This window comes from Perna viridis, chromosome 2 (genome assembly GCF_037379345.1).
Source record: "Perna viridis isolate PV_CMFRI_1.1 ecotype Kerala chromosome 2, ASM3737934v1, whole genome shotgun sequence".
NCBI lineage: Eukaryota > Metazoa > Mollusca > Bivalvia > Mytilida > Mytilidae > Perna > Perna viridis.
In genome coordinates, this window is record NC_142446.1 from 70,196,830 (window position 1) to 70,268,918 (window position 72,089).

The 72,089-nt window shown below is 33.1% G+C and overlaps 2 protein-coding genes across 8 annotated transcripts; one reads left to right on the forward strand and one right to left on the reverse strand.

The window, feature by feature from the left end:
• Positions 1-1,656: 1,656 nt before the first annotated feature.
• On the forward strand, positions 1,657-2,983 carry LOC148626732 (uncharacterized). Its single transcript, XM_088570995.1, has 2 exons — positions 1,657-1,771; positions 2,092-2,983. Exon 2 carries the CDS (start codon positions 2,092-2,094, stop codon positions 2,968-2,970), a length of 879 nt encoding a protein of 292 aa, XP_088427121.1. The 5' UTR covers positions 1,657-1,771; the 3' UTR covers positions 2,971-2,983.
• Positions 2,984-4,526: 1,543 nt separating this feature from the next.
• Positions 4,527-47,267, reverse strand: LOC148626733 (cadherin-99C-like). 7 transcript variants are annotated; one of them, XM_088571000.1, is made up of 20 exons: positions 47,109-47,267; positions 34,739-34,838; positions 25,662-25,737; positions 23,787-23,801; positions 20,326-20,397; positions 17,575-17,768; positions 16,124-16,213; positions 15,825-15,935; positions 14,392-14,493; positions 13,150-13,281; positions 12,360-12,444; positions 11,983-12,077; positions 10,610-10,798; positions 10,036-10,094; positions 9,502-9,586; positions 9,160-9,282; positions 8,163-8,218; positions 7,357-7,635; positions 6,509-7,001; positions 4,527-5,551 (listed from the first exon to the last, which is right to left on the reverse strand). In XM_088571000.1, exons 3-20 carry the CDS (start codon positions 25,729-25,731, stop codon positions 5,483-5,485), a joined length of 2,319 nt encoding a protein of 772 aa, XP_088427126.1. In that variant the 5' UTR covers positions 25,732-25,737; positions 34,739-34,838; positions 47,109-47,267; the 3' UTR covers positions 4,527-5,482. The 7 variants fall into 7 exon arrangements, with proteins under 7 accessions (XP_088427126.1, XP_088427123.1, XP_088427124.1 ...); XM_088570997.1 differs by having other exon boundaries at positions 34,250-34,838; XM_088570998.1 differs by lacking the exon at positions 47,109-47,267 and adding an exon at positions 36,265-36,411 and having other exon boundaries at positions 34,250-34,838.
• Between the last annotated feature and the right edge of the window lie 24,822 nt (positions 47,268-72,089).

Here is a 72,089-nt window from a genome sequence, read left to right on the forward strand (position 1 = left end):
TAATACGCTTTCTCGCAGGCTCAATCGACGTACTGTCCGGATCATATGTACATGCGTTACACGAGTATTGTACGTTCATTATTTTGCTTAATTAAACGACATCCACCATTTTTCAGAGATGCCAAACTGTCCAGACACGGAAAGACGTAGAACATGTCGAAATGATGTTTGTTTGTTGGGTTTAACGTCCGAGCAGCAATATTTCAGCTATATTCAGACGATGTGGAAATGAACCTTCTCCTTCTATTTGTAAACATCTGCGCCTTAAGTCTGGATCCCTCACCATTTTACGTCTCCTGACGTTTTCTATTTGATAAACAAAACTTTGTACAGTTGTTAAGCACAAAAATGAGCTAAATAAAAAAAAATGTTTTCGAGTTAGTAAGCGGCCACCTTGATAACCTACTTGAAAGCATTATTGGGCGTAATTCTTTGTTAACTAACTGGAAATTTGGCAGAATAATAGGACAAAATGCTAGAAAGCCCCCTTTCGACTTTTCTCGCAGTTCAACCAATAAAAAATTACGAACGAACAGGTCCAAGTTTGGAGGTTGATCACATATTTGTATGTACGTATAAAAGGGTTGCTGTGGAGTACATATGTGCGTCTGAAAAAAACTCACACGGTACATTGAAAGTAACCGATATCAAGGAACAAACTAAGTTATAATAATAATAAAAAAAGTAAACACTCTCAAACTAGACCAAGAAGGCCCCTTATAACGTGAACATAAGCAGAATTCTTGATAAAGTAATGAATCAAGGTTACTCTTTTGCTGACCATTTAACTTCCGGGGGAGCTTGTTTTTTTTTCTTTGGTTATTAAAAATATTTCGATCCTGACTTTGGAAAAAAGATAATTTGGTAAGGAAAAGTTAAAAAGTAAGTTATGTGAATAAAAAAAGAAATAAAATAATTCGTTTACATGCATTAGAAAAGTACATATTTTTGCGCGCAAAAAAGCCAAACAATTATGACTGAAATGAAAAGCAAGTCCCCTTGAAAGGTTAATGGTCAACTATTAAATCACTAAAGCAATTTGAACTAAACTATACACCATTGATGTATGATAGATGGTCGTAGATCTTTTACAACGATTACTCATTTTGTTTGGACTCTTCAAATCAGTACCGTGTCCACACTTTGCTCAATCGACCGTGATTTCGCAGGCATCCTCTAGTGATAATGATAGGCACTAAAACATATGAGAACTTTAAACATTTATAAACGCATACTTTCAATAATTAGAAATGTCCAGTAAGATTAGATTTTAACGCCTGAGAAAATTTCTTTTCTGATTAAAATAAATGAAAATTGTATGTAATCTGCGCTATCATGCTATTTAATCAATATAAAATGAATTAAAATTATAAGCACTAAGACTAGTTTGTGCCATTTATAAACACGTACTTTCGTTAATTCAAAAAAATGTGCAATTACAACAAAATTTCTGCCATGAATAGGGAAAATCTATTGATAACCTCTCTAATTAAAAATCTAGCCATTAATTCCTAATGACCAAAATCCATCTAAATTCAGCTTACATACATAAATTACCCAGCCAAATGATTTAAAACTTCGTACCTTTTTGTCTAAGTTCATTTATAAAGGCAAAAATAAATACCCTACAGATGTGTATTGAATTTAATAATAATACCTTTTAAACAAGATTACAAAGTTATCGAAGCTTGTTATAGATTTGAACGACACTGGAATGGAAATATTGATACTTTAAAGTTGATAATACACCTATGTGCAGTGAAATATCACGGTAAGATTGATTTATACTTATAAAAACCCTAAATGTAATACTCAGATTTTTCACCATCAACAGCGTCCTTTTTTTGTCATAACTTTCTCTTTTTTTAATTTGTAATTCCATGGTTTAATTAACTTCTTTTATTACTTTCATTCATCCTTCAGTTTGCTCTACGATCACGTTGTTTAATCCGATATTCATCTGCCACCGACCAAAAGGAAGTCGCCATTAATTTTGGTAATTATCGGGGAAACTATAATCAGACAAGTTTAAATCATGTTTTACAGTATGATCTGAGAACAAAATCTCATTAGTTTGTCTGTCATTTTCAGATGACCGAATGGTTTAAAGATGGCAATGAAATGGTGTTTGAAAAATCACCAAACACAATCGGAGACGATCTTCCAAAACCAATACCAAGGAGTCGAAAAAATGCATCATTTTCAGTGACGGGTACCGGATGTCTTAGCAAACCTAACCCCGGTCTACCAAATTCTTACGCAAATATCATGGCGCCCATAATTACCGGAAGCGGACAGGAAGCTGACCTTTCCCTACAGCAACTCAGTCAAAATCTCAACGCAATTCGAGAGGAAGGGTTTAGCAAATTAAGTAGACTTGTTAGAGATTTGCACTCTGAAAAACATGTATATAAGCAAAGTGTAGACGAAATTGATAAAATGATTGATGAAAGGGTTCATCATATCAAAATGGAAATCGACGAAGCACACCGTCAAATGAAGGAAAAATTACAGAAGATGAAAGAGACAACTTCGAAAAAGATAAGTTGTGAGATTGAACTATGTAGAAAAAATGTACGTGCAATGAATGAATTAGTTCAGACTGGTCTGAAAGCATTCGACAATGAGCATAATGACTATCAGCTTCTCTTTCAGCTTAACTTGGAAATACTTGAAAAACTGAACTATATGAAGTCTTTAAAGAACTCATTGCAACTAACACCACCTACATATCGATGTGGGTCAATTGATCATTACGATGTCACAGAAATAATAGGGTTGATTGAAGGTGGAGAATTTGGTGATAAAAAGGCAAAAACAAACACAAGTGTTACAAAGTCTAATATCGAAGAAAAGGAACAAAATATAACCGTTAGAGAAACTGAAAGAACAAATGCTTTCAATAGAAGCAATAGGAGAACTACACATACTCGACCCTTGTCAAAGTATTACCGGCAGAATTCTGAATAAAATGTATCTTTTATAGCACATTTTTCATCTTTAATAACAAGTATATATATCATCATATTTGATATAAGGATGTCGTCATATTCTCCATTATCTGTTTTGTTAAACAAGTGAAACAAATACAAATAATTTAGTCACCCAAATCAAAATTCCAATGCTCAAGGACCCATAGAAGCACAACTTCTTGTCAAAGAATGTTTTCCTGTAGACTCTGTTTAGGCATGTGCTACATTTTGTATAGTACATTATAAGCATACATGTTTTTTTAGGTGACATATCTACCGGTTAGTTTTTTATCAGATATTAAGATATATAGAGATTCCTCATACTTTGTAAAAAACGATTCCAAATCATCTTCCAAATATATAGATGTTTTCAAAATGCTGGAATTTTTTATCGACAACATATTTGTATGGTGGATGCGTTTTTCAACAAAGGTCGGCATTTCAGTTGGAACAAATTGTGCTCCTCCACTCACCATTCCTTCATTCTAATGAGGCTGACTTTATAACTGATCTGAACCATACGAAGGAACATCGTTTAGCCAGATCCTTTGATCGCAGTTTCCGCTATATAGATAACGTATTATCGATGAACAATCATGGTATTATACATTGCGACCCCAACACAAAGCACTTGAGGTAAAGTATACTACAGACACTGTGAAGATAGCCTCATATCCTGATCTACACTCAGAGATCGATGGTAAAGGAAAACTATTGACCAAACCATAAAACAAACGCGGTGACTTTTCATTACGTATTCTCAACCTTCCTTTCATCTATGGCAACATCCCTTCATCACTTGCACAAGGAGTTTACATATCACACTCATACGTTATGACAGAGCTGGCCGTCACTTCGCGCTAGACTTCTTACAATTAGGCTTCTAGAACAGGTTTATGTGGCTGCAAGAGTGAAGTCATACAGAAGTTTTGTGGTCGTTATCATGAACTTTTGGACCGTTGCGGTGAATCCATCTGCACCATGAGAACCGATTTGTTCAACAATTAGTTTTCCTTTCATATTTCGTCTTCCCCGGACTTGACATTTCTTGAGCACCTCTATGGGTGTTTCTAGAAAAGCAGAGGATGCTTACCCTATCGTACCACCCGGCCCATTCTCCGTTTTAGTAGAATCCGAATTGCTTTTTACTTATGTTGCTTTGTATATACTATTTTGCTTATTTTATGTTCTTTGTTGTGTGTCTGTTTTTGCACGTCTGGTCTTTGCTCCTGGATTACATTCTTTTGATTTCCGCTAGTATCGTGGTTCCCTTGATTACTCTTAGGATTGACTTTAAGAAAAGTAAGCACCTAATGTAAACTTTAAGGACAGTGAAGTTGAATACCATTGTTGCCATCTAAGTTGCGAAAGGTCAGTCCTTCATACTTGATCACACATTTGCTGTAATGATAAATTTGCTTTTCTTGTATGATGAATGAAACAGGAAATAAAAAACGCTAACTACGTGAGTTCAAACATTACGATTACACTCGTCCATAGCTTAAAACATAAGCATCTTTTTGGTTTTACGTTATAAATAAGAAATCGAAACAATTATTTTTAAATAATAGAGTTTATTACAAAATAATATTATTATCTGTTTAATTCATAAATATTTGTACATAATCAACAATTTAAGTAGTGGGAACACAAATAATCAATTTGACACAAGAATCAAACACGAACATACTTCCACAGCGATCGCTAAGTTATATCTTAAATATCATTTCAATTGTCCAAAGAAGTTTTTTTCAACCGTTCTTTAGATTAATCCATCTCCGTAAAATAAATACGGAAACACAATGTGACAAAATGAATTGAACCAACCATGAAAAGCGTCTTGAAATTCACGTATTACAATAACGTCTTGCTAGGAGCAGACCTTTTGTATAGCTTTTTATGTCATTAGTACTTTAATTGACGTAATTCTTATCACGTAACACATCGATACATAAATTCATGATATTGTCATTCAGTTATTATTATGCTAAATGACAGGATTTCTATGTTGTTATGAATTATTTGAAATAACATGCAATAAAATCTGCAGAAATATCATGAACGGCACGAGAAGTGACAGCATTTAAAAGAAACAGATCTATTTCAAATAGCAATACCACTCAATATGTTTACTAAAATATATCAATCAATAGATAAAGATTATTTAATATGAAATTACGCAAAATACAAAACCAGTTTTAATAACAAAACAAAAAAAAATAATGGGAAAACAATTAAAACATACTGCCAAACACCTGAGCAATAATACAAACGTCATGAAACTGACATCTCACATTTTCTTAACCAAACAAACAATTATATCTAAGATAAAACAAGTAACCTAATACAACTTAATGATATGATATACCATTATCACAAATTTAGCACCTGGATCAAGCATGGCGATGAATATTCATAGCGTAATCAGATATTCAAATAAATTTAAATATTTAAGTTATGTCAATATCGGAATGATTCTATTGCACAATATCAAACCTATCAACAATGCATCAGAAGTAAACTGTAATTTCTGGCTTTTCCTTTGAAGGTTTCTGCCCAAGTCTACTTTCTAACACACTCTGTAAGGTAAAAAATAAAAGACAATGCAAAAAGTCTAAAATATCTGCATTTTTTAACTCAAGTATGGGTAATCTTTTGTTGTATGTAAGCACAGTAATACGTTTTTGATATTTTGCGCATGGCATTTATGTTGCAAAAACATCAGTATGAGCAATAAAGTTATCAGAGCTGACATTTTATGCATCCAAAATGTGCACCTCAGGTGCAAAATTGGAAAACGAACTAATAATTTTTTAAAAAAGGAACTAGGGATGACATAATACCTAATATCAGCTGTAACTTTCTAGAAAAGTTGTTTGACTAGCGGTTTTTATTCAACACCTGGCTTCATTATCATGTCACCATGCTCAAAACTAAGGGCATGTTGATGTTTGGAGAATTGCTTTTTACACGTAAATAATTAGAAAATTACACAATTTGGATCTCAAGTTTCACAAATTAAGCAATTATCACGCAAAGACAAGGTAATTCTATTCAAGTAGACGTGGTTTAAAAGTGCTTTAAATTGATATTTTTTAAGAAAATATTTAAATTTGTACTGATGCCCTGGCTCCAAAGAATGAGGAATACAACAGCAGCAAAAGAGAAAAAACAAATATATTTGTATATAGTACAATTCCTAAATAAAACAGAATATCAATGACAAAGATCAAGCCTTTAGCAACGATGCGTGAATTTTTCTCGATAAATATCCATTATATATTCGAGGATTTCATTACTACCTTTAAAAATCGGTCAATAAAAAGTCAAGATTTCGTAAAGCAACTCTACAATCATATAAAAAATATAAACAGGCATTAAATGTACACCAAACAAAATAACCGGTATTTTCATGTGACAAGAGTTACGGGGAAATAATTAAGTATTTTGTAAATCATTGTACGTATTGAACATATTTACCAATACATCATGCCCGTATTTAAAACCATTAAAATGCCTCAAGAAAGAACACTTACATCTGACATATACGATGGTATCCTGTTAACTGCCCCTATTTTCTCCGAACCATTTGTTAACGCCTGCTTTTTGAGATTTTTCATCAGACCCTTGTTACTGTCACCCGTACTATCACTTGCGTAGCTATTATCACTACTGTTGCACTCCTCATGACCCCCACCGAATGTTTTCATTCGCCCACTTGCTCTGAAATAATCGTCTCTTTCGAATGGAACAACTGCAGTGTCTATATGAATTTCTTCATCGCCAGCCTCTAAATCGATATCACCGTTTATATTTGGGTATCCATATCGAAAACGATGGTCCGATAACGGATTATCTTGTATCGTTGTTGATCCATCAATCTCAGAGGTCTCCTCTAAGTCTCCATTGAATTTCAGATCAAAATGGGAAGGTGCGGGAGACGGATCTCCTGGTCTGTACGTCAAACCTCGGGGGTTCATTCCTCTGTTGTGTTTAACTTTGTCTAACTGTTCAGCAGCATAGAGACGCCTTAAAATTGAATCATTATTTTTTAAATTATATTTGAATACTTTTGTAAATTTCAAAGTTACTAAAACTGTTTTTATCTATTTCTCTTACTTATTTTGCAGAAATGAAAATCCAAGGAAGTCTGTAAATTATATCATGCAAATAACATCAAAGTGAAGATTTAACAAAAAACAACCTTAATGATGTTTTTACTTTTACGTATTGTTTACATACACGTCTTCGTTTCGATTTATATTTCTTTGGAACAAAAAGTTGTGCATGATATCCACTGTATGTGCCTCCTGACTATGTACAATGATGGCAATAATACACCTAATACCTCATGTCGAGTTAAAACCTAAAACGTTTTACATACCTTCTGATTATATAAACAATCAACAAAATAACAACCAGAAACAGAACGGCTGCCACCACTCCTAGACCAATTGCCAAAATATCGTTGGTTTCTGTCATGACGGTTGCCTTGGCTACAGGTTTCGATGTAGCTGGGAAATTTACATTAACAATGGCGATACTCTCGCGAACCGGATTGCCATTATCTTTTACAGATATAGTAAGAACATATCTATCGTCTATGAGATCTTCCTCTCTACCAATAATCGTTACTTCTCCGTTGGAATCAACAGCAAATAAACTGGAAGAAGCACATTAGAAAACTTAAATACTTGGGAAGACAAAGCAATGTTGAGACAAGATTTTCTTATTTATACTTAAAACATGCATATTTTAAACGTCAAATTGCAATAACTTGGTGTATACTATACACTCTCTGACTAGAACCTTTTTTATTATAAGTTCCAAACGTTGCAGTATTTTAAAGGTGCCAGAGTGTCGTCCGCTTCGTATCAAAATTGTTTTTTTTTTTTCTGACGGACTTAAAACGTTTCATCTCCAAAAGTATTTACGAGCCTTGCACTTTTCAAGTACATGTATATGCAGTCAGTATTTCAATATTTCAATCGTTTGCCATATTTTAATGAAGATCGAATCAATGATTTTCATCACCTTATGAAAAAGTATAAGGATACACATGAATATAGGAAAAAATGTTTATTAAATTAATCTTATACTACTATACGCACAAGGCTCCTCCACACATTTATAAGTTTATATTGTAAAACGCATACATAAATATAAACACAGAATTCAACATAAACTTACCTTGTGAAACTCAAAAGCCGGAATGTAAATGAGGAATTCTCATCGTCATCAGACACCTTAATTAAAATTGCGGGAAATTTACAATTTATTTCTATGTAAAGTCATGAAAATAATTATTCAATTACATGTGAACGAATACTTCAGTTAATCATTTGTCGTTATTAGTCTAAATAGGCATACATTGTAAGGCCTAAATTTTATAGTCAATAACAGAACTATAGTCCTATAGAAATACATTGGTAAAACCTTAACATACTTAACGAAAGTTTGCATATACTCTGATAATGTCACGTTAACTGTTTCTCAGACAAGATATATTTTCAATCTTTAAAGGCTTAGAAACGGAGAGATGTAGCATAAAACAGAATAAAATTTAAAATTCTGTTGCAGCACCATTTGCTTGGCTTTTAAACAATGATCGATGTTTTGAAATGTGAAGAAATACAAATATAGCTAACGTAAAAGAATGTTTACATATTTATTACATATATATCTGTATTTCACAATATAACATGCAAATAACATTACACATGAAATTCATTTAAATCCTACTCAAAACTAATAAACTTGGCTGGTTTGAAAATCACGGGAATATCATTTCATAGAGTTTATGTCAGAATTGCGGAAAAATCGTAGTCAAAGATTATTTAAACTCAAATGCTTTTCAGCTAGTGTAGATAGTATGATACACTGCAGCGGCTGGAATGTTCTAGCACAGGGAAGGAAAATTGACAATGCAATGGAAAGAAAAGTCGTCGAGTTTTTGTTTTTTGTTTTGTTTTTTTTTAATTGTTTTAGAGTTTATCTTTTGCTGTATCTGTTTCTAGATGATCAAAATAAAGGCAGACCTCAGAGTTTTATTTACTTCGTTTATTTGATGAAGGAGAAATTATACAAAATCAAATAATATTTAGTTAAATACAAAATGTTATATCATCAATATCTCCGTTCAATGCCTTTGTCAATTTCAGCTTAATCAAATAATAAATAAACATACCTCAATAATGGTTAATGCAGCTCCCGTCACTCGCTCAGTTGTGACGGTTATTGACGGCGTTTTTATAACTGGGCTGTTGTCATTTACGTCTGTGACAGAGAAAGTCACTGTCGTATAGGCAGCCTAAAAACATGTGTCATATATATTGGCATGTTTGTATTTAACACAAATTTGTAATTACATCGAAGAAATGACCTTCATCTTCAGCTGCAACTATTGTATTTTTTCCTCATGAAGATGATCAGTGTTTGAATCCATTATTAGAGTAAATTACCTATGCACGCACAAACGATCTAATTTACCTTGAATATGAACTTAGACCTGAGTTTGGATTGTACTTACGTTTATTCCGTTTGTGACAGATACTGTTATTTGGTAACTCTTCTGTTGTTCGTAATCTAACGGCTTTTGAAGCATTAAATCCCCGCTAAAATGAAGTATTTTAAGTTATGGCTTATCTAAATGTGGTTTCATGCAACGAGATTTAAGAAAATTGCTTTTCAATTTTAAGGAAATCATAGTTCAAATTTTTAAACTAGGAAAATAATAGAATGTTGTATTTTTTTGTTTCTGCACAAGAAAGCAAGTGTGGTGGAGTTTTTTAATAAACATTCATTTCCCCAACTTACAAAGTCGTACTTTTTTATTCAATCATAAATATAAGGCGTTCTTAACATTGTCAAATTTTATGTGTATTTTTTGGCAACATAAAGTACCCAAATTAAAAATAATTAGCTAAACATTTTCCACTGAAACAGAATGTTACACTTTGTTGCAGCCAGTGACAATTCTTCTTATTAACAATCTATGAAAATGTATATTCTTACAAGTCATGATCCATGGTAAGTAATAAATTATTGATATATTGTAAATTACCTTGAATTAATTTGAAATTCGTCTTGACTTCCTACTATTTTGAAGGATAGAGATGCTCCCTGATAATAGAATACTTTATGATTAGTAGGTATTGGCGACAATCTTTCATTTTGTACATTAAGAACCAGTATGTAATTTATTAATTGATGAATCGGCTTTTCAAGACCTAGGTGATTATTTTATATTCTCAATACTTGATGTATATGGGGAAAAAGATGAATTGTGATTTAAATCGCTGTAATAGTGATGGATAATGATGCATAGACATTAGATCATGGCTTGACGGACGTAAACAATGTTACATAACTTTAATAAAAGACTGGATCGGTTTTTACTGCTGTTGAATCTTATCCAAACTTGTAGCAAATGATGTAACCATACAAAGCTACATGTTGAACTGAAGTAAGCGTAAATGGCGTAAACGGTTTGTCAGATAATGGGTATTACTTTACTTTTGATAAATATATTAAATTTGTTGGTCTGTAAAGTAAGTATGTATTGTTGCAATATCGCATGCCCACATTTCAGCGAAAGCTATAATGACTAAATCGAGAGTCAAAGTTTAAATCCATACCGTTACATGTCCCATGGGATGTAGTCTTTTCAAAACTGTGCCGACAGGTGCACTTTCTGAAACATAAACTTTGTATTGCTGGAATTGAAAATGGAGTGTGTCGTTCTGTTCTGGTGGTTTCACTGCTCCTGTGATGTTTATGGTCAATGTTGCAATACACCATCTAAATAAATTGTCCACTTGAACAGCCTAAATATAAACGCACATACTTAAATGTTATAAAATCAAAACAATGCATGCTCTACTTCCGGTAACTGAATGCACAATTTTGTAGCACAAGTCACATATATTTATTGTAAATATTTGTTGTTTGTTCGAGGATTCTATCAGCATAAAGACATGATAATGTTTTATGGAATAATATTTTTAGCGTGTTATAAGTAATTGTAGCTAATTCAGTATAGTAATAAATTGCTTTTCTATCGTAAAAAAATAAAATATCTTAAATCTTGAAATCTTCAAATAACAACAATAAATGAAAATTTTACGAGAAAAAATCTAAATGGCATTCGATAAAATAATAAAAGTTCAATGTTACAGACAAGACAATGCAAAAATGATGAAAATGGCAACTTCATTTCAAAGAAAACTCATAGCGTCAAACGACGTCTGATTTGTTAAACTGAGCATCAAAGCTTTATAATAGAATAAGACAGAACACACTTCACGACAGCCAGACACATTGCATTATTGAAGTAAATGGAAAAGATGAATTTATGTATCAATCAAGTAATAACGTACAAAATAGGTGTAAAATTCAATTACATATTTGTATAGAAGCACGTATCGTTTGATTAACGCGTCGGTCTGAGAACTCTGAAAAGTACAGCTGTCTTTTATAATTACAAAAATGTATCTTTGGATGGGAGAATATTTATTATCTAGATATAGAAACTTCTTAGACCAATAAAACTCAGCATTCAATAGAAGCCACAACTTTTATCACAATTCCCATTTCTTTAAAACTGCAGAGACATTTATTTGTCAAATAAAAGCTAGAAACATTTTCTTTAACGTTAAGCCCACACAATTTAGTTGAGAATTATTTGATTTTGAACAAATGTTTGTATTTTATAATGGTTTAATTAGAAATTATGTAATGTTTCAAATTTGGTTGAGTGATAGTGGTTATACTCACCAGGGTGATAGCGGATATACTTACCATGGTGATTTTGTATTTACGTTCACAAATGTTTACATTTAATGTGAGCGGTATATAAAAACGCCTTTTGATTTAGATCTAACTCAATTAAACAATACCGGTATGGCATACAAGTTTTCATGTATATAATATGCAAAACATAAATAAAATATATTAAAGAACTGAAATAAATTGGTTCCACTCTGCTACTAAAAGACTAAATTAACTATACCTTCACTATCATAACTCTTCTTGTGTCACTACCCAGCTGTGAGTTGACTGTGACAACTCCTGTATGGTTGTTAATGGTGAAAGTTCCTTTAGTATCTACACAAAAATGACAATACATATTCACGGAGGTTATAAAATACTCTATACTCTCTGAATACTCTACCAAATAAGAACCAACTTCAAAAATGAAATAAAAAACATGAAAATGACGATGTAGTTGGCAATTTGCGGTTTAAGGTCTTTATAACCAAAATACCTTGAGAGTTTTGAAAGTGATAATAGAACTTCACTCCCGTGAGGCCTAGGGTAGTTTTTGACCAACTACGCTAATGTGAACTTATCAAGAGAGTCATCTATCACTTGTACACATAATCCTACCTATTAATTCATATCGGATCGAAGCATTCAATGTGTCTTGATCATACGCCGTGACTGTCGACGGTTGAAGAGGGACTTCAGTGCCCTGAAATTAAAAGTTTTGATCGTGTAGATTTCTGTCATCCTCTAATATTGAGTAACTCAGGGGGGTACACCTGATGGGTAATAACAAAATTATCAAACTGATAAATCTTGGAAATAGACAAATGGAAAACTCAAAAGGAAAGTCCATGCAACACATAGCACAATCAGGAAAAAACCGGAAAGTTAGAAATCATCGTAATGTTCCTGACATGCAAGTTAGTACATGCATTTCTGACAGCAATGGTGGGTAAAACCAGGTTTTAAAATGTAAAACGCGCTAAACATCCCGCTTCCATTTGGTTCATTATTTCCGGTATATTGTAACACAAACGGGCGGCATAATATATTATAGATAATATATCTAAAAACGCGTACGATGTTAACTCGCAATGTTCTATCAAAAAGTTTAATTTAAAAAAGCCAGAAAGTTACGTTGCAATAATTTGCAGCTTTTGAATTTCAAAATGACTCATTGCAATAACTTTACACCTCAGATTTATTAAAAAAAACTTTGTCTAGTCCATGGTTATCCATTAAAGCTAAATAGTTCGATTTTTTTCTATCTGTAAAACAGCTCCAACATAATTACAAGGTAATACAAGTTCTATTATTCCACAAACCTATCAGTTGTAACCCAATTATAAATTCATAAACTGTCCTGATTAGTCAGATACCGTTTAAAAATTAAAGCGAAATGTCAAATTACCGGGAGTGAATTCGCACTGACAGTCCCATGATAGTGGTCATGTTGAAATGATGGGTTCAGATCATCAGCGTCTATAATGTTTATTTTCAGCCTGGCTGTCGAATTTAGACTCTGTCCTCGCTCCGGTTGGTCCTTTTAACAGAACAGAAATAACAATTATATACATTAAACAGTTATAAGAATAAGACAAAATTTATACAACAAATACTGAATGTAAACCTCGTAACAACGATATCTACAAATAATCAACAGAATTAAATAAAATTAAACAAAAGTTGAAAATACGAAGTAAAAACCGATTGAGCATTCCGAGTCTGCACATATGGAATTTATACAAAACAGCCCGTAGCCTCACTTACATAACCTTTTATGTAACCTTTAACATAAAGGAACGCGCATGTACGCACATCAAGTTAAACCAGAAAATAAAAGTAAAAACGTGACATTTTACAATTGACCAATGTAATAATTACAAAAGTATAATAAAAATTCTTTTCAATTTTGATATCTCTTTTATCCTCAAATATAACTCCGTTACATTCGTTTATGCGACATCTATATATGCAACTTGGTCCTTGGTTTTAAATTATTTGCCACTATCACGAAATAACCATATGGTTGAACGACATCTGTAATCCCAACAGTTAATACACTTACACGATTGTCGTATCAAGTTTTTAATTAGATTTTTTAGAGATTTTTAGTATTTTACTTCATTAATTTGTTTTTTCCCTCAATAAACAAATAGGAATTTCAGTTTCCCAGATATTCCTTGATAATCGAACTGCCTTCGCTCACAGGCATCACGATACCGCTTATTACCGGAAATACAATGTAACAGGTAAAAAAACATCCGTTAGATAATAAGCCATACTAGATAGACATAAAATACCAAAGGTATAAGGCCTAACCGGAAACATATGCCGCATGACAGATGTTATAGGTTTTACTATGAATGACTATTCCAAGTTATGCTTAGACATGGATTCAAGCATTTTACTCTGTTAGTAAAAGTTCAACGACGCATTTAACAATTTTAAATAAACATTTTTAAAATATTTTCAAAATATCTAAATCTGACCAGACCCAAAGAATAAATCATATCACAGTCAACTATGAAGCATGCATATACATTTACAAACTATCTGTAGAAAAATGATGACAAATGTCCATTTGTGCTGAAATATTTTTTTCAATTGATATACCCTCTGTAAATATACTGAGTCAGTTTATTATACAGACCTTTGCCATAACTTGGATTTCCATCTGTTGTATCTGTTCGAAATCAAGTTTTTTCTTCAATGTTATAATTGGATATAATGGATACTCATATTCAAAATATTCCTGAAATGCGAAACAAAAAGGTTTATGTACTTATAATTCGGCCGGGGGGGAGTAAACTTTGGTCGAGGTTGGGGTTGATTAAATGGCAGAATTAGAAATTTTAATTAACCGTTTTAAGTCAAGATATTCGTCGTGGTGGAAAAACAATAAAAAATAACAGTATACTAAATTAAAAAAATAGTTTCCTTTCCTCTTCTGTCTACCCCTAACTTGACATTTTATAGGCAACTTGGCGGGTGTTTCTAGAAAAGTTGATGACGCTTACCCTACCGGTACATCTGATCCATGCTCCCAGTTTTTAGTGGAGCTCATTTACTTTTGTTTCTTTGTACCTACTATGTTGGTTATTATTAATTCTTTGCTGTGTGTGTGTCTGTTTTCCCTGGATTGTTGTGTGTGTGTGTTTTCCCTGGATTGTTTGTGTGTGTGTGTGTTTTCCCTGGATTGTTGTGTGTGTGTGTGTCTGTTTTCCCTGGATTGTTTGATTCCCGCTGGAATCTTCGTTGTTTGATTACTCTTACAATCCCCTCCCACATCACATATTTAACCATAGTTAAAAGAAAAAACAATATACAAATTATAAATGATACTGAATTTAATGCTTGAAACATAAAAGGAAAAAAAACCCTGAGCTACATGTAAGAAGTATATTTCACACATCTCTCAACCCTAAACTACGCCTCTTAAAAACATAAGTACAGTAAAACTGGAGGAGGAGCTTCACAGATTTTTTAATTGGCATTTCGCAAAGCCACATGACAATCCAAAGTGGAGAGAAAGTTGTGATTTTATGTCTCGCTGAAGAGGACTAAGTAACTGAGCAAGTCTTGTAGTAGTACTTATACCAAGAAGAGAGGGCAAAGTAATATGATGTAAAATAGGAAATGATTATTATGAAGTTTGATCAAAATGAATTATTACGGAAGACATAGTTGTATAACCTTATGATACGTGAGTACAAGCCAACCCTAAAATTAGCCAATGACACAACTTTACCCTCGCTGAAAAACCGCATCCCGGAATGGGATATATAAATTCCACTGTCTGTTCACTACCACCATTTGAATTGAAATACAGGTTTTAGAAATTAGAAAACGTTGGTGTAATAGCTGTTTTTAGATATGCTGTCGACATCATCAATAATACTATTTTCAAATGTTTAAGATCCTGAATGCTTCTTATGTAGAATGGTACTTGCAGCTTCAGGCGAACAGACAATTGGGATTGTCTAGACAGATAATGAAGCAAAAACTTATTTCATTGTATAGTGTAACAACTCATTAGGATTCTTAAAATATTGTTTTAGAGATTTAATTAATATACGAACGCACCGAAAATTGCCCAGGTAATATACTGTAAGAAAAGATGTCGTTCCCCACTCCTTTCTTGTCGCCGTCTGTTGCACTTGCGTCTTTGAAAACAGTGGTTCCAATTGCACTATTCTAGAAAAGGAAGTCAATACATGCACATGTATGATTGATTTTGTTTGCAAAGTATCAAAATTGAAATGTTTCGGAAAAGCTCAAAACTGATTTCTATTTCTGTTAAATGCTAACTGTGTAAAAATCTTACTTCACTTTACTTTAATTTGTTATGACAAGTTGTACTTTTTATATATTCAATCGTTTACCTCACTAATATTGACTGTATAAACGGTTTTGGAGAATGTAGGCGCATGGTCGTTAACATCAACGAGGAGTACTCGAACAGTGACATCAACCTGTGTGATCGAAATTACAAATGATAAACATTTTGATAGGTCTTTAATGCAAGAGGAGATAGAGCTTTTAAATGCAACAGGAGACAAAGGTCTTTAATGCAAGAGGAGACAGAGGGAAGGACGTAAGTGTTGTCTAAAGGAAATATAAATTATTCAAAATTCAAGTGGCTCAGTCATATCGGACGGACATTTAACCATTCAACAATAAATCATTCAAAATCAGATACAGTTAAATTTTACATTTTTGGTAATGTCCCTATCCTCTCATACAAGTATCAAAAAATATTGAAAAAGCATATGTCATCACAGATGCGATCAATTTACAGACCGGAAAAAACAGTTGTAGAACGTATTCCAAGTTGTTGTTACTTTCATCCATCATACAAGTTAAAACTATGTTTTCCGTGCACATTTAAACCTCATTAAGAGCTGTCATTTCACAGCTGACTGACACGTACTCAATTACTTTTGGTACTTTTCTCCCTGTTTGAGGTGAAACACGTATTTCCCATTATAGTTTAATGTAAAACATGTAAGTTCTGGTAGTAAATGACATATTTTAACACTTCATCTCTTGAAATGAGACCAAAATTTGTATTAAGATTTTAACCACTAAATATGAACAGAATGTAATAAAACAAATGTATTCTGTTGACTTAACTACATTTATTTCCACACTATTTGATACCATGGAATAACGCGTTCTGTTGATAAATTTGATATAACATAAACTATTGAAACGACAGTTTCTCAAGTGATCAAATAACAGTTTTATTTGACCATCCTCTAATCATGTGTAGTAAAACGTCCTATAACATCAGGAATTGACCATACAATAAGTTTTATTATAAAAGCATTTTATTGAACTTTCATTCGGTATGATGTGGTCAAGTGAACCGAAATGACCAAAATAGTTTGTACAATTTTTCCAAGGTATGATATGGTACATGTACGTATCTATAAATGTATACAAGTAACACGTATACACATATACCAAGCTTTCTGTCACAGTATACACACATATACCAAGCTTCCTGACACAGTATACACATATATACCAAGCTTTCTGTCACAGTATACATACATACATACATAAATATATATATGTATACCAAGCTTTCTGTTACAGTATACACATATATACCAAGCTTCCTGTCACAGAGCCTTTTATCACGATTTTAAGATATATAAATATGCACAATAATGATTAAAAAATGTAATTATGAAAATATTTCATCCATCAAGTGCAATACTTATAAATAAATTACCGACAAACTTTTAAATTTTGTGTTGTTTAATTTTCAATCATAATGCCATATTTTTTAAGAATTCACGATAATTTCATAACATCGTTGACCTACCGTAGATGATGGCTGATTCTTCGGTGTACACGGCACATTCATTGTCAGGAAACCGGATCCTTGATCTGTATCTAACTGTCTCTGTAATGTTATATTCCTGGATGGTAATTCTAATCTTAAGTATTCATGGGTAGGAGAGTGTAGGATAATTTCATCATCCGTCCCCGTGGTATCCAGGATTCCGATGACAGAGCCTAAAAAGGAAAGGAATTATATAGCGTAATTGTTTCGTATCAGTGGTGTCTTGAGGGAAAGAATAAAGCTTAGAACAATCGTGGCTTAACATTAGTCAGGCATCAAAAAGGAAATAAAGAGAGGCAGTTTCAATTGAGGTAATTAAGGTAAATAGAACAGTCAAAATCCTTCATCTGGTTACGAGTTTAAGGTGCCAGTTTTATTCCGGAAATCGTTTGTTTTTTTTTCTCAGATTGTGAGAACAGCTCTAGCAGCACACTGTCTCTAAAATAAAGAAGGAAGAATAGCTGTGTACAACTGCAACTAAAGCATATACACAAAACGATACAAAAGTACAATAAACTAAACTGTTCTAAACTCTTTGTGTGTACAACATTTGGGATTGAAATAAGGTAATCTATGATGGTTCTTAAACAACTGCAAATAGATTCGTAGGGTCTATATTTACACGTTCGTAATCTTTTTGACAAAACTGAGTAAAAAGTAAGCAATATGACACTGATCGAAGTTGGTTCTTCAATGATGTCGGCTAATGAAAGGTTAAAGTTCTTTGACTACCTTGGCAATACGTGATAGAATGTTTAACAAAAAGAGATAAATCAGGCATTGATCTGTATCAAGACAAAATTCTACTGAGAATTCTTTTTTTTTTGTAATGAAATCAAATCTTTCACTGACAGAAAAATTCATCAAAACGTTTAAAATCATTTTTTAGCCATGAAGAAGAGGGAACATTTCAAAAATTTGAAGATCAATCACTTTAAGAAAGGTTATAAAGCGTTCTCAATCTATCAAAATCATCACATTTTCTATCTTGAGATTTGGAACAAAACTCAGAATAACAATAACCACATTAGATGTATGTTGACAACTTAAGTCGATGAGAAGCTTGACGGTGATAAATAAAGTTGGTCTGATCCAAGCGTTTATCTGACTTTCGCGATGTATTAGGCAATTTGTCTTCACCAATGACAGACGAAGGTTAAAAACACGCAATATACAAACACAAAGCCGTAATGAAGACGGACCGTGGACAGTTACATAAAACAGCGGACTTTAATAATGGGTTTCTCTTTTCCAATTAGGAGAGCTGTTTTATCTGAAGTCTAGAACATTCCGTGTAACAAGTAAATTGTTTCGGGCTTACAAGTAGGAACGGTAAGATCTAATATCAGGAAGTTTGAGTGATATAGTAGCGTAGGCTTGAGCCAAAACAATTTAACCCCAACCTCATAACTTTCATATAAGAACACTTATTTCCTGTCGTTTACGCTGATAGAAGTTCTGGTCTTTTATACCACTCCAATTCCTTACCACAAGTCCCTTTTGTACTTAAAATATGGTACATGTACACACATGGCCATATTGTAGTGATGATTGGTAGAGTTCTTAATAAAAAAAGTACTGAATTAAGAATGAGACGTTTTAAAATTTAAAATGGTATGTGACATTTTGGTAATAGTGTTATCGACTTGTTGCACACGTAATTTCTGTATTTAAAATTTGCATATGATTTGCAATACGCCAAATAATCCAGCAGATCTTCGCCGTGTTCACCACCACAGCGTCATAGTTCTAGATTTACACGAGATAAAAAATATACCTCTTAAATATTATACAACAGTGTTCTTCGTGTTTTTCTTGCTTGTATGAAAACGGGTAGTTAACATGAAATGATCAGATATAGCCTTGAACATTACCAAGTTTCCGACTCAGGCACTGAGGCTAGTTACAAAACTATATAGGTCACATACATTAGCACGCCCCGATATTTATGAATATTCATTGCGAGCTGCTTATTTTGGTTCATAAACTGGTTCCCTGTCAGTATCATAAGGACCTAAAGACCGCTACAACGTACCTTTTTAAAACAAAAAGTGTTTAGCCGATGAAAGTCATTTGCAAGCAGAAGTTTCTTATTTATTGTGAAGAACACCTTGCAGAATGTTCTTGTATGAAACATATACATGCTTTGCGTATTTGATGTAGATAGTTGTCTGCGTAATGTATGTCGTACTGAAATGCGTAGCCCAGGTCAATGTTATGGCTCGATAGGAGTTCATGTCATTTGAACTTTAGGGAGATTTACTTACAGAGTAGATTACTTATATTTCATATATTTTACTTATAGAAATACTAAGTCTTATACAATTAATGTATGTATTTATTATTACAAGGCTTTGTATTCGACATTTATATTTGGTTGAATAAAGTTACGAACCCTAGATGTCTTGGTTTTGTTGTCAACCCTAAAAATCAGGACTGTTACAAAAGCATGTTTCTTGGAGTAGTACTCACCATCAGGCATATCTTCGGGTACGTTACTTGGAGCAGTACTTATCGACAGGTGTATCTTCAGGAATGTTTCTTGGAGCTGTACTCACTACCAGGCATATCTTCGGGAATGTTACCTGGAAGCGTACTTGCCGGAAGGTGAATCTTCGGGAATGTTACTTGGGTCAGTACTTACCGACAGACGTATCTCCGGGAATGTTACTTGGAACAGTACTTACCGACAGGAATATCCTCCGGAATGTTACTTAGAGCAGAACTTACCGACAGGAGTATCTTCGGGAATGTTGCGTATAAATGTCTCATAGCTGCCGAACGACACGGTGATGCAGGGGTCTACAAGAAAATATGACACAAGTTATTTGATGTCTAATAGTATTTACCAGTACGTACCAAGGCATTTACTGTACCGATACATGATTAATTGTACCGAAACGTTTGGCACAACAAATTGATTTATTGTAAAAGAACAGGCTTTCCATTTCCCAAACTTTTCAATAAGCCTATAGATACACCATTTTTTATGAGGAACATAATTTTATCAAACGTTTATCACAGTGACCAAGTTTCAGTGTTTATGACAATTGCGTCACTGTGAGTAGGAGTCACGGACAGATAGAATCAAGAAATTTTAACCCTGCAATTGTTATTGTTAAACAAATGAAGTTTAATGAAATAGGCGATTCAATTAGTGTGACGCTTTATCAATTTCATCTATTACAATAACCACGCGCCAATAAAATTCTTTTAGCATCGGAGAATGATGGTTTTGTTGTTTCTTTACATGTTTTAAATAGGAAGCTGACTCTGCGCTTACGGGAGTTTTTTCCTCAGAACAAAGGCAAACAAAATGAAAAGCAATGCAAAGTAAAAAGACGTTTTATGCTATGTATAATGCAATTACTTGGAATAACTGAGACTTATCAGTTTCTTTCGAGTTATAGTCAAAATCCAATAAATATATCTGCCATCAAGGCTGTGATAATAGATAGACCAGGCATATTGAAAAATGCATAATGAATATTATCACGTCTAAACATGGCATGATACCACATTCAGACGAGTTACAAGGCATAGATAATGTAATGACAGTTCTATGGTTTCCTTACATGCTAAAAATAATTGTCTCTTACTTATCGGAACCAACTTTATTTCTTTAGAGGCAAAACAAGTCATTCGCAATTATAATCCTATCGAGAAAAAATAGGTTTTCGCTTACTGCATGGAGCTCATCTGCTTCAATTCGGTGCCTTCAGGGTCAAAACAAGTCAATCGCAATTAAAAATGATATCGAGAGAAATTGTTCTGCGTTTTGCAAATAAAGATTTTTTAGAAGCTGGTTATTTAAGATAAAAAAAAAATATGCATTTAAAGTCAGCTGGATTCTTCTAGTTGAATACTTCCATTCATTTATACAATGATAACAACGGTTCAAACATGTAATTTCAATATTTCTTTCCTACCAATTTTATCAATTGTTACATGCTTAACTGATTTGACAGTGTTTTAGACAAATCTTAACTGAAAATTTAAGCTTGACTTATCTCAAAACAGGAATTCAATAAATTGAAACAACAATATCTCACGATAACGATTAATGAAGTTAATATTAAAGGATGCAAGTGTCAGGATACATTGGATGGGATCTAGATCCAGAACTCAGGAAACAAAGTATAACAATATAGTTCCTTGGACCCTTCCATGTGATCTGACCAAAGCTAAATGAATAATAAGTTCGATAACAACTGAATGATCTATATAAGTGATTTTGATATTATTGCGTGCTTCGCACCTGTTTACATAGCTAGATGTCTACCGCTATATCACGTGACTTAACTTATTATAAATACAATGTATCCCGCTGTATCACTTGCACTCTACACGTTGACGTACTCCCAAACAGAGTGGGGAAACGCTCTCGGACCCACGTGGGGTCTGGGAGTAGGCCAGAGCGTCAACACAGCAGCACAGCCGCTAGTAGAACATACTCTGAGTTCTTCGGTCAGGTATCCCGAAGGCTGGGCTTCGCTACCTTCTACCACTAACCGGCATTACTAACAGAATCCCCGTAAGGGGCGGTCGTGCGAGATCCGTAAGGATAGTCAAGACCGTAAAAACCCCCAATCATCATATATCACTTGACTTTACTTACTATAAATACATGAAATATGTATATAAATACAACAATGTCCATGATTAATGTAAGTAAGCTCATATAATATTTTATGCTCCATGTATAATTAGTTATACTTAAAAGCACGCCTTGATTTAAATGTAGACATTTCCGGTAAAAGACAACGGGCCTGGACCGCACAATTGTGGTAGAAATTGTCGGGTTAGTCAAAATTTAATTGAATTTCTTTTTATCAAGTTTCGGAAATATGTCAAGATATTAAGTACTTTATCAAGGTGGAATGAAGTCTAGCTTGAGTAGAAAAAAAATCCAGAAGTGAAAAGAAACTAAAAGAAAAACAGAATAAATGAATAAAGAAACATAAAATTATTGTAATGAATAAAATAGCACGACAAAAAAACAAAAACAAAAACAAAACAAAAAAGTTTAAACAAAACAAAACAACGAAAAATAGAAAGTTAAACAATATATATATATAAAAGAAGAAACGTAATGTAAAAGTCAAATTAAAAGTAACGTTTTATGAACCCAAAAACGTAAACAACTTAAGGCCCATTAACATTAACCAGTAAATGCACTTATCAGTTATGTACATATGCTTCTTGTTATTTCTTCCCTATGTACATTTTACAATGTGTACATGTTCATATCATTTCAAGCAAAAACTACAAGTTCAATGAAATCTTTAAGTTAAGGCGCTGGCAATCTATCTAAATTCACAAAGCCACGGAGACAAACGATTTGGCAGTCATCACAATATATCAACCGGCAAGTGATCTAATTTATATTTAACGATTTTAAGCTGTTCCTGATTCCTTTTTAACAGAAACTGGTGAATTCTTTTCTAAGGAAAACAAATGGGACATATTATAATGCTGATGGTTTACGCAGAATGTCTTTTAAGTTAAATGTCAACAATCTTCGTAATGAATCCATCACTTATCTCTATTTGTAGGTGTTTACACATAAAAAGAACAGGCGATAACACATTAAATCATCATTGTGTTAAAACTATCAAAAACTTCTTAGACCTTATTTAGCTTTTTGTCATTAATCTAGTCAGACTACGAACGCTTACGCACAATACAACTGTTACAGCATTTCTTCATTTACCACCTGGTTCTAGTGTTTTTAAATGTATTTCATAATCCTCAACAATATTCTTTATCATGCAATATACCCAAACATGCCCCAGTCAACTATTTCTAATGCTAAACTTGAGCATGGCACAATCTAATCCCTAGTAACAGCTAAAACTCAACTTACTCGCGAATAAATTGAAGAAAGATTTTTTAATTCGACATCATCAAGAACTAGATTATAGAGTAAATTCGTTGATATACTCGAATATAATATATATCAAATTTATAAAAAAAACTTTGTGTTATTGAAACCTGTCCGAATCACAAGCATAGATGTGTTGGCCACTGAAATTATTCGACATAACTTTGCGCCAGGCAAATGGTTCAGCCAATGAAATCATTCGTTTCATTGGAAAAGCCATGCAAGCACACGATGCTGGCGTTATGGTAATGGAATTGTTAGATTGATTACAGTAAGTATAGTATGAGATAATCTGGTTCCAACTTACATGGATTTGTTGTTTCTGCAATAAATAATTCAACAAGATATAAAAATACTATGTCAAAGTGATGGTTTATGTAAGCGCTTTCAAAAAATTAAAAGAAATAATAATAAAAAAAAAAAAAAAAAAAAAAAAAAAAAAAAATTTTTGTATCTAGTTGTTATACATGTAGAAGTCTTTAGAAGGATGTTTGTGAAAAGCATATCTCTCTATATATAATTTTATGGGAAAATGTCTTAATCATTAGAAACCACTTAAACCATGGTACATTTATAGAGGAAATGAGCTTATTACAAGCTTCCTCATACTGCATAATCAGTATATTCCAGAACTCTGTTACTGGGTTTTACTTCAATATGTATCAATATGTTTCGTTTTATCAACAGGAATAAAAAACTATCTAACAAATTTGGTTATGTATGGAAAACATGCAGCAACTGAATATCAATAACAAACTCATGATACGCCCTTTCGCCCTAGATAACGATGATTTCCCTCACAAGCTGTGTAATAACTATGACATGGACAGCAAATCACGGGGTGCTAAACTGGGAGCAGAATTCGATAATTTTGTAACGACAAACCGTTTTGCAATCATGTCTTAACGACTACTAGTTATTTCAATCATTTTTGTTCAATTTCCTGAATAATTGGTAATGCAATAATAACTCCAACCCTTCTAACAGAAATTTGATTTACAATTAACATTCAATAATTATTTCCTATAGTTCGATGCCTAATGTTTTTCTTTCGTGTCCAAACCCATTAAGAATATCAAACAACGTTGTTTTAGTAAGGCAGTTTCAAGCATTTACTAATTTAGAATATTGGTACAAAACTAACGTGACATACATTTTGGAGTGTTTCTTCAAACTAACTTGCTCAATTAAAAACTCCTTAAAATAAGAACAAAGAATTTCATCTGTCAAATATTGATTATCATTAAAACGTTTTGAAAAGCCAAAGAGGTAATTGATAAATTAAGCCTTTAGACATTGAAAATTAAATACCGCATAAATCTGCAGCACGGATTTAATGATGTTTAATGAATTGAATAACGTTTCTTTATCATTTATGTAACAATGAAAAAAAACCTAATCCTCGATACGATTAATACGGGTAATAGATATCAATAATATGTCAAAGGTCGTTAACAAACAAAGGCAGTCTGAATTCTGATAAAAAAAAAAAATAAGATAAAAATGTGAAGAAAATGTTTAAAAACAATTCATTTCGTGGTCAATTTGATTTGATATATATCATATCAAAGATTAACCCACTGGAAAACGGTATAAGAATGGCTAAAATCAGAGTTGAAGTTTTACTTTATATTTAGTGTCCTTCAAGCCACAGACAAAATGATTTTATTTTCTCAAACAGTCTAAATGATCGTTTTTGAATAGAATATGTAGACAAGCTCAGTTTTCATCAAAGTCATTAAGAGTTACCGCTTCGTTTTATTAAGGTTACTCACTTGAGTGGAGGAATTCGTGGATTTTATAGGTACTATTCATCTTGGCTAAGATGACCTTTTCAACATTTAAGATGTTTAGAGCGAAATACATATCTTCCTTATTATCTCTGTGAGGGTACAACATGTATTACTTAGTTTATCATTTAACCCGTGCGACCCTCTATACTCGATACCATAACGTACATTTGTATACATGTAATTACAATTAATATATTTTCAGCAGTGTGAAACATAGTCGTTTTTACAACTTGCACAAACAAAACTTTGGCTTGGAATACATGTGTATGTTACTCACCGTTTGGGCCAACCAATAGGAAACTTTGGCTTGGAATACATGAGTATGTTACTCACCGTTTGGGCCAACCAATAGGAAACTTTGGCTTGGAATACATGTGTATGTTACTCACCGTTTGCGCCAACCAATAGGAAACTTTCAATTAATCCAAATATACAAAGATATATCTTCATACAGTCCATAGTTCTCTGCAAAAATAGGAAAAATAAATAAATAACTGACTTTAGCGGTCCTTCTCAAGTCCAAATTGTATTACACTGTACAATAGAAAAATTCATTGCACTAATTCATGCTGAAGGATTGATATCCTCGCTTTCTTAGGAAAACTCACGAAGAATTATTTGAGGCAACTAATTTAGAGCGATAAGCTAATTACTCAGACTCGGTCACTGCTTAAATAAAATTTAATCTCCAAAGACAGAATTGCATTCAGACTTTGATTATGCCGCACATGGTACCCTGGTAGCATTGATCAATTCCATTAGGAAAAGAACAGTTTCATTTCTTCCGTTAAGTGTCAAAACGTTTTTTTTAAATCACTATTTTAATATCCCACTGGGAAATGCAAAAATGGAGCCCTTTGGTGTTTTACTCAAATCTAAAAGGTTTACTGGGGTGTAAATTAAAATAAATTCTCTGTGTACCTGGTAACTCTAAGTACATAATTTATCTATTTATATATTTTGCTGAATGCTACACTTCCATGCTCCATCAAGGATAAACGTAAAGCAAGTACCACAACCCTATCTTATTTTTTTCATGTTAGCAAATTACTCTCCAAAATCAATGAAATTAGCAACAATCTTTGCAATTAATTTTAATCTATCAGCGACATCAACAAATAATATTTTTGCCGTGATGTTCCATCGATATGGGATCACAGAAACCGGTAAACTAGATATTTGACAAGAAAGGTTAATTGCTGATTCCAAAGCTAAAAAACATCGCTTAATGGCAATAAAGTTTATAACGCTTGTGAAATCAATTAATTTATTGCATCAATATGTTACTTATTTGATATACAGAGGTTGATTATGTTTTATCTTATTACTTCCACTGTGGTCTTATGTTGATTGTATCCTTTAAAGCCACGAGAGACACAATGAAACAAAATTCGTATTGCGACAGGCATGAAAACGTTTACAAAGCAAAAAACTACAGATGCAGTTATATTAAATTTTGAGCAATGAACGGTGATGACATGACAAAACTCGCAAATTGTTTTTTTTTTCAGTTCTTAATATGATCCACAAATTTGGAACGTTAATTGATGCAAATAAAATTTCGACTACCGTAATATTTTTTCAGCCTTAGGGCGAAAAGTTAACAATGAAACTTGCCATTTTGGGTTTCACTATCCCCATGACTGGAAGTTTTGGCTAATGAGTCACGGCCAATAAAGTAATAAATTCAGATGTGGACGTACAAAAGGAACTTAAACGAATCCCTCTCGGCAGATTTTAAAAACCACCAGAAATTAAACAACCTTGGATGTATTAGTCTACACATGGTCCTATCAGTGGTATATACTGAACAGTCACTATCATATCATATAAATATCAAAAAACACAAATTAACAATGTTGCCTTTTAGATGCTGATTTAATGCAAGTTTTGATTTCGTACAATTGGCAATGTACACGTGTTTCCTTCGTTAATGCATGTAGTTGGAATCAATAGATATGAGAACAAGAATTCTTAGACTTACAATTTACAGTTTTGCCGGTATGAAGAAAGTAAGAATGTTTGTACATTTTACACTTCATTTGGATTTGACCATGGATTACTTTGATCAATTCAGTCCTTAATCGTTTACTACAACCCACCCCTTAATCCGATTTAATAACATTTTGGTTTTACACTAACTTGGGTCAGAAAGTCGTTCAGTCAACAGCGATCTACAACGCAGTGTATCATATTTGTATACCAGTTCGGAAAGTTACAAAAAAAAAACCAACTGTAAAATCAGCTATTTGAAATTAGCAAGAAAACTAACAAGAATAAATAGATATGAAAACTAAATAATAATCAATACAAATAGAACAACAATTTTGTTGTTTGACGTTAGACAATGTAGGGCCAATATGACTGAACTGATAGTAGGCGGATCAAAAAGGGGGGGGGGGGGTTGGCCCGACCCTTCATACTTTATATATATATAAAAACTAGCACTTTTACGTTAAAGCATTGATAAATATTCAGTCGTTTAATAGTTTAATTAACAATCAGACAAGTTTGTTGTTCAGCATTTTATTGGAAACTGAAGTGAACTATTGCATACTTTTTCATACATTTCTTCGGGAAACATTTATGTCTCCTGTTTGGGACCACACTTTTGTAAATCCCTGGATCCGTCATTGAAAAAAAGCCTTTTTTAATCTTTTATCACACTAACTCTATTTATCTATTACATGACACCCACGGGAAAACGTGGGTCGGATAGTGATCGTCTAATTACCGTAGTGTTCCCAATGGTGTCTGTGACATTGTGATATTTATGATAATGTACCAAGATTTAGTAGTTTTGATTGAAGACTTTAACGTGTCATGGAATCCAGGAAACTCAATCAAATATTGTTAAAATAAAAAAAAAAGTGATATTTCTGAGCTTTTCACACATCTAAGCGGTTTATGGCTCATAAACGATTATCACGTGGAGATTCGCTGTCAACAAAAATCTACAATTTCCAATATCAATATTAGTTATTTGATCTGTAATGTTATGAGGTATGACGTGACAATTAAATCCTTTTATTAATAAGGATTTGTGATAAAATTTCATGAAGATCAGAGAAATAATTTTCACTGCAACTATTAGCCTGCTTTTTCGAAGGAATGAAAAATTAGGATCCCACTGTGACCACTGGAAATTTTGATGACAAAAGTGAGAACAAGTGTTCTTGACAAGTATGGTCAGAAAAGGTACATCTATATGAACTTTTTCTGAAATATGACCGAATAATTAAGAGACTGAAATTTTGATCATACAGACGAGGTCTGAGAAAATCCACAAATGAAAGGATGGATTGATTCGGGGTTTGATGGAATAATGACATCATGATACAACTGATGTGTATAGACGGACAAGACAGGCGAAAATATTCGAACACTCCACACTAATGTACATAATGAGCTAGGTTTAATATATCTAACTTTTTTAAACTTTGGTAGCACAAGTAAAAAATGAAATAAATGCTTTTCATCAAACTTAAGTACATGCATGACCTCCGCTTTCGATTGCATTTAACATTCTGATTCTAGATTTTTCAATTTACATTGACTTTTATTTATCATCGGTTATTGGATGGCCCTGGTGGGAGCAATTCTAGAAAGAACATTATGTAATTTACAGAAAACTAAAAAGATCTATATCTACAAAGGGAGTTCAACAAGCTTTTTTTTCTTTTGAAGAAGCGACTCCGTTAGCAGTCGAGTAATTAGCAAAGCGAGAATCACTTTGATTTGAGATCTGAATATGCTAAAATTAAAAACAGATATTTATTATCTCCTTTCTTTGGTTTAATTCACGAGAGACCAGCTAGAACAAAAAGATTTTTTTGTTTCCCTTAATTTGACGTTTTATTTGTTAATATTCACAATTTAGAAATTGACATGAAACACATCACAACAAATTAAACGATTGATCCAAAATTTGTTTAATACTCGTCAAAATTAATTTGGTTTTTGAACTGCATAAGGAAATATAATGTGCTTCCAGGCAAAAATATCTAAGCACAACAGTTGATTATCGATACCAAAGTTCGTATGCTTGTACAGCTATATTCCATTTTGATGTATTCTCAGTCAAAGTTAAAGAAGATGTTTTTGTCAGCTGCAAACTGTATTTCTCTTCTCTTTCTTATCAATTCCTCCCAAAAACAAAAGTAGCCGCTGCATAAAAATTTCCTGTACATAATTAATTCGATCTGTTTTACCATTCTCTTCCATAATGAAAAATTAACACAGATGCTTTCTTCCCATGGAAAAATATTGATGTGAATCACTCTGTAACATTTATTCACAATCTATATGTAGCCTGACAGTCCACAGGGACGGTGCTACACGTAGCCTGACATTCCAAAGGAAGAATGCTACATGTAACCTGACAGTCCAAAGGGAGGGTGCTACATGTAGCCTGACAATCCAAAGGGAGGGAGCTACATGTAGCCTGACAGTCCACAGGAAGGGTGCTACACGTAGCCTGACATTCCAAAAGAAGTGCTACATGTAGCCTGAAAGTCCAAAAGAAGAGTGCTACGTGTAGCCTGACAGTCCAAAGGAAGGGTGCTACATGTAGCCTGACAGTCCAAAGGGAGGGTGCTACATGTATCCTGACATTCCAAAGGGAGGAAAGCTACATGTAGCCGGAAAGTCCAAAAGAAGAGTGCTACTTGTAGCCTGATAGTCCAAAGGGAAGGTGCTACATGTAGCCTGAAAGTCCAAAAGAAGAGTGCTACGTGTAGCCTGACAGTCCAAAGGAAGGGTGCTACATGTAGCCTGACAGTCCAAAGGGAGGGTGCTACATGTATCCTGACAGTCCAACGTGAGGTTGCTACATGTAGCCTGAACGTCCAAAGGGGGATCTACATGTAGCCTGACTGTCAACAGGGAGGGTGCTACACGTAGCCTGAAAGTCCGAAAGAAGAGTGCTACATGTAGCCTGACAGTCCAAAGGGAGGGTGCTACATGTAGCCTGACAGTCCAAAGGAAAAGTGCTACACGTAGCCTGAAAGTCCAAAAGAAGAGTGCTTCATGTAGCCTGAGAGTCAAAAGGAAGAGTGCTACATGTAGCCTGACAGTCTAAGTGAGGGTGCTACATGTAGCCTGACAATCCAAAGGGAGGGTGCTACACGTAGCCTGGCAGTCCAAAGGGAGGGAAGGTACATTGTACATGTAGCCTGACAGTCAAAAGGAAGAGTGCTACATGTAGCCTAACAGTCCAAAGGAATGGTGCTACATGTAGCCTGACAGTCCAAAGGAAGAGTGCTACATGTAGTCTGAAAGTCCAAAAGAAGAGTGCTACATGTAGCCTGAGTCTAAGGGAGGGTGCTACATGTAGCCTGACAGTCCAAAGGGAGGGTGCTACACGTAGCCTGGCAGTCCAAAGGGAGGGAAGGTACATTGTACATGTAGCCTGACAGTCCAACAGGAGTGAGGCTACATGTAGCCTGACAGTTTAAACTAAATGTACTATAACCGATCATTTCTTTGTCCCTTTGAGATCTCGAGATTTCATTCTCTCTCTATGTAAACAAGTGGAAATATTTTGCATGCTGCATTTAAACTTAACGAGAAAACAAGAAGCTCTATGATTTTGCAGATAAACTAAAGGCAGTAAACTTGATGCAAGAATTACGACTGATAATGATGGGTACAATGTGTAAATGACTTTTACAGAGGACTGATAGTAAACAAACGATCGTATGCACTATTACTGTGTAAACCTAACGTAACGGCATGTTTAAATCAGAGAATATAACTTTAAAGGTTTGTTCTTGTTAAAATCATACAAAAATACTTCATTTGTTTCTAAACGCATCTGAAAAAACATAGAAGGGAAAAAAGACCGACGGACACAAAACTTTGAATGTTTTACTACATCAAGGGTCTGACGATAAGCTACCCAAGTCAATGACTATCTACCACTCCTTATAAGTTTTCTTAATACAATATCAGGAATGCATATATTTTTCCTTTGAAAATGAAAGTTTAGGGTTTGAAAGTGAAATATAAATATCAAGCCCATGAAAGCTAAACATACATACAAACAAACATACAAACATACATACATACATAACTACAGTTCTTGAATGGTGTTAACTTCCCACTTACACCATATACCCCCTTTTCCCCACTGAGAATTCCCCAATACCCATTGAATTTTATAATTTTAAATTCTTTCGCATTTACACAGTTATTCTTAATTGATTCTAATATTTTTTCATATCAATAGATACTAAGAAAATAATTTCCCCATTCTGCCCACACAAAGTCCTCACCCCCCATCCCCATTTCCCATATACCATAGAATGTAAAGTTGTCCCAATACAAGTACATACATAAATATACTAACATACATACAAACAGGCATACTATAAAAACTTTAACACTGATAATGATATATGTCTTGTTGAGCAACACTATTAACTATGTGCATGAATTTTATCATTTGGTTGCATTTTAGTAGGAAAATACCGATGATTTTGAATAAGAAAACTGTCCAAAAGCCGTATTAAGTGTATTCTTATTAAAAAGGAGCGTAATATGTACCCGGCTAAAAGGTCAATGTCATGTGACTCTAATTTTGCATATGAAAGCCACGTCCATTAACTCATTCAGTTAAGATACCATTAATTCAAGCCTCTTTTTATTTCGAAGTATTTTTCGACAGTCTTCCTTTGGTCATTTTAATTCAGTGTAAGTGATGCGAATTGATGACCTATTATTTATTCTGTACGTCCTCTTGTAGTAATGAAGAGCTCTCCTTTTAGAACATCTAAGTATCTATCGTAAATGATTGGTAAAATGTCCATTATTCCAAGATTGAGGACATTTTATTCCTAATCAAGTTATTAGTAGAGATGTTCTATAGGTTTTCCTTTTCGAGATGAAGTAAAGGGGACTGTTTCCAAGCTTTAGGAACTTGGCACTTTAATGAATTGTTCCCATCGGAACTATAATACTGGAAGTTCAGTTAATTTCTGTTACAGACGGCTAGATTCGCCAGTATCGAATACAACTATGATCTTATAATGATGTATGATTTAGTACACAACAGAATTACTTGGCACTGTTGAACAAGAGATAAAATCAACGAGTCAGTACGTATTTCTACTTCTTTAGGGTTGATATGTAGCTGGTCGGGGTTATCGATGGAGCAGAATTTCGTTGCTTATGACGAACGAAACACCGGGATACCAAATGTTGTATTTAGTATATTATGTTTTGCATTATCGTGCATGTCCGTCTGTTCTTAATCTTTGGGTAGGGCTTACCTTATATTGTTTTGAGAATGGGTTTATTTCATCTTAAAACTGTTCACGATAAAGTCATTAAACTAACTTCCTGAAATATACGGTATTTCAGTAGAGGAAAAAGAAATTCTTAAAGGTTGCAGTTATGCGATGTCAAGAGATTTTCTATATAATCAACCAAAATGTTCTACTCCGCATAAGGGGTTCCATCTTGGATCTACATGATTTAATGGTGGCTTCTCTTAATGTACTGAATTCGGTTTTCGAGAACAGAGACATATCGGTCAGTCCACTTTTACAATGAAATGGGTTCATGGTAAAAAATGTAAGTTTTGTAAGTACCATTTTTCGCGGCTAAAGTAAATAAAGGCGACTGTTTTGTACAGCGGTACTAAAAAAGAGCTGTTGTTCTGTTTACTATGCCGATTTTTACGGAAGAACGTTAGAATAGTCACTAGTTATTTACCATAAACAGCAGCTGGAAATAAACATTTCTTTAAAAAGTCGATTTGTCAATTTATATAGCAATTTAAAAAAAAACGAACTAATAGCGAGCGCCGCGAAGCGATGTGAGCTCTACCGTTATTAAGTGTACTTTCTAAATTTCCGTTAAGGTTCCCAAATATACTAACGAAAAAAAAAGTCATGTCCCGGAAGTAACAAAAAGTGACTGTCCTTACGGAGAAAATTCATCATTTCCTTCAATCAAACAAATAAAAATATATAGGTTAAGATTACGTTTCAGTAAAAATAAATTCATCTTTTTTGATAGTTTTCAAGTTTTTTTTTCTAATTTGTTTTACTTATTAAAGAAGTGAATGTTATGATTATAAAAACTTCGGGAAACGTGGATGTACGTAGGTGTATCTCCTCTGTTCCGCTGTTGCTGTTGTCAAGAACCTAACCCGCCTCGAAAAAAAAATATAACTCCGATTACATTAGCAAAATCGAGGCATAGCTTTTCTAAGCCAGGAAAGGCAATCATTTTCCTGTTTGGAATTTGCAGCTGTCGTCTGAATTTTGTTTACGTCACATGATAGGTATAAAATATTCCCACCATCCGTGGAGAACTGTAATATTTCCGGTATCTGTACAGATTGACCTGACAGGCCAAAACTGAAATGGATGTTGCTAGAGGTGCTCTTAAGGGATAAAAAATGTAAAAGTATTGCGAAGTGCCGTAAAGTCATTGACCATTTTGAGAGCGAGGGGAAAGGAGGATATGGGGTTGGATTTTTTTTTTTTTTGGGGGGGATGTTCCAGTTATTCATTTATTGAAAAAAAAACTCCCCAAATAATTAACAAGACAGATTTTTAAATAGAAATATTGATTTTGCTTGCTGCTTAAATATAGATAAAAATATTGCACTTGCGAAGTAAAAATTTTCATCCGGGTCGACCATCCCCCTCTTTGTAATGTCCTTTATTATTTTTGCCAGTCTCGCACAGACGGTACATGTATGGTAAAGCTCACGGTGCTCGTTAATTCAGGCAATGCCTACCCCATATTAGACCACCAGACTGATAAATATTCTGTTTCTTCCGTGATTGGTTAAACTAGGTATTGTATTTACCTAGCCGATGGCCCCGAGCTATTTTTTCAAAGCAACTTTCAATAGAAGCAATCGTTTAATACCCATCATATATAAGCATATGATTTGGTGAAATTAAACTGAGTGAACATTTGACTTAAAACTAAAATAAAACACCGTGGGAAATCTTCTTACCTTTTATTTGGAGGTAAATTATATACGTTATTACGACAGTCTTCTTGGTCTACTAAGTCCCAGGTGGATAAAGAGATCGAAGTATACAACGCCGTGTAACGCACCACAATAAGAACTTGCTAAAATAAGTACAGCCTTAGGAAGTTTTTCACCTTCTTTAGTTGGGCACTCTTGACTTGAAATCTCGGAAAAGCTCTAACATTGCACTTTTAAGCATGTCCCATTCCAAAAGAAGTTTCAATTTCCATGATAAAGGAGCTTACAAATTAATGTAGCTTAATTGCGTTGCGTTTCTATTCAGGAAAAATGTGTCAAATTTTAAACTGACAGAGGCCAATTAGCGTAACACGTAGTAACACTGTTTTCAACTTAACTGAACAACAGATATATCCCAAAGAATTCAAAAGAAATCGCATCAATAAATCAACGTTTCCTTTAGAAATTCTTCCACTAGTTAATTAGCTCTCCTAAATATGAATAGAATCCCACCTCAAGCTTTCAGAGTTGTCGGTAGTTCTTTAACTTAATCCAACGATTAACACCGAATTTTCCATTATCCAATAATTCTACAGGCACGAACAGTTTCGACCTGAAAGTGAGAAAAACATTTTATTACAATTATTTCCGAACTTAATGTTTGCTTAAAAAACTGTCAGTGCTAGTTTAAGGATTAATACCAGCTTTATAGGATATCATATTTTTTATACTGATAAAGCTTAATTAATAATTTGTCGCAAAATCCCTTTTTATACAATAAGTTCAATGCCAGTGGCGGGTATCTTGCTAGCTAAATTAGTCAATTTCTGCTTCCACTCTACTATTACAGTAACTAACAATTAAAACTACAGTTACTGGATGACCGCACGATGATTTTACCTTGCGTGTTCTGGTTCTAAATAACTACTAAAGAATTTTAGCATTTCATTGACTTGTTTCGGTCCATACGTTTTATCACCTCCAAAGCCGGTCCAAGACAATATCGGTCCATCTCGCCCCGAGGTCGTGTTGTCTGTCCATCAAAATTACACAATATTTTTAGTGACAATGACATGTTTTTCAAATATTATCGCATTAATTGAAATTCGACAATTGGCGACATATAAAGTTACTTTGGAAAAAATAAAAGTGTAAAAAAACAAATCATGAAAAAAAAGGAAGATGCCTTCAAGATACGCAATGTTTACAAATGATTCATTTCAATTTCTGAAACTGTCACGGATATCCACAAATCCGGTTAGTTTAAATTTTTAAGTGAACAAATATTTTCTTAATTTGCATACGATATCGACACAGTATGTCATGTTCTGTTTTTAATCAATCAACGTATAAACCATTGAAGATTGCACTCAACCATCTTCTATTGATAGATTTTTGCTTTAATCAGATGATTTGTTACCATCCAATTTTTTCTTTAATCAGATGATTTGTTACCATCCAATTTTTTTTATACTAGCAAAAATCGTTAATGGTTCAAAACATGAGTACATCACGTATTTGTAAATGTCTGCTCGATATTTAAACTTCAAGTGAATTTACGGAAGGCTACATGTAACAATTTGATTATGTTATTGGAATTGATTCCCTGTGTTAATTTAGTGATTAACAGTACAGAACAAGGCTGGGGTTGGTCTCCGCCCTTTGTTTCCGATTTTTCTTTTTGTGAAATTTGTGTAAATTCTAAACAAAAATTAGCAAAAGGTAGTCTGCAACCTATTACTTTTATAACCTTTTTTTAATTTCAAGATTCGCACCTGTCTAGAAATAGCTGTAAAAAGGTTTATCTCACGATCAACAGGGATCGAAAATTCATGTAACCCACTAGAATAGTTTCATTATTAGGGTGACCCTGGTTACAAAATTCTCATAGCTAATTAAGGAGGAGGAAACAAATAGCTTGTAAACAAATCATCAATAAACCTGCTATTATGTTTATATAAATTGTAATATTACTACTGTTATTGAAAGAAAAGAGTTCTTTTACTATAGTACATCGAAAAAAAACAACTCCAACCGACCTTTTCGCTTGATTGAATTTCCAAATACAGTATATTTTAACTATACCATTACAATGGTAGCCTGGACCTTATAGCTATTGACTCTAAAACACAATTTTGGTGCGAATCACAATTCCCAAGATAATTATCCAAAAATGCGTTTTTATTTCAGGTGAATGAACAGGTAAAATAGATATTTAGTTATACATGGGTTTTATTCATACGAAACAGCAGGCGCTCGAATGTAACCAATGAAATCTCGTGTGGTAATTCATTCAAGCGTATTGACATTAAATTCCTTCAGTTTGATTTGAACGTAAAATAAACAAACTTATGCAAATTATTAGCTTAAAATGGACTCTCGACTTTGTTTGACAACAAAAGTTGAAATTCCTTGCCTAGAATAAACTCATTTACTTTTGTTGAAGAAAAGAAGCTATATCATCCTATCATAACCAGAAAAGACTATGATTAAGTTCATAGTAAATTGGGTATCGCTAAGATCATTCTGTTCAAAACAAGTATTTTAACTAGAAACACAAAGATATCTTTTGAAGCTTAATCATCTCTGAATTACTTATTTTTCATATCATCAAATCATACGAAAGTTTATTTCAATTTGTAGTTGTTGTATCGTATGTGGACTCAGCACCGACAGATGTAAATAAGTCGTCTCCGAAATGACAGATATAACAAAGTCGTCTCCTAAATGACAGGCCCCGTGCAGGTCCGGATGTTCAAAGAATAGGCCTGCAGCAGCGCTAAGCTTGTCGTAAAAGGCGACTAAATAGTGCTCAGAAACCTAGGCGGGGGCTAGGCGCTCTGCCCACAGATCAACTGGGATATGTGCCCCAGGTGGTAGAATGGGGTACCCCTGGTATGTTACATGCAGGGGTTGTCAGGCTATAACACGGAAAACCTGGCTGCAAACCATAGTGGTGCACCGTGTTGAGAAAGATGTCACGTTCCTCGCACGTTAAAGAACCCTGCTGTGGTATTCCCTAGGAGTAGGAACCTTTGCGCTCCGCCACAGGAGGCTAAATTGCCCGACCTTACCCATCCCTCCCTTTTTCTAGTGGCAATCAAAATTTTTCAACCCTGTTATCGTAGTGTCCCATCCCTTTTTTTCATCCCATCATCATTTCATGTTCATTTTATCATCCATTTCATGTTCATTGTCTGAATATAGATGAAATATTGCTGCTCGGACGTTAAACCCCAACAATCAATCAATCAATCAATCAATCAACCGAAATGACAGATATATTAAAGTCGTCTCCGAACTGACAAATACAACCAAATCGTCTTCGAACTGACAAATATAACTAAGTCGTCTCCGAACTGAGAGATAAAATTAAGTCGTCTTTGAACTGACAGATATAACTGAGTCCTCTCCGAACCGACAGATGCAACTGAGTTGTCTCCGAACTGACAGATACAACTAAGTCGTCTCCGAACTGACAGACATAACAAAGTCCTCTCTCAATTGACATATATTTGTTTGTCTTTGAGATTGTACTATGTGATCAACGGACAGTACGCAAGTCATTGCCGTGTACGTAAAAGATAGTACGCAAGTCATTGCCTCTTACGAAATGATAGTACGAAAGTCATTGCCTCTAACCAATTAGTTTCACGAAAAAAGGGACTCCAGTAACAATATAAATCAGTAGATGACTTTCCAATACGAGACGGCATATCTATATTATAGGAGAAATTGTACTTTTGCTCCATCATGACTAGCATCTAATAAACAGAATCTATTTTCGGAAGTGCCAATGGCCGGACATAGCATAGCAGAAGATAATGTTTCTTTGACAACTTTCCTTCTTTTACAAGATCAGCGGAAGGCGCGTGTTTTATCTAATGACCTTGCTTGTCACGTTTTTCCAGTATACGGGGTTTCCTCTTTAGAAGTATTGCAAGGATTCAGAATATATAAAAAACAAGGAACAAAGATGTAATGAATGAGCTTAAAAACCGCACAGTAGGAGCAATTCGTGCAATATTTTCCTTTTCATTGTCTGTTTATTACATTGTTTGTGCATCGTTTATTTGTCCCTAGTTTCTTCCGGTCTTCTGAGTTCTGAGAAAGTGGATTATTTACGAGAATCGTAATAGTTTTCTTCTCATACAATGATAGATCAATCTAACTAAGTTGGGACATGCTTAAACCAATAAATAAGACAATGAAATCCCATCTTTCCAGTAATTAAAACAATAACGAATCCGGACCAAACAATAAAATATTTATAGGTTGTGTTTCTTCTGATTGAATTAAGATTAACTACAACTAACTGTAAGTCATTTCCAGAAAGAAAAAAAGTAAATCACACAAAATAAGACGGTTACGGGTCGGATCGATAAATCCGGAAGCGTTAATTGTCTGTACTGTTCGCCAGGACAAGTTGAGGATATTGGACAAGTTATGAGTTATGGAGCCGGTGTCATCACACGTATTTGGTTATTGTGTCTGATTGCCAATTTAGACACTTTGTCTGGCTTGATTATCGCTGGCAGGATCGAGTTGTTTTTGGCTGTTTTTTTTGTGATGGAATATTTAACCAATAGCCGCACAAGTGCCACAACACCACTTCCTTTTTCAGACCTTACTTTTCATTTATCAATTTAACGAACTGCTTTTTTACATTTTTGTGCCTTTGAAGCAACGCATCATTATAAATTATAATGTTTATGTCAATATTCACATGTACGGCTTTCAAATATTTAATACGATGCTTGAATTTTGTGCTTATTTTTTTTTTGTTTTTTGTTTTTCTTTTCAACTTTCCACAGGATAACTAAATAACATGTAAAGCATATGTACTTTTCAAATCTCTAATTAAGCACACTAAGGGTTCTTAATTGTCTAAACTCACAGAATCTTGGAAACACAACTACAGCTTTTTCAACAAGATCGGATTTTTATTTGACAGAAACAAAACGCTTCTGGAGTCTTAACTTAAAATATCCAGATTCTTCCTCCTGACACATTGTATTGTACAGCTAAGAAAAATCATTGATGTTGCAAAACAGGAAACTCGATTCCAATATTACCCAATGCATAGCTATGTTAACACAAGATCATAGATATGGTTGAATGTAAATCGAAATGGAAATGAAATAAATCTTGGTTTATTGCTCGCTAATGATCATCAGTATCTCAATCCATTACTTAGTCAACTAACGTCTACTATTTCCAATAACAATATTTATTATTTGATCTGCGGCGTCATGTAAAGAGTCAAAGCAATGAAATTTATTTGTTAGACAAGGGAAAAAAGAGAATAATATTGCATGAGTTTGTTATGTGATTTCCAAATGTAATACAATTTCTGCTATATAAGCAAAGGACTTGGAAGTGCAGAAGGGGTAATTATGACATTACGAAGATAAATAACAAAGATTTACAGAGAAATACAGTGAAACCTGTCTTGACCGAATCTCACTGGATGTCAAACCAGGAATACGCAGGTTCAACTATCTCACTGGATGTCAAACCAGAATACGCAGGTTCAACTATCTCACTGGATGTCAAGCCAGGAATACCCAGGTTCAACTATCTCACTGGATATCAAACCAGGAATACGCAGGTTCAACTATCTCACTGGATGTCAAACCAGGAATACGCAGGTTCAACATGCATTGACTTTAACAAGAAGGGATTTCTTGTTTAGACATATGCCTGGTCTATTATGTTAGGCATATGTCTGGTCTATTATGTTAGACAGATTTCACTGTTACAGCTTCCTGGCCTTGAGTATAAAGTATTTCTACTCCGACTGAGTACAGAGTTTACATAGCTTTGTTTTTCAGTTTTTTCACCAACAACCGTACATAGAATTAACAGGCACCAAGAATCGTGCTGAATTGGCCTGTTGGCCTCCAATACATGTAGGTCTTATGTAATATACTATGAAATACACAGACTTAATGCCGAAGAAAAAAATGATTCACAATTGAATTAAAATTCATTATTTTAATATTGGAAGCAATAACGATTTCTTGTCTTCAAGATGTGATGAAAACAAAACAAGTTGATAATCACTTGATTATATCTGTCTTAACTTTTAATCTGAAGACTAGTCAAGAGAAAGGTTTTGTAAGTTTCAACATGATTCGGGCGATTTTTTTCTATTTGTAATTTTAGCTTAAGACTTGGAGGCAACGGTTGTGATACAACATAAACGCAAAAAATAAAGGTCTGATTGGACCTCTTGACCTCACGCTTGTAAACATGAATAGCATATTTTATTGTGGTTTTCGAAACGAGGAAAGTTTTATACCGAAAGACCTTGAAATCTGTCAAAACTGACAAATACTTTGCTTAATTTAGATAACAAGTGTAGAAAAAGCTTGGACAATAGTATGAGATAAAAGAAACAAAACAAAACTCCCCTAAAACAAACAAGCTTCCCTCCCCCGAAAAAGAGAGGAAAAATGCAATGTTTCTTTGATGTGTATCTTATTTTATCTTCTGCTTAAACCAAACATCAATTATTCTGTCAAAACAGAACGATAAATTCATCGCTTAGTACTGATTTATTACAATATTTTTTAGTTAGAGATATAGGCACTACATGTATATATATTATCTAGGGACACAATGTATTTATGTTAACTAGGCCACTACATGTATTTATGTTAACTAGGCCACTACATGTATTAATATTAACTAGGCCAATACATGTATTTATGTTAACTAGGCCAATACATGCATTTATGTTAACTAGGCACTACATGTATTTATGTTAACTAGGCACCACATATATTTATGTTAACTAGGCCACTACATGTATTTATGTTAACTAGGCATTACATGTATTTATGTTAACTAGGCACCACATGTATTTATGTTAACTAAGCAGTACAAGTATTTATGTTAACTAGGCACTACAGGTATTAAAATTATAAAATCAAAAGTATAAAATTAGTCTAATTGAAATGAATATTAAAGCTACTCTATCCTTATTACACATGAAAGCACTAATATTAACAACACAAAACGTGTATTTCTAATATCAATATTTGTTATTTGATCCCGGTGTTTTTACTATTTATTAGCGAGGCATTCAATATTACTTACATAAATATGTCAATAAAGGTGTTGCTATAAACGATGAGAAAAAATCCGCCCTTGCTTCCCATTAGTCCATGTATGTCAGATTTTAGAAATATTATACGATTAGAATCCTAACTGTATACTGACATGGTAGGAGATGATTTACGTACTCTAACATTCACGTTCATTAAGCCATTCATAATCTGTTAGTTGTAGCAACATTTTAACAAATATTTTTCTGAACTTCTGGTCCCCAATATTCTTTATGATATTTATATGTAAATTGACAATGCTTGTTTGTACTATTGAGGTTAATACATTCCAGAAAGTAGAAGATTATTCATTTGGCATGAAAATAAATATGACACTAGAAATAATCTATCTTTGGACATATATGAGAACCATATAATTGGCGTCAGTATACTAACCATAGAGAATCAGAGGTAAAAGTGTCATTAACTAGAGGTGAGAGTGTCGTTAATCAGAGGTGACAGTGTCGTTAACAAAAGGTTGAAGTCTCGTGAACGAGAGGTGGCAATGCCGTTAACTAGAAATGACAGTGTTGTGAACTAGAGGTGACAGTGTCGTGAACCAGAAGTGAAAGTATGGACCAGAGGAGGCAGTGTCGTGAACCAGAGGTGGCAGTGTCTTGAACCAGAGGTGGTAGTGTCTTGAACCAAAGCTAAAAGTGTCGTGAACTAGAAGTGACAAAGTCTTGAACCAGAAGTGACAGTGTCCTGAACCACAGACAATAGTTCGTGAACCAGAGGTGAAAATTTCTTGAACCAGAAGTGGCAGTGAAGTGACCCTGAGGTTGAAATATCGTGAACTGGAGGTAGCATTGTCATGAATCAGAGGTGATGGTATCGTGAACAAGAGGTAACAGTGTCATGAATCAGAGGCGATGGTATCGTAAACCAGAAGTGGAAGTCTCGTTAACCAGAAATGACAGTGTCATGAACCAGAAGTGACAGTGTCGTGAACCAGAAGTGACAGTGTCGTTAACCAGAAGTGACAGTGTCCTGAACCACAGACAATAGTTCGTGAACCAGAGGTGAAAATCTCTTGAAACAGAAGTGGCAGTGTAGTGACCCTGAGGTTAAAATATCGTGAACTAGAGGTAACATTGTCATGAATCAGAAGTGATGGTATCGTGAACAAGAGGTAACAGTGTCATGAATCAGAGGCGATAGTATCGTAAACCAGAAGTGGAAGTCTCGTTAACCAGAAATGACAGTGTCATGAACCAGAAGTGACAGTGTCGGAACCAGAAGTGACAGTGTCGTTAACCAGAAGTGACAGAGGCGAGAACCAGAAATGACTGTGTCATGAACAAGAAGTGACAGTGTCGTAATCCAGGTTGTGTTCAAACTCCTACTTACTACGATTGCGCTGACTTAAATAAAAAAAAATTAAGTTAATTATTCCATGTTTACACATCAAAATTCTACGATCCATTGATAACGAATTTATTTTAAATGGAATAACATATTTCTTCGGGCTATTTCGTTACTTTATCATTTAATTAAGGCCGTATTGGTCGCAAGTTATGGGGGATACACAAGAGTCATTAGAAGGTTATCATGGTAGAGACTATTAATTTCTGACCCCAGGGCATTCAATTAACACCTGGATAGGGAATTGGTGTTGTATTCTTTACTTGAGGGACAGATGAAATTGGAGTTTTCTTTTGACAAATATCCCGAACACGGTCATCATTTAATACATTATTTTGACATGTCACAATTGTACAATCAATATTATGTTGACATGAAAATTATAATTTTCCTCGACATTTATCTAATTATCATTTGATGAATTTAAAAGACTGGTAGGGACTGGCTTCAAGCAGGAAATAAAAAAGTACCTTGTAAATAGAGACTTATTAAGTGGAGGTTTTATTTTTATTAGAGGCGTTGTTCTGCCTCGCGCAACAAAAAACAAACGTAAAATGTTGCTCTATTTTTTATACACAAATTCTAAAGATAATAAGATCATGCATGTTGCATGCATAATGTTGTGTCTTGGTATAAAATAAAACCTGAATAAATAGAGTTTTTTTGTGACTGATTTTATTCTCCAATTTTCTATTATTATACTTGTTAGAAATGTAAAGGAAGTAGTTCAGTACTCAATTTATTACAAAGTTTTAGTTTGTTTTTATTTGGCTTTGATCGTGAAACAATTTCTTTTCGCAAAATACAAAGAAAATGTATTGCTATTACTATCATTTATTAGACTTACATGCCCCAGATACCGACTTACATGTACGTGAACTGCTAGTACAGTGGTATACGTTGAAACATTAGTTTAATATTATTGATATTTAAGGCAAGTTCCAGCACTACAAATGTAACAACGCAGCACTAACCTTAGAGGTCACGTGAAAAAAACAGCTTTTTGTACATTTGTTTTGATTATTTCACGTCTCATCACTAAAAGTAGTTCACTAATAGATGAAATTAGCTGTCTGTTCAGAATGGATTTTTCCACCAACTTAACTCTCTATAGAAAAGCCATATGTCAGGTTAGTTTAGGAAACGCAAACGCGTTCATGGACTTAATATGTCAAACACCGCTAATTAAAAAGTTGTGCAATTTAGGCATTTAAAGAATGTAATCGTAAACAAAAAAAAGTACGCATTACCCTGCAGTAGATCTTACAGTGCACACCGAAAGTACTAAAAAATCAAATGATTATACGTACATGTAGCATGTTTTAAGTGACAGAGATCAAAAGATAAAGCGATCATTTTAAAGGGTAATTTTGCGTCACTTTAAATAAAAATTCTAAAAATCAGATGTTAAGTTACGGCAGTTTTGTAAATACATAAATGATTTAGGATTTCTTTTTATTTTATTTTAAATGTCTTGTTATTCCGATTTTCGGTATGATAAATCTCAAGAATCTTAGTTAATATAACGGATTGCATCGTATTCTAGGTTTATTTTTGCATGTAATACAATGACCAAGTCCAGGTTACAAAGTGCATCATACTGCTGTAAGACATATTCATGGACATATAAGGAGTTTGATATTACTGCTTAGATTCAAGTATGCTTTTTTTAATATCAACTGTAGTTTTTAGAAAGTGATTAATCAGTGCACACATTCAAAACGCAATTGATCCATCTATACAGATAATGAATGCATGACACAGAAATCACATTCACCGATAACCACTAAAAGCCGGGCAAATATGTTTTTGTTGATCTTTGCATGAGACCACAAGTAGAAAAAATCCAATACAGCATATATATTGTTGTATGAAGTAAAACGCCGAGTCAACGTTGGAGATTTTACAGATAATTAACAAATTAGCATACTCTGAACATACTTTATCTACCATCCACAGTTTCAATTTAGTATTTTTAAATTCCACAAAATAAAGACAAACGATTATAACAGGCAATTAAACCGTAAAGTCAAACGAAGATGTAATTTTTTGCCAATTTCCTACAGCAATGATGCGTAAAATTATTTTAATTTATGCCACATAAATATTTTTGTCTCAAAGTTTCGTTTCTAATTACAGTGACTGACTGAGTAGTTTTCTGAAAGATTGTTTATTTCTTCATACTAGTATTTATATAGAAAGAGGAAGTTGGCAGTTCTACTTTAATTTAGCATTGTACTAGAAGACTGTTCGGACTTAATCAGAAGCAAGAAACGTACTAGCTAGCTCGTCAACTAAGAGTTGTAGGCAAGTAGAAAAGTAGCAGGAAACAGTAGTCAGTTAAGTCCTCAATTCATACAATAGATATTGTCTAATTTAAAAGGAACTGAATAAAAACGTACCATGCTTTTAGATGCACTTATCAATGAGAAAAAAGCAAAAAAATTTACAGCTGCTTTTTAGGATATTTCAAGGTCAAAGATCTGAAACATACTTTTCTATAATTCCTTAAATTTATACTGGTCTTTGACGGTCATGTCTTATATTGACCAACTCTCTTATCATTCAATACAATTACGTATATATGTGTTTTTTCATAATGACCAACGGTCCATCAACATTATAATCCATCCATATACAGGAAAAAAAGTTATTGTTAGGTCAATCACCCTTTTGACAAATACACAGCTTCTTTCTTGTTTTGGTAGCTTTAATTCAAAAGGTTGGATTACGTGACAATCGGTCCTTAACTTAAGAAATAAATACAAATATATACACACCTTTGTGTCTTAAATCACTCGAAAAGACACAGTGACTGTTTATGTTTATAAATACATATTCAAGGTTTTTGTAGTATTATGCAGATACATTAATGAGACTTTATTTCACCTTTTAGTTTTACTTAGGCGATCTTGTCTGAATCTCATTAACTTTACCCAAATATACTTCAGAAGTTCGAAGTACTGGAAACTGGTTTACGGTTCCTTACTAGGCAATTGAAGGATTTGATCAGTTGAAATACGCCTAAAACATGAAAGATGTCTAAAATGTTTAAATAAGAATTCATATCATTCATTTATTTTTGTGAATTATCAGTTTTAATTTCTATTCATTTGGCTCCCTTCTCCGATCTAACGATGGTGGACACATAAATCGGGTAAATAAAGAACGTTTCCAGTGTAGTAGTGAATGCGAATTAAAGCGGATATTTATCGAGTAAACGTAAAAAGTTTATGAGATTAGGTCATTTGAACGTGATATGAAAACTTTGGAAACTTCTCTACTGCTCTTATTGGTATCTGAAACGTTTTATAATAGTTATTTCTGATTCTTTGTCGACGATTAGTTTGTACAAAGTACATTATTTTCCCCTTTTAACAGTTACCTAATGAAGGTACTTGATGACTTGCAAGTCGGAAGGATATCATCACCTATAAACTATATTGCTACATTGTCAATGAGTTCTGATAAATCACTTTCCAACAATTCTTGAAAAAAATCAACTTAATTAATATTGCTGGAGCTTTCATTTGATAATTTGGCCCATTATTCTGGTGATCACCGTTTATTGGTCAACAGAGGAACAGAGTGATAATACCGTTTTACATCACGTTTTTGATGTATGGTTTATACTTAAAGGAATCCATTAGAATTTAATTACTTCTTTAATAAATTAACAGATTTACACCAAAAGTGTGGACAATGGATATTGTTTACGATGGTGCTGTTCAGGCATTGGTTTTCAATTTTTATTATATTGCTTTTCAAGGAACATTAACAATGCTTGATATGTTTGTGGAAGAACTGGCCATGATGAGCCCGGATTAAACATCAAGTGAATCTTCACACTACTGGGTAAAATTTCTACCTACTCCTTCAGTTGGAAGGCATATTTTTCTTTTTCACCATTCTTAAATGTGATATTTCTAAGCTTAAGTCTAAATGCAAATATAATTTCATCCCTTGCATATTGTGCAAGTATAGGAAAAACTATACATGACACTTTAAAAGCCTTAAGCTAAAGATATATGTTGCAGTCAGAAAACAACTTTTGGATATGTAAATCAACATGAAATACACCGTGACACTTGAAAGTTACAATCTTACATAACAATTAATATGATGAAATGATCAACGCAGATAAGAGATGATATCGAGAAAAAAAGGGGGGGGGTAAGTAATCATCGGTCCAATAACTAGCAAATGTAATTGAAAATTCCGTAATGTGGACACTATATGGATATTTTAAGTAAATAAATAAATTGAATTGAAGGTTTAGGTAGCAGTGTATTTGTAGAAAACCATCCTATCAAAAATAAATGACAAAGCAAAATATACAGAGGTAAGTCAACCATTTCAATATCAATATCAAGTGAACATCTTAACTATGCTTTAAACAAACTTACCCAGTCAGTAAACAATTGCATTAAGTATCCGAAAGAAAACGTTTGTAAATCATCGTTAACACGCATGTACAGGAATAATTTAAATTAACCTTGACAGAAGAAATACAAACTAGTGACAATTGTCAAAATAAAACTATTTTGTATTCAGGTGAGAAACAGGTAAAACCAGAGATATTTTATTATCCCACTTTATTAAGAAGTAGACATTTAAATGCCATCCAATGAAATCACCAGGAAAGCATTAGCAACCATTGAAGCATGGGCGCATTCACAATAACCAAAGATTTTGCACAAAATGTATACTTTACTGTGCATATTATATTCTCAAATTACTTGTGGTCGAGGTAATTTGAATGGGAACTTTTATATTGTGCATTTGACTAAGCAAGTTGTTTACTCTCGGGTTGTATCAAAGAAAGAATTTGACAAAAACTGTAATATTTGTAATTATTATTTACATTTTTCCATGGACTTACGAAGTATATAATCTATAAACATGTATGCAATTGAAAAGTTCATTGAAACAAATATGAGCAAGTCGTAAGTTGTTATAGAATATAATCCCCAGAATATTATACTGCCATGTCGTGGTCAGCTAATATTCGATACCTTAGAAACGACTGCTTCTATCAACAAGAGAAGTTGATAATCTTTTCTTAGCAGGGTATTAATGACAGATACTTATTATGGTTGTCAAGGAAATGTCACAAAAATGGAAGTTTCCTGCCATGTATAATTAATGTTGAAATGGCAAAACGTGCATTCATTTTCGTGGAGTCTAAATAGTCATATGAGCGTCTCTTCACAGAAATGTAATGCCATTAAGAATTTCTTGAGTTTTTATTTTGCTATATTTATTGTTGCAATTAGATCACGTGACTTGTACTTTGTACTTATACTATTCTACCTATAATACTGAATATAATTTACTTTTAACTTTTTGTTACTGGATTATAAACTTCGACATAAATAAATTTTCCTCCCAAGACGATTTAGTAATCTACCTATCATTAATTTATGACCATCAGTAAGACACGTTATTAGAGAATACACAGATGTCATTAAAGGGTCATCATGACCGTATCAATTAAACAGTGCTCATTGGACAATTTGTTATCCCTAATGGCGTGATTCTAATCGATAGCCTTACTTGAATTTTCCTTTCAACAGGTTAGGTCGGTTCAAGCTATGACTTTTAAACCGACCCGATTTCCGCATCGTTTCCCTGACCACACCCTACCCCGTTGCATTTTTATTTTTATCAAAGAAGACTCCAAACTCTGTTCTTCTCAAGCCAAATTCAGGTTTTTCGCCAATTTGTGACTATCAGTATAACACGATACAGGAGTCAGCCATGAGAAGGAATTAACTGATAGTTTTTCTGACGCAGTCGGTATAGTTTCGCTTTTTACCCTTTAACCTTACAGACGCTCTTTCATGGAAACGCAAGTCACCTGATCAAAATTCTATTTGCCGATTGGACAAATAATCATAATTTAGTGGCGTTCTAAAAAACTGTATCGGAAATTGAAATTGCGTGTCATGTGCTATAAATAAAAAAAACAAATTTTACAGCATCCGCTATCTTTTTTTTTTAAAAGAAAGTACTTATTTTCAGTTTGCTTTATCATACAATGTTTGTAATACATTCAAAATTGTCAACTTTCCTTTCATCTGTGGCAACATCGCTTCAGCACCTGCGTATAGAGTGTTCATATCACAACTCATACGTAATGCCAGAGCTTACCGAGACTACTCAGACTTTTTGTATCGCGCTAGAAATATAACAAATAGGCTTCTGGAGCAGGGTTATGTTGCTACAAAATTGAAGTCATCATTACAAAAGTTTTATGGTCGTCATCATGAACTCGTAAATCGTTACGGTGTATCCATCTGCGCCATGGAAACTGATTTGTTCAACGTGTCATAGCTTTCCTTTTCTCTTTCGTCTACCCCGGACTTGACTTTTTATGAGCAATTCGGCGATGTTTCTAAAAAAGCAGAGGACGCTTATCCTACCGGTGCACCTGGTCCATGCTCCCAGTTTTTCGTGGAGTTGGAGTTGCTCATTTGCTTTTGTTACTTTGTATGTATGATTTTAGTTACTTTATGTTCTTTGTTGTGTATGTCTGTTTTCCATGTCTGATCTTTGTCACTGGATAACATTCTCTTGATAACCGCTATAACCTTGATTCCCTTGATAACTCTTTTAAATCTAAGACCACCGCGTATCGATTCCCCATTACATCTGTTTTAATCGTTATGCTCCACCTTTCGCTTGCGACGGAAATACATTTTTCGGCTATATATAATAACGTACGTACAATGTATATATTATAGGGTTATTAAATGGTTATTTTCATATTAATCCTGTATTATGTCCAAGTACAGTCGTATTGGGTTGAGATCACTTGTATTGGCCCTCGGCTTCGCCTCGGGCCAATACAAGTGGTCGAAACCCAATACGACTGTACGAGGACATAATACAGGATTAATATGAAAATAACCATTTTATGATCCCTTTATTAACTGATGACTTAAAATAACAGGAGTTATCTGTACAAACCTTTAAATACAGCTCAGTATAATGGCGGACAAGTTTAACTTTTATACAGGGCCAGAATTAATACAGGGCATGTGCCCTGTATTAAATTAACACAGGGCAATTGCCCTGTATAAATTATGGTTGCTAAAACCTCCTGTTGTATTAAAGGGGCAATTTACATTGTATTTTAAGTCATCAGTTAATAAATACGAAAACACAATGGGTCGTTAACGAATACAATGTATCATTAACGAATATATAATATATCATTAACGGGTGTATCTATAAAGAATGTATAAGATTTGTTACTCAGGCCTAATGAATTTACTCTTAAATATACTTTTTGGTACTTTAGTTGAACCATTTAGATTTTTTAAAATTCTGAAAGTCCTTTATTATGCATATTTAAAACAAGTACTGTCTTTAAAAAAAAACAAGATAGCCGACGCTGTAAAATTTTACTCCTAAGTTTCTACATTTCTTTGAAGAAAATAACAGATGGCACGCAAGTCAAATTTTCGATACAGTCTTTGAACGCTATTTCAAGTTTTCGATACCGTTTTTTTAACGCCACTAAATTACCAGTATTTGGCCAATCGGGAAACAGAATTGCAATCAGGTGAATTGCGTTTCCATAGAAGAGCGATCTTCAGGTCAAAGGGTAAAAAAGCGGAACTATACCGACTGCGTCGGAAAATAGGAAACACAAATTATGGTTATGCAGGTAAATTAGTGTGCATCACGTGATTGAAGTTATTTCCTCATAGACCGAAAAAATATAATAATCATTCCTTAATCAAAAGTTCAGTGCCTATGGTGTTCATAACCATCACTGTCATCTGGCACCTTACCTATACTTTATCCTCGCTTCTGCATCATTTCAGGGTCACAATTTCCATTTTATCATTTATAATGCATAATTACAAAGTCGGCTCCATCATTTTGTAGCTGACGTGTTTGAAGCATTATTTCTGGTTAAAACTTAAGTTATTTTCAAACCTGTTGCAGGTATACTCAGATCTTCGAAACCGGTTTCTTAATAATATAATTTTATTCTATGGAATGTTTTAGCATAAGGGATTGTCACATCTTAAACTCTATTATATGTACTTAAGACAAGACCACATGTCGAAAGATCAATGAAAATCAACCTGATAAGTTAAATACTCACAATTAAACTCTTTTAACCAGTCTAACTATGAAAAATACCTGACTGAATTCTAATTAATATTTTTTCGTATTTCATGACCAACTCGATATCACGACTCTGCAAATATAATAGTGATCATAATGTGCGTGCGCAGACAAAATGTTAATTTAGTGAATGCTCCAAAAGTCGTATTATATCAATAAACTATGGCTATGATGTGTACGCCTAAAAAAAAAAAACTTCATGGAAGTTTCAGTTGTATTAGTATTATTGGCAATATGATTCGTTTGTCTATGAATTTCAGCACTTTACGGTGTCTGAAGGTATTCACTATTTTGTAGTTAAGTTATACGCTGGTACATTTGTTTAACCATATCTGTTCCTTCTCCATTGAATTAAAAAAAAGAGAATTCACAGTGTTTTTCAATTAGCGTTTTCAACACATTTTCCTAAATTGCGTCCTTATTTCTATGATACATCGCTTTCGATGTTGCACTTATATGGTTTATTCACCAAAATAAAATAATTGTACAACTGTGTATATAATAAATTGATTATACATATATATATAGAAAGGTCTGAAAAATTCCCAACGATGTTAGAACTGTCAAATTTGCGATGCAAATTATTGGTCGTTCCCTCCGCGGGACTCGAACTCGTACTGCTGTGACATTTATGGCAACACCGCCTGCATAAAGTCCAGCGCCCTAGACCACTCGGCCAGCTAGGCTATATAAAAATATAGCTTTCGCTGGCCGGGTCATTCCTTTTCGTAGGATTAATCTAGGGCTGTAACTTAGTACAGGATGTATGGTGGTACGGGACAGTTCATATAGATGTTAATATGTAGGACAGAGGATCAAATTAATGATGCATGTCACAACAAATCAATATTATACAACGTCTCAGAATGTGACTACTCTATTTGCTACACTGATCCATCGGATCAAATTGATACAGGGCAGATATATAAACGTATAGAAAGGTCTGAAAAATTCCCAACGATGGTAGAACTGTCAAGTTTGCGATGCATCGTGTACTAAGTTACAGCCCTAGATTAATCCTACGTGGAGGAATGACCCGGCCAGCGAAAGCTATATTTTTATCTGGCCGAGTGGTCTAGGGCGCTGGACTTTGTGCAGGCGGTGTTGCCATAAATGTCACAGAAGTACGAATTCGAGTCCCGCGTCGGGAACGACCAAAATTTTGCATCGCAAATTTGACAGTTCTAACATCGTTGGGAATCTTTCAGACCTTTCTATACGTTTATATATCTTCCCTGTATCAATTTGATCCGATGGAGCAGTGTAGCAAATAGAGTGTCACATTCTGAGACGTTATATATATATATAATTGGCATCTTAGATCTGCCGGACACACACAGGAGGATCTTTACAACATTGTTGTGACGATCATAGAACATAATAAAAACTGGTCAAAATGTAAAAGAGTATCTCGGGAAATCTTTTGGATGAAGAAATTGCAAACAACTTCTCCAAATGGAATTAACGAGAAAAAAATAATTCATTTTTAGGTCTTGGATCTAAGGCTCGTACAGCACTACTTTCTATACATCAATACGCCGTACTACTATATTTGGACTTTTTATATTTTTTTAAATTGTTTTCCACAGTTAATTGTAACTTTGATAAAAAGACCCTCTTTGTTATTTTCATTCAGGCTCTTCATCAGTTGCTTATGTGAGCCTTTGATAAAGGTACAATCACCCACAGCGTTCGCGATTCAGGTTCTGAATCTGTTTTGATCTTGAACGTTGTGAGTTTTATGCTCGTGTAGTTTTGTGAGATTTATGGTCATATAGTTTTATGAGTTTTATGCTGAAGAAGGATATCTGTTATCCGAAATATTCAATTTAAATTTTACCATCTTCTGCTGATGTTAAACATAAAGCATATTTAGACGTTTATTTAATTTATTTTTATGTTTCGCATCGTTTTTAACAATCCATCACCCTGTAAGAGTGATTGTTGACTATATATATATGTAATCAATAGGTTGTGCTGTGTTATATATGTAGTCTGATAAAATCAAATCCACACACATACACATATATGTGTGTGTGTGTACATTTGTTTTTATCAGACTACATAAATAAGACAGCACAACTTATTGATCATGATTACATTTGTAATTAACACAGCACAACCTATTGATCATATTTGTAAAAAGCACAGCACAACCTATTGATCACATTTGTATATAAAACAGCACAACCTATTGATTACATTTGTATATAACACAGCACAACTATTTGATTACATTTGACAATGTATGTATAGCACAGTACAACCTATTGATTACACAATCTAATTAAAATCACACATATCAATTGTTCCGTTCAGTCACTGTATGTAGGATCTAACAACACTCCATTCTTATTTCTGTTCAGATGTTTTTGAGAATCCTCGGATTTTTCCCATTGAATAATGCTTTCAAAATCATGAAAGATGAATGCTGATTGGCTGATCAGAAAGTTCATCAGAACAGAAAGTAGAATTGAGAGTTGTTAGATCCTACATACAGTGAACGAATGGAACAATCGGTAAGTTTAATTTTTATTGGATTGTTGACTACACCTATGGAAAGCAGTAATCTTTCTTATGTGTTAAAATCTTGCTTTTTTGTAACGTGTTATTTTCGATATTTCGTTATGTTTGTATCATACATTTGTAACTGGTGCCCTCATATCAAGATCAACAAGAGTAACACACGTAATTACACTTGCTGATCACAAAACAATAATCAATAAAATCTCTGATAGGCGCACTAGTCAGCTGAAATCTAACACCTTTGGAGAATCCAGTCTTATTAAATAACTCATCATACACCGTAAGAGGCTTAACGGCAACTTCTGATGAGAATACCATGGTCTTTCCTGGAAGAAAGTGTTTTATTTGGATATGTGATTATACCAAACTATCATATTTTAAAAGCGCAGACAACAGAGGTTGAAATAGTTTGTTCTGTCAATTTTTTAACGGATACTCCCGCTTTAAGAATATTGTGAAGTGCTACCATGTACATTTTCGAATAAACGTCCCCCTCCTTTCCCTGTGAATAATGATTTTAAAAGAAGAGTAGAAACACTTCAAAGGAATCCTTTGATAGTATAGTCATTTTTATTTTTAAAAAGGTTTCAATTTCAGGGTAGTGGCCTAACAAACCTGATATCAACGGTGATAGAGAAAAAAAAAACATACTTACAAATTACATACATATGCGGACGAACCACATACTGAAGGAACTTCATAAAGGACCATAATTTCATCAGGCTACGCAGATAAAAGGAAGTCAAGATATAATGTTCTATTACTGGGATTTTCGGATCATATGATACATAATTTTATTATGAGTTCTAATAACTTTTCTTTATGTTACAACTTATAATTTAGTTTTGAAGGAAAGCAACAGCATGTTCAAAGTTATCATCATAATTTAATAACTTAAAGTTCTATTATCGACACTAGACTTCAAATGTCTTATTTTTCCCACAATACGTACTTTTTATGATATTTTCACATTGTTTATAAATTGAAGTCTTCCGATTAACCTTCTCAACTTCTTAAGCATACAGTGGTCGCTTCGATGACCTTTATATTCAAGCCTTAGATCGCTAATAATATCAATAAATATCCTTACAAACAAATATTTTATCAACCAATTAAATTTAATAAACGCATTAGAAAACCTTTAAGTAAAAGGATCGTTGAAATATTTAGTCAAAAACCTATAGATAATGGAACGGTTTAAACATTCACTATTTAATTGAAAATGAACTAATGTTATCATTCTGTATATCAATATAAACACTCATTCTGAAGTTATCCAGTGAGTCCACAAATTAACTGTTTATGGACTATACACAGTTCTCAAGACGTTTAAATGGCTTCCACTTTTATACTGCAGAAATAGTTCCTAATGGATTCGGGATAACAGACATGTAAAACAGTCATCTTCACCTTTGAATGTCTGCAGTCGGAAATCGGGTTTGACGGGGTATTAAAATAAGTACAACACAGGTTAAATACAATATATACATCCAAAACATATTTTTCCTCCACATAATTTTGATATTGGAATGTAATGATTCTTATCTTATGTTGTTAAGCCGTTGTACATAATGTTCTAGCTTAACCACATACACGTATATATTATATTCGTGAAGTTTTTAGACTTATGTCTAGAACAAATAGTGCCATTTACCAAATGCTTCTATAAAAATATACTTCATCATAAATTATACTACATGTCAAAAAGTTAAATACATCAAGATACAATAAAAGCTTGTAGCTATTTTTAAAATAAGTATTTTGTATTAAAATGAGATAACAAGCAAAATTTGAAATATGACATTATGATATTGCTTACTAAATTGTTGATACTTACATACAATAACTACATGTATGCATTGAAATAAGACATCTGTTTATATTTTACATTTATCCCTTAAAACAGCTTTGGAAAAAGGATCTTAAACTTAAATAGGGAATCCAGTATATTGAAAATTTTAAAAGCTACACATGTATTGCATGAATACATGAATTCTATTTGAAAAAAAATGGTTTTGTTTAATTTGACATTGGAATTTGCATATGGAATCTCCACAGATTCACAACAGCTTCTTCATTTACGACGTGTACGATGTGAACATTTTCACAAGACATGAGCTTTTCTCATTCAAAAGTGTGTTGTATTAACTAATATAAAGACGTTGGGTTTAGTATTAATATTACAGGGGCGTATTTAAAGATTTTGAAAAAGGCAGAAATTGACTTCTACACACAGGAGGTTTCTTATAAATGACAGAAAGTAGATGTACTAAGCTGGCAAAATGAATAATTACTCAACCCGTACAAATGTACGGTAATTTAGGGAGTTATATCTTGTTTATTGAGTAAAAAGTCTTTGGTCAATCTGCAAGTAATTTTAGACGTAGTCATGTTAATTCCTATTGAACTCTGAAAGTTTGTGTGTACGAGAGAGAGAGAGAGAGAGAGAGAGAGCGAGCGAGCACAAGCAAAAGAAATAAAGATATTGAACATATAAAACTATCATTATACTAGTAGAAGATGCAACAAGCGTGAATATGCCAACACGCTTAACTTCACTTGATATATAACTTTAAAATCCTTCTTGAGTGTGATGTAACGCTATTTGATGATGCATGCCGTATAGCATGTTGCACAAAACATGTAAGTGTACATATTTGTTTAAGAATCATGCAAAATAAGGTAGTCAATTAACAAAAATATTGGATAGATATGATGCATACCCTACCGATGCACATGATCAATGGTCCAACTAATGGAAGTGTTTGGGTTACATTTATTAAGTAATGAATTTTTTTTTCTTATACTGTTAGTTTTGTTTTTTTTCTCTTTTCCGGCTCTGAATTGTGTCTTTAGCATATGTTTTCAATGCACTGTTCATAAAAAGCTATTGTAAATTGCTTTTATCATTACTCTATCTTCTCATGTACGACTGCTTTGTACTTTTACACATTTATAAGATTTAATCTGGCTTTGTTTTATCTGAAGCTGAAGTTCTCCGCTTTATGTTTACCTGAGATTCTTTAAGTTATCAGGGATTTCTTCGGGTAGGAATAAATATACATTCATTCGTTTGATTAAAATTATCATTCATTGTTCACCAATAACAACAGAAATCTAACTCATAAATGTTTGTCCTCGATATGATAAATGTAGATATTTATAGCAAATTTTGATTAATGATAAAAATCCAATCACTAAAATAAGTCCCAACAATCGTGGTTAATCAACGAAGTCCTCAGATTCAATTGTGGTTGAAGATAGTATTACATTTTGTAACTATTATGGGTGCTCTTATTTACAGATTTGGAGCAATTACTTGAGAGACTGTGTTGGAACTTAAGAATTAAACGTGAATTTCCAAAGAAAATTTAACGTTTTTAGTTAATTCTTGAATTACCATGACACTCGTTTCTTTTTAAATCTTCAACTACATTTGAGTTGCTTAGGACATGGATTAGAAAAACGAACAGCTTCAAAAACATTTACTTTGGTTTTGATTCTTATTATAAGTGAATTTTTTGTCAATTAAAATCAAAGTTTGGAAAGCGGTCGTCTATGACGAAAGATTTGTAAAACTTGTCACCACAATAAATAGTTATATGGACATTTACAAATCTTAAGATTAATATAGATTTTTGTTTAATCTTTCAAACAAAAAATGTATATATAGGTTACATAAAACCTTATTTATATGCGCAGAATAGTTTGCTTTCTATTATATTTCTGTATTAGGATACGATACTTATCCGTTCATAAATTTCAGTGATTATTTCCACAAAACCTGGATGAACATGTATGACAAGTCGTCCCGTTTCTGACAAGCATTTTGCAAACAGCTATTCTTTACCCAAACGTTTTGGTAATAACTCAGTGTATTTTTCTTATTCGACACTAGTTGACATACACGAGTACTTTAATACAAGAACTCAAATCCGAAAACATTTGTTACCAATAAGTTATAGAAGAATCCACAATTGCAATACAATACCAACACAACACCAATACAATACCAATACAACACCAATACAATACCAATTCAAAAATACGACATAAATGTAAAATTCGTTATCAAAATAAAATGAAAGTTTTCATGCTACTACTAATAATCCTGATATTATCTATAAAATGTACTTGACCAACATATTTGATACTGAATAAAAAAATCTTCAGGGGGGCACATACGATTTCGCGGTCACTTCAGTTTTACAATTTATAGTTTCCATAGCACGCCATATCTTCAACTAATGATTTCCTCTGAAGAATAAACACTGAATTGATCAATACAATACTACATTATTCTTTGAAAGGTAAATATCGTGGTCTGTGTTTCTATAGATTTTCGACGTATATTGCTAATACAACGGCTGGAAAATCATAGACCTTTATTTATACAATGAAATAATCGCTCTCTGAAATTAACATGTGACTTTTTTTTACTGTTGTTAAAGGGGTAACGATGTTGGAACCAGAGATCTACAAATGGGGGAAGTGGATAGTTTTTTTTTTAGTAATATGTCAAAATACAATGCTAAATACCGGTTAGCCTGATTGTTAATTTAAAATGCTGTAACATCGTTTTTTTTTAGTATTTTTCAAAGTTTTAATTTAAAAAAAATATAATTTAAAGTTAAATTTCAAAAAGTATCGAGGGACCAGATAATATTCATCAACAAGCTCGTGTTGTTTTGCAATTTACCGAAATGGTAAAAATAAAATAAATTACGCAGAAATCACTACAAAATTCAAAATAATAATTTAGTTGATCTATTAGGGAACTTCGAACATTTATTCTGAGTCATCCACTTACGATATAAAACATTTCTGCTTTTCCTGACGCACTGATAAGTTAAACAATACATTGGAACAAACAAAATGTGGGCTTCCTATATCATAGGATCTTCTTGGTTCATCTTAGAAACGAACTTAAGATTTGATTAAGTAACTAAGATCACCAAAGTCATTAATGTATTTCACAAATACAAAAAATAAGCCTCTGTTGAAAACAGACCAATATTAACCCCAGCATCTTTTTTTTCTAAATGAGGACGTATCAAAGTAAATACAGAACCCAAAAATACTTCTACTTACAAGAATATATTACTCTGTGGTTTCCTTCCGACTTAATCAAACCCCCTCTACTGATACAAGGATGTTTGTTTGGTTACCATTGCAATATATCATCCGGAATTACTACAAGATCAATCTTTAACTGTGTTGTACACTACACATCTGTGGTAAAACCTGCAGCTTTATATACTCCGATCTTGGTCACTTTCGGCTCCAAGAAATTCATGGATAAGGTCAATTATTATTTATCATTGCCAGTCATTATGCAAACGTCAGAAAGTGTACATATATGGTAATACGCATTGATATCTGCATCCAACCAACCACAGGAATTTGTAGTCCTTAGTACATGAATAGTTCAGTATAAGCAATATTCATGCAGATATCTATACTGCTTCACGTATGAATACATGTAGTATTATATGGCATACAAAGTATTTAAGATTTTGTTTTATGGTAATCTTTTCTTTTGTCATTAAATACCAAGATTGTCCAGATACATTTTCAGGTTTTCCCACACTTCATTACAGCCTTAAGTGTGTCTGAGAAACAAATATACTGTAATGATTTTTTTATATGTATACTCGATCTAAGTACTACAAGTTTGAATAATTCCTCAATGATATCATCTATTTGAAAGTACGCATCAAATTTTTATCCAAAAGTATAAATATCTAACTGAAGTCCGCACGTTTTGATAAATCCATTCGCGTCATAAATGAAACTAACATCATCAATAGTTGCACATCCAATGACGATATAGCGTGGTCAAGCGAAATTTAATACTCATACCACGGACCATCTAATCCTTAGAGGAGCTTAACATCATTATTAATAATCAGCTTGGTGACACTGGTTTACTAGGGATGTCAGAGATTTAGTGAGTAGCGCGGATTTCTTTGTTAATAGTAAATTTCAAATAATTGTAAGTGATAAGAGATGTAAGAGTAAATAATGAATGTCGATATATAATATAGAAAGGTGTTACAAGTATGCTTATAAAGTCGCTATAAAGTCAACAGGTTATATTTGCTTTGTGGGGCATTAATAGACGAGTTCTTTCTCAATTTTTTTGTTGAAGATTTCAATACTAACAGGTACAGGGACTTTTTAAGACTAGCATGTACATGGACTGCATCAGCAAGTTAATTGGGTTTTAATAATGATTAAGTGGAAAATAACGCGTGTATCAGAATTTTGTAGTTTCAAAAAGTCACCACCAAATTAACATGAAATCAAGGGAAAAAATAATTTAAAAAAGGTTAAAAACCAAATATTTTCTTTATTTTAAGGTGAATCAGTAATTTATAAACCACGTATATTTCATAATTTAACCGGACTTTCGACATGTGCTTTTTCTGTTATTTGTAACACCAATTTAACAAAGGGAACAAAACAAATATATAATTTTTTTATTATATTGGTTTAAATGTTAATTCATAATAATCCTTTAACGATAAATGACAATAGTTCAAAGATGATCACAACGATTTCATATCTACAGTTCTGTTAGACTTGTATTGAATTAGATTGAGAATTATTTTGCACCAAGTGGATATAAGTCTCAATCCTTCCAGGACCGATATCTGTCTACTTTTTCCTGTCAGGTTTTGATGTTAATGAGTTCCTGTGTTTACCCATCTGTTAAATTTCCACAGCACAGGGTGCAATTTGAAGTGTTCAACAATAATCTAAACCCCTGTTACACACAGACTTGTTGCTGAGCACCCATACAGCCTTGTTCCGGGTTCGTCTTTGTAGAGTAACAGCGTCCGGTAATTTAGATATTGTTTCCGTTGTATAAGACTCTATTTCTTAACTATCTCCTATTGTTCAATTAGAAAAAGTGTAATAATTACTTGTTTCCAACTTTCTGTCTAAACAGAAAAACAAACAAACAAGAAGTGAGTTCGACCTCGTTAATTGTGATGAGCAGGGTGACACCTGGCGATTTTTAGCTTCGTCCTTTGGAATACAGAAACACGTAATATTCAAGATGTTTATTCCGAATTAGCACAACACATATCTTTTCAGACATAGGTTTCCAAAAAAAAAAAAAAAAAGAAAAACAATGAATAAATAATGATAAAATAAAATAAAATAACATATAATAAAATAAAATGTGAAAGCTATATATGCAATAGATTTGTTTGACGCTGCGATCTCAATTCCCTTCACTTTATTTCTAAAGACAATACAAGATGGTCATCAATAATTTTAAAAATTAAAGAATAAGAACTATATAATTTTTATTTACATGAGCGTTATTTAAATTTTATCAAATGCTTATTTTATTTATCCCAATCTACAGAGAAAGGTTTAAAAAAGGAATGAAAAATAGAACATTGATTCAAGGTTTCGATTTTTATACAAATCATAGGATTTAATATATGTATCAGCATATATTGTGTAGTGATGTACATAATATACCGAATAACAACGAAAGTTTGTCTGATACGTCTGCACTGCTGTTAATAAGTTGTTACAGTAGTTGTCTGTACAACACAGTGAAGTGTTTTAACAAGTCTTGGTTAAATGTCTTGATTTTACATTACAATCTGTTTTCTATAATTACACGCGCTATATGGAAAGCTCTGTTTCTTTTTTTGGGGGGTTCAATAGAACAATAAGTCAGATGAAAGAGATTTGTAATACATTTTGTACATTCCCTAGCTCCAAACCAAAAATGGCTGCTTATAATAAAAAAGACATGTAAGCTTATGTTTTATTCCCATACTAGAATTTTCTACAATATAATGTATATCAGTATAGAGTAAAGGTTGTCTGTCAATGCAATTTTCTTTGTCAACTGTTTTTTTTTATTACATATATTCGCCTTTTACGAAGAACATTTTTACAAGTCCACAACCATGTAAAAGATCATATTAGTGTTTCTCGATTTTGTTCACCCTCATAACATAAGGTATGACCTTTGAACAACAAGGGCTTATTTGCAGCAGGTTCTCAATCTCAAAACTGATACAGGTTTGTCTACTAACTATTTTTTATGCTTCAAAAGGAACAAATCATAATCATAATAGGCACTTTCAATTTCCGCTAATACTAAAATTCAAAAAGATAACGCACTTTAGTTGTTATTCTGTATATAGAATCATCTCTGCACAGTACATAGGATATAAAGTTCCCTTGATTACTCTTACATACTTATGACCGTGTTGAAAGTAGGACCACGACTCGTTTTGGTACATACAATGTAAAATATGACGCATGCGTCGCAGTTGTTATAGCCTTCTTGGCTGCATTCTCTTTCGAAATTTTAGTATTCGCAGTTTTCATATAGATTTCATACACAAGGTAACCGTAATTCACGATATACTTTCTGCTTTATTCTGTATGTAGAATATCACGTGTCCTCACTTAGAGGAAAGAGACCAGTATCTGAGATTAAATAGCTAATTTACAGCTGTAAAATCGGTTTATTTTGAATGCCAGTCATGGTGTTTTTGTCATGTCTTTATCACAAACGTAAATATTCCGTGATACACGTAATTTAAATGAGTCAAGCTTGCTGAGCGGTTGGTAGTTACTAGCCCCAAGTTCATTTTTCTTATACTGGATTTTTAATTGTGACAATTACATTGTCTGAAAGATACTTTCAAGATAGACTTTAAATTTTCACTTTGAGACAAGCGGTATTTACTCGAAAATTATTAAAACCCAGTGGGAAACACGGGACGTCGGTTTTAAAAATGATATTAAACCAAACAATGAAACACACTTATTATACATATTACATTATCATACAAGTACACGTTTTTGTATGAATACCCTGCACGTCACACACTCTGTTTAGTACATGTATTTGATGGATTGAAAAAGCTGAAAATCCCTTAATGAAAAAATACATAAAAAGAAGCAGAAATCATACGATATTCTATTATATTTTAACCAATGAGACAACAACCTACATGTTATAATTCTAGTAAAAGGAGACACCGTGACATTATTAACAGCATTGAAGACATAAAATATCCATAAAACAATATATATAAACCTTACGGTCATTTGTAAACAGGTACAGATAACATTTAATTAGAATAGTTTTAAATTCTTAAAGCCTAGTTTTATAGTTTAAATTTTTTAGCTCACCTGGCCAAAGGCCATGTGAGCTATTGCCATCACTTGGCGTCCGTCGTCGTCGTCGTCTGTCGTCGTCGTCGTTAACAATTGTACAAAACTTTTCTCCTCTGAAACTACTTGACTGATTAGAACCAAACTTGGTCCTGCTTAGAACTGATGTGGGGATTTTTGATTCGTCGAAAAACATGGCCGCCGTTACCAAAAATAGAACATAGAGGTCAGACAGTAGTTTTTCACATATATCTCCAAAACCGTTAGGTTTAGCTAAATTCTGACATGGTTAAAAGTGTTCAGCATGATGAGATCTATCTCTGATCAAGTTTTAGTTTTAATCCGTTTAAGCCGTGTTGGAGTTATTGCCCTATTTTTGCTATTTTTAATGTTATTTCTTTCAAAAATATTTTCCTCTGACATTACTTGACCAATTGGAACCAAATTTAGTATGAATGTTTCTTGGAGTATCCTGCATAGAACTGATGTGGGGATTTTTGATTCGTTGAAAAACATGGCCGTGATACTAAAAATAGAACATAGATTTCAGACATTAGTTTTTTGCATATATCTTCAAAAACCGTTAGGTTTAGCTAAATTCTTAGCATCGGGTAAAAGTGTTCAGCATGATGAGATCTATCCCTGATCAAGTTTTGGTTGTAATCTATTAAGCCATGTTGAAGTTATTGCCCTTTTTCAACGATTTTTGTTATTTTTAATGTTATTTCTTTCAAAAATCTTCTCCTCTGACACTACTTGACCAATTGGAACCAAATTTGGTATGAATGTTTCTTGGGGTATCCTGCATAGAATTGATTTGGGGACTTTTGATCCATCAAAAACATGGCCCCATAACTAAAAATAAAACATAGGGGTCAGACAGTAGTTTTCGCATATATCTCAAAACCGTTAGATTTAGCCAAACTCTTTCAATTGCTAAAATGATCCTTATTATAAGGCCTTCAAAGGTCTTTAGGGATCTAAGTTGTCAGACGACTCCTTGTAAGAGTTATTGCCATTGAAAGATGATTTTTTTTTGTTTTTGTTTTTGTTTTTTTTTTTTTTTACAGTTTTCAACCAATATCTTGAAACCTATAATAGATAGAATCTTTCAATTGCTGAAATGATCCTTATGATAAGTCCTACCAAAGTCTTCTTCAGTCAAAATTGTTGGACATCTCCTTGTTAAATTTATTACCCTTGAAAGACAAACTTTAACCAGGTGAGCAATTCAGGCTCCTGGGAGCCTCTTGTTTGTAGGAGGTTTTACAATAAAATGTCAGTAGTTAGTGCTATCTCTAAATTATGAATTTGGACTTACTTCACATTAAAATGCAAGTCATTAGAGAGCAAATATTATATGAAGCAATATAATTATCATGACTTACTTTAGTAGGAAGAAAAAAATAGTGAATAAAAGATAATACAAGCACGTATGACGCATTTCATATCAGGTGAAAGCGAGAGAAAAAATGATAATCGACGTAATTCATACGATTTTAACTGATGATCCGATTTTAGTCTGACAAGAATGATCTGTCGGGCATATAAAATCGGAACTACTCAGACTTTCTCGTTGTAAACTGATTTTGATATCATGGTACAACACAGAGAGAGGACGAGCCGTCCAAAGTATACTGGTATGACAAATGACATATCTACCGATCTTTCTAGTGTACAGCATCTTCATCCTATACATGTTACACATGCCTCATATTAAATTTCAAACCACTTTTTTTTTAAAAACTATTGTCGTAGATTAAAAAAAAATGTATGAGGATGATCCGCGCATGCCCAGAGCATTTCTTCTGTTTTTTTTCCTTTTAAAATGTATCTACAACGTATAACAGAAATGTCTGACACACTCTAGAATTTGCACAGTTACAGAACAAGATATAGTCACATTAGCATAATAGCATCTATGGTACGGCTGACTCAACTGAATTTGAACCATGGTAATGTTGATCACTACAAAAAAAAAAAAAAAACTTAACGAAACAAAAGCAAAACAAAAAAAACCCCAACAAACAAACAACAACAACAAAAAAAACGAAACAAAATAAAAACAAACAAAAGACAAGAAACAAAACAAAAAATAAACAAACAAAACAAAACAAAACAAAACAAACAAACAAACGAATGCCATTTATTCTTGTAATAACTAAAAGTGCGTAATAGACCATTAAACTCAAATTTTGACATGCATTCCTTGGTTTTGCTCTACGTATCTCTCTTGAGATAAACAAACACAAACATTACAATCAATATAGTAAGTAAGTAACTAAGAAGTTTTCACTAAATCTGTAAAATAAACCAGTCAGTAAACTTTTTTATTTTTACCTGAATTCAGAAACAATTTACTTCTTTTAACAAATTTTCATCATAATTATCAAATGTTGCACCATTTTACGAAATCGGTTAACATTGAAAGATAGGAACCATATGATATGAGAATTTTATAGAATGTTTCCTTTTTAATTCTGAACATTTTTTTAATACGTATGGTCTAGGATCAGTATAAATTTAGAACTACGAAGAGCGCATTACACATTTAAAACTGCTCTATTCAAAAGCTTGACATTGTTTGGGAATATTATATCAACGGCACGGCCTATGTTTACTTTTGACATTGGAAATATGCCATATTAAAATCTGAACAAGTTTGCTTCAGTTGAATGTACTCAGTGAATAAAATAAATATATTAAAACATTTTACCCTCCGCTTCCAAATATCTTCGACTAAAAAGATTATTTTAAAGTCATTCAAACAAAAACACGTACGCACTTGAAAATTAGTACCGATGCAATGCCAATTGGTTTAAAAACTTACACGAGAAATCTCGAGAAAATGAATGTCAATCAGCCATCAGTGGAGTTTTTTTTATTGAGAACATTTTTGTCAATCGTGGTGGACTTGTTTCTTCCACAAATAATTGGTATTCCCATGGAAAGAAATGATGGTCCGCTACTCGCTAACATATTTCCTAAATGCTTTTCAGCTGATTTTCTCCACACGAAAGAACATTGTCAGATCCTTTGATCTCAATTTCCGCTACAAATGACACTTCAGACACTATGAAGTCAGTCTCTATACGACAAACGCAATGACTTCTCATTCCGTATCGTAAACTTTCCTTTCACCTGTGGCAACATTCTTTCAGCACCTGCGTATGGAGTTTTCATATAACAGCTCATATGTTTTATGTATGTCATAGCTTGCCGAAACTACAAGGTCTTTTTGTACAATGCTTTACTATTAGGCTTTACGAGTTATGTTGGTATAAGATTTAAGTCATTACTACAAAAGTTTTATGGTCATTATGGTGTATTCATCTGTACCAGTGTACTTATTTATTCACCATATTGTAGTTTTTCGCTCCTATTTCGCCTACCCCGGACGTGATATTTTATGAAAAATTTGCAAGGTGGGTGGGCAAGGTTTGGGGTGGGGGTGGTGACGATTCACCTGTCCGTGTTGCTGATTTACATTTGTTTTTATTATTTTGGTTATTTCATGTTCCTGATTGTCTATTTTCCTTGTCCTCAAATTAATTCTTTTGTTTACCGTTCGAATCCTGGTTATCTTTATTTCCACTCTTTTCTATCACATGTACTTACTGTAGACAGTTTGAATCAATGAATACTTGTACTGATACAGCTTTAAAATCCCATAAAAAACTAAGCACATTTTTAGTACTTTGCTTAGTTCACTGATATGTACATTTTAGTTATTTTCAAGCTGTGTAATAGTAATCAAACAACTTGTGAGAAAAATGAATGGAACAGACAACCAGATGACCAATACAAGCGTTGTAAATTAATTCACAAACTTAATTAAATACACAAGTTGTCAGTGGTGGGACATATTTATTTTGACAATAAGGTATATGAAGGGTGTGTTACAGGCATTAGATGATCATAGAGGTGTGAAACAAAGTAGTCATGATAAAATAAAATGAACGTAGAAAAAGTATCAACATATAATATACAAACATATACAGTAGTCATAAGGTGAATAAATGTCTGTACTATAAAACTTTTTAAACTCTTACTTTACCTTTGTAATAGTGAACTAAACCAAGGATCTAGTGATGTTTAACGCGCATATAAATTCAAGATACATTAGCTACAAAAAGGAGAATCAAAGGAAAACAAACAGAAGCGACGCGAAAATTTAACATTAGGATGTGGGACACCTGGTATCCATATAAAATACAGAACAAACACAAAAATTAATAAATAATTATCTCATACATGACCATTTCTAATGGTACTTCTACTCAAATTTTAATGCAGCTTATAAAAAATTGGTAGTAATGACATATAAAAAATGAATTTTTTTCAATAGTGTGTGAAGTAAGAAGAAACTTTCGTGTTTTCTGTGTATGTTATTTATTGTTCTTGCAAAATATATATCTGTGTCTGTGAGATATTTCTCCTTTTGTAATTACCAAGTACACTTATACATGCCCAGGGTACCAAATGTGACTGAAAATCAGCATTTTAGGGGACTAAGGTGTCTTTTTCCTTAAAATAATGATAAATATACAACATTTTGACTCTATTTTACCTTTGTGTAAACAAGAACTGCAACTTTGTGCAATTGGCTGTTTCAGTAAGCAGATTTTAAATTATCAAGATGCTCCCTTGTGTTAAGGCTAAAAAAGGGGTCGGAACTTGACTTTTTGTGAATATGGGCCAAAACAAAATTGAGATTTTGAAACAATTTGGTATTCATAGATTAGTTAAGGCATATGACTTATCAATACAGACCATATTTAATGTTTAGAAAGGTAACTAAATTAAAAAAAAAACTGACTTAATACTGTTAAAGGGTACCTATATGAAAATTGGAATAAAAATTCACAGGAAAGAGGCAGACAGAGATATTTTGTCTTTATATTGGAAATTGAACACAGTTATTGAAAAACAGCAACATTTAAAGATATCTAAAAGGTTTTATTAGTAATAGGTATCAGTCTTGTATTACATATTCCTGAGCGGGTGTACGTCAAAAGATGGAAGCTAAAAAATATAGTGCTCTTCTTTTTTGCCTTTTCCTGTTTTTGTTTCTCGGCAAATGGCTATCATTTTTCATCAAAATTACAGGGTAAATATCAAGCTATGACACAATAAACTTTTTTTTTTTTTTTTTTTTTTTTTTAGGAAAAACGGTATTTTCATGAAAAATAATGCTTCAGAAAAGGGGTCTATTCCATGAACTCAAAATAAAAGTGAAAGTAGAAAAAATCTATTTTTAGTTTGACCTGTCCTGGTGTACCAAAGTTCGTGCCTTTTTTTTTCTAAAATAGACCTAAAAATTATTTTTGACATTTCCTTAATTGAAAGAGTAATCAAGGGTACCAAGGTTATAGCGGTAATCAAAAGAATGTAATCCAGGGACAAAGACTCGACATGGAAAACAGACATACACAACAAAGAACATAAAGTAAAACATAGTTAAAAGTTAGATTGAAACTTCTTGTGCATTTTAAAAAAAAATCATGAAAATTTAAGGTATACTATAGAAGCCTATGGGGCAAAGAATACAAGACTGAGACCATTATAGGAACTATATTCGTATACAACAAAAAGCTAAGGGCAGATAATTGTGGTCTCGTACCTGAGTGATTACAGATTACAAGTTGTTTTTTTTTTATACTGATATGTCGAAATTCGGCAGTTTCCATGGCATTAAGTTTTTCTCTATTAAGTCATTCATTGTTTATGGCAATAAAGTAAAATTAATAAATCCATTATGTACAACAAACTAATTACCAATTCAAGATTCACTAATCGAGAAAATTACAACTGTTAAGCTTTGTACAGTGTTAATTTAACGAGGTGCTGCAATACTGTAATAATCCAATTACCGCCAAATGTCGTGCCGATTTATCTGTTTAACACTAATTACAATAATGAGGTATAAATATTCTTTGAAAATGCATTCGAATAAAAAGGTTTTTTCCTTTGCCTTTAATTTACTAAGTTTCACTAATCTTACAACAAAGCAAATGAAAAGACAAAGATAGAAATTATAGACAATCCGAACAACGGGTATAAATCCTAGGAAAAAACCCAAACCTCAAAAACTCGTAATTATCTAAAAAAAAACAAAAAAAACAAAAAAAAAAAAAAACCCAAAAAAAACCCAAAAAATCAAAAAAAAACATACGAATGGCTGAACGAGTAAAACCACACACACACATAAATCGATTGAAAGATGCAGGGTAAATATTAAAACCATTACCTGTCAAAAAAAAAAAACAAAAAACAAACAAACATTAGACAAAAAAAAAAAAAAAAACAAAAAAAAAAAAAAAAAAACAAAAAAAAAAAAAACAAGAAACAAAAAAACAAAAAACGATTTAATATTTATAAACATAAATAAGTATAGCTTACAAGGAGCAGCCTTAACAGCAAAAGTTCGGGGCAAAACTTTTTTCTGTTACCGTTGTAACGACGAACATACGCACGCGTAAGATGTGGTGGAAATATGCCAACTGAGTTGTGTACTTATTATAAGATTATAACATTTTGGGGTAATGACATTTTATGAGCAACTCGGCAGATGTTTCTAGAAAAGCAAAGGACGCCTATCGTACCAGTTCAACTGATCCATGCTCCCAGTTTTGAGTGGAGTCCGATTTTCATATTTACTTTTGTTCATCTTGTACGTGTTATTATTTATTTCCTGTTCTATGTTGTGTGCGTCTTTTTCCCCGCTCTTTTCCTGATCCTTGAATTATATTCTGCTGATTTCCACTCGAATCTTGTTCCCCTTGATTACTCTTTCAAAAAAGAAAAAAAAAAAAAAATCAATGTTAAAGTTCAATTTATAATATTTTAGTTATCACCATTTCATGGATACGTGAAATGTCTATATCAAATTCTTCGGAATGAAACCTTTCCAGAATATTAATGATATTTAGGAGGTGAGCCAAAATAAGATATAGCAGCAGCCACAAATTAACAGGAAAACAAAGATAGAACTCTTAAATGTCAATCTTATGAGGCTGATTGATCCCAAAAAAATCGATGGTAAAGGAAAACTATTGACTAAACTTTACGACAAACGTGATGACTTTTCATTCAGAATTGTCAACTTTCCGTTCATCTGTAGCAGCATCCCTTTAGCACCTGCGTATGGAGTGTTCATATCACCAGGGTGCACTTGGTCCATGTTCCCAGTTTTTAGTGGAGTCCGAGTTGCTCATTTGCTTTTGTTACTGTGTATGTATGATTTTAGTTACCTTATGTTCTTTGTTGTGTATGTCTGTTTTCCATATCTGGTCTTTGTCCCTGGATTACATTTGTTTGATTTCCGCTAGAATCTTGGTTCTCTTGATTACTCTTTCTTATACAGCTGATAGATATTGAAGATGGCAAAGGGTATGAGTAATTATAAGACTGACACATTCCAACACAATGTTTTAGAAAACATACAGGTTGCAAACGGTCAGATGAAAATCTGCAAACGTTAAAAAGAGAGAGAAGACACATCTTAGGACAGAAACAGCAAAAAGAAAGCACATATTAGAGAAATATAGACAGATCTTATCCACGGTTGTCATCTCACTCAGGAGTCAATAACTCTATGTCGTGAAGTAGAACAAGACGTGCTACAATGTAAACAATTTATAATTCTTCAATTTATAAACTTACATATATATTGTACCTAAACTATATGCAATAACATTATTTGTATACTGAGAAGTTCAAAGAAAGACAATCGATAGAAATTCTAAACTTTTATATTTACGAGATGCTTGCAGCTATGAAAAAAAAATCTGACATATTGTTCTTGATTGTAATTCAGCGAATACATATTTTTGATGATTATTTAGGCAAGCATCAAACAAACAAACATACAAACAAACATGTCAAGAATACTCAACTGTTCTTGTTTTGTTTTATATTTATAGAGACAACCCAACGAACCCAACGAAATACCTTTTATACGATCCTTGAACAATATAATAAATAGATGGATATATTGTTTATCAACATCTCGCTATCAATATATACATAAAATAGACATAACTTATAATACAATAGAAAAAATATTAATTCCATTCTTAAAAGATTTGTGAAAGATGATAAAAACTCTTTATAAAATTTCCATTCAAAAATTAATAGAAAAAGCAGTATTTGAAACTAAAAACCTTAAAATCATTATTGGAAACTTTACAAGCTTAAAAATTCTGAAGTTAAAAAAGAAGATATAAAAAACAAATCTGACAAAAGAAGCGAAATGTTTGAAAAATAAAAATCATTTAAATCAATAAAATCAGTGGTATAAAAATAATTAATGTCATAAATGATACGAGTATACAAGGATAATGCTGATATCAAATGATTGACAGCCATTGAATAATACCGATTTGGACTGACTAAATGTGATTGGTATGATCTTATGCACTCGCTCCTACTTATAGCAGTCTAATTTGTGTGAGCGCCGACCTGTTTTCACCAAAGTAAAATTTTACAGATATCTTTCTTTATGAAAGTATTCTTGTAGCTATTACCCATAGTCCGGCATTTCTGAGGGGGGAAATAAAAAAACCCCCACATTTTTGGGGGGTAATTTGCTGGGATTTCACGATACTATAACCTAGCATTACCAGTCAACATAACCATGAGACAGAGTGGCCCATTTCTTTAAGTTTAAATGATTTTAATGTATGACAAGCTATAAAATACATTATCAGAAAAAGTTTTTCATTGCATTGAATTGTACAGAAAAATCTAATTAAGTTGTTTCGTATAATTAGTATATCATGTAATTCCAGATGGTAAGCACCAAACAAAATTATTACATCATTAGTAAAAACCAGACACCATTTTTCTCCTATTAAAACAACCATATTTTTCCAGATCGAGGATCAGATGTAAAAAAATAACAAAAATATCTATTTGTTATTGATTAATTAATACAAGGATGACTGCAATAGTATGGAATAACCGATCTTATTACTAAAAAAAGTTTTTGAAACATTTGATAAACATAATGTAACCAGAACAAATAAAATAAACTTCTGGTACACTTTGAGGCCTCAAAGTTTATATCTTCATGGATCGTCTTAAAATACTCTGCACATGTCTGCTTGAACTCTGTAAAATAAATTCTTACCATTCTTCTTCTCTCAAACTGTTTTTTGACACATTTGTTCATTATCCAAGTAACCGTGAGCTGAAATGAAGTACGAAACTGCTGCTCGGGTATTCTATTTTCTTGTTATATCTGGATTAGTTCCTTCTCAAGCCCAGTTGAAAAATGAGAGTCTCGATTCGATTGATGTTCTCCTTCTGACAAAACTTGACGCATCGCTTAGGGCCTCACTGGACATCACAGTATTGAATTCACAACTTATTAGCTTGATAGACAAGAAAGGAAAAGTGACAAAAGCGATAGAAAATGATGTGGCGCATGCAGCTGACAATCGATCGGAAGTTGCACAAAACGAGATTATTGAGTAGAATAATGGTACACTAAGAAACTTCAAAACGATATCAACGGTAGGTATTTTAGATTAAATTTATTTCCGTAAAAA

What these genes read in the sequence shown, in the direction of transcription:
- LOC148626732 (XM_088570995.1), top strand. Translation starts at nt 2,092, where the DNA reads ATGACCGAATGGTTTAAAGATGGCAATGAAATGGTGTTTGAAAAATCA.
- LOC148626733 (XM_088571000.1), bottom strand. Translation starts at nt 25,731, where the DNA reads ATGGACTGTATGAAGATATATCTTTGTATATTTGGATTAATTGAAAGT. An exon ending in ATCCCATGGGACATGTAACG is followed by an intron (nt 10,095 to 10,609) that starts GTATGGATTTAA and finishes TTCTATTATCAG; the next exon opens with GGAGCATCTCTATCCTTCAA. An exon ending in TACCATCGTATATGTCAGAT is followed by an intron (nt 5,552 to 6,508) that starts GTAAGTGTTCTT and finishes TTTACCTTACAG; the next exon opens with AGTGTGTTAGAAAGTAGACT.